At 34.2% G+C, this 72,089-nt stretch overlaps 4 protein-coding genes and 1 long non-coding RNA gene across 12 annotated transcripts in view; 1 reads left to right on the top strand and 4 right to left on the bottom strand.

The window, feature by feature from the left end:
- Positions 1-21,978: 21,978 nt before the first annotated feature.
- LOC311084547 (interferon-induced protein 44-like) lies at positions 21,979-26,679 on the bottom strand. The gene is made up of 9 exons (XM_084116664.1): positions 26,638-26,679; positions 26,114-26,168; positions 25,198-25,753; positions 24,970-25,030; positions 24,701-24,896; positions 24,439-24,591; positions 24,194-24,365; positions 22,980-23,077; positions 21,979-22,751 (listed from the first exon to the last, which is right to left on the bottom strand). Exons 2-9 carry the CDS (start codon positions 26,114-26,116, stop codon positions 22,581-22,583), a joined length of 1,410 nt encoding a protein of 469 aa, XP_083972790.1. The 5' UTR covers positions 26,117-26,168; positions 26,638-26,679; the 3' UTR covers positions 21,979-22,580.
- Positions 26,680-27,473: 794 nt separating this feature from the next.
- Positions 27,474-48,384, bottom strand: LOC311085870 (uncharacterized protein). Its single transcript, XM_084118487.1, has 19 exons — positions 48,291-48,384; positions 41,074-41,131; positions 40,308-40,827; positions 40,151-40,205; positions 39,864-40,059; positions 39,667-39,754; positions 39,430-39,494; positions 39,148-39,319; positions 38,956-39,056; positions 38,712-38,879; positions 31,620-31,775; positions 30,150-30,191; positions 29,224-29,779; positions 29,001-29,061; positions 28,732-28,927; positions 28,470-28,622; positions 28,197-28,368; positions 28,013-28,113; positions 27,474-27,775 (listed from the first exon to the last, which is right to left on the bottom strand). The coding sequence occupies exons 3-19, from the start codon at positions 40,801-40,803 to the stop codon at positions 27,605-27,607; spliced, it is 2,949 nt and encodes a 982-aa protein (XP_083974613.1). The 5' UTR covers positions 40,804-40,827; positions 41,074-41,131; positions 48,291-48,384; the 3' UTR covers positions 27,474-27,604.
- A 4,894-nt stretch (positions 48,385-53,278) lies between these two features.
- On the bottom strand, positions 53,279-56,827 carry LOC311085599 (interferon-induced protein 44-like). 4 transcript variants are annotated; one of them, XM_084118129.1, is made up of 9 exons: positions 56,718-56,793; positions 56,193-56,246; positions 55,281-55,857; positions 55,063-55,123; positions 54,794-54,989; positions 54,532-54,684; positions 54,287-54,458; positions 54,105-54,202; positions 53,279-53,892 (listed from the first exon to the last, which is right to left on the bottom strand). In XM_084118129.1, the coding sequence occupies exons 2-9, from the start codon at positions 56,193-56,195 to the stop codon at positions 53,722-53,724; spliced, it is 1,431 nt and encodes a 476-aa protein (XP_083974255.1). In that variant the 5' UTR covers positions 56,196-56,246; positions 56,718-56,793; the 3' UTR covers positions 53,279-53,721. The 4 variants fall into 4 exon arrangements, with proteins under 4 accessions (XP_083974255.1, XP_083974257.1, XP_083974256.1 ...); XM_084118131.1 differs by having other exon boundaries at positions 55,290-55,857; positions 56,718-56,791; XM_084118130.1 differs by lacking the exon at positions 56,193-56,246 and having other exon boundaries at positions 56,718-56,827.
- An 859-nt stretch (positions 56,828-57,686) lies between these two features.
- On the bottom strand, positions 57,687-65,917 carry LOC311084936. 4 transcript variants are annotated; one of them, XR_014606673.1, is made up of 7 exons: positions 65,792-65,915; positions 65,635-65,690; positions 65,092-65,159; positions 64,785-64,832; positions 64,488-64,557; positions 58,130-58,240; positions 57,687-57,975 (listed from the first exon to the last, which is right to left on the bottom strand). It is a non-coding gene; the product is annotated as an uncharacterized lncRNA (long non-coding RNA). The 4 variants fall into 4 exon arrangements; XR_014606671.1 differs by lacking the exon at positions 65,635-65,690 and having other exon boundaries at positions 65,792-65,917; XR_014606674.1 differs by lacking the exon at positions 64,785-64,832 and having other exon boundaries at positions 65,792-65,914.
- A 1,053-nt stretch (positions 65,918-66,970) lies between these two features.
- The window catches only part of rab11ba (RAB11B, member RAS oncogene family, a), a 6,376-nt gene continuing 1,257 nt past the window's right edge, over positions 66,971-72,089 (top strand). The window contains exons 1-4 of one of the 2 annotated variants that reach the window (XM_084116903.1): positions 66,971-67,129; positions 68,555-68,750; positions 71,558-71,751; positions 71,840-71,920. In XM_084116903.1, the coding sequence (XP_083973029.1) occupies positions 67,090-67,129; positions 68,555-68,750; positions 71,558-71,751; positions 71,840-71,920 (511 nt within the window). In that variant the 5' untranslated portion in view covers positions 66,971-67,089. Of the gene's footprint in view, positions 67,130-67,990; positions 68,132-68,554; positions 68,751-71,557; positions 71,752-71,839; positions 71,921-72,089 lie in introns of those variants that run through there. The other variant, XM_084116904.1, reaches the window with a different exon arrangement.

The following is a 72,089-nucleotide window of genomic DNA, read 5'->3' as shown; positions in this document are numbered from 1 at the left end:
TAGCCTAGTGGTTAGTACACTCTGCACTGATATTCATTGTTTTTCATTGTTCATTCATTGTTATTATACCTTTATTACAATGTAATAATACATTGTGTTATTATACCTTTATTACAATGTAATAAAACATTGTGTTATTACACCTTTATTACAATGTAATAATACATTGTGTTATTACACCTTTATTACAGTGTAATAATACATTGTGTTATTATAAATTTATTACAATGTAATAATACATTGTGTTATTATACCTTTATTACTGTGTAATAAATGGGTAATTATACCTTTATTACAATGTAATAATACATTGTGTTATTATACCTTTATTACAATGTAATATACATTATGTTATTATACCTTTATTACAATGTAATAATACATTGTGTTATTATACCTTTATTACAGTGTAATAATAAATGGGTAATTATACCTTTATTACAATGTAATAATACATTGTGTTATTACACCTTTATTACAGTGTAATAATACATTGTGTTATTATACCTTTATTACAATGTAATAATACATTGTGTTAATATACCTTTATTAGTGTAATAATACATTGTGTTATTATACCTTTATTACAATGTAATAATGCATTTTGTTATTATACCTTTATTATAGTGTAATAATACATTGTGTTATTATTAGGGCTGTCAAAGTTAGCGCGTTAATAACGCGTTAACGCAAAATCATATTAACGGCACTATTTTTTTTAACGCTCGATTAACGCAGCGCGTATTTTCTGTTTAACCCGTGGCCCAAAACCTAGTTGGAGAAATGGAGATACACAGTGTTGCCAACTTAGCGACATTGCAGACCCATTTAGCGATTTTTTCCCTTCAACAAAGCGCCCAAACCTTATTTAGTTTCTGAGAATCTACCGGTACCGCCGGTACTGCTCTCTCAGCACGCGCGCGCACCTCTCTCTCTCGCTCTCTCTCTGCGTCTCGAGCTGGAGAGAGGAGCAGCGCTTTAATTTAGTTAAACACAGATATGATGTTGCTTCTCTAATTTTACATGCAAGTATATCCGAAATCGCAAAACAGATATTGTGTTTATCTTATGTGTATTTGATTTCATCAGACGACGGCTCGATTATCAGGATTATTGTGCAGATTAACATCTTGGAAGGGAGAGCTGGTTATGTCTTAATGGGTCGCGTTTCAGTCACCATTTCATATTCATTCCGTTGTTTGACAACAGAAACAGTAAAATATACCAATGAAAACAGTTTTATTGAGAATTTAGCTTCATCAAAATGGGCACAGAGAGAGACAAACTATAATGTAGCCTAATAATAAATAATAAATGTACATTTAGCATTTTCAGAAGAGCTGCCCTGTCATGCAAAAATCTAAACATGTTTGTGTTAATTGCTCAGTGCAAAGAAAGAGAAGTAATGGGAACCTGGTATTTCTTTGTTCTTTCTACATGTGTCTAATAGACATGAACAAGTTCTTTGAAAAACATCTATGACCTTTGAAACATGTCTCGTCTTCATGCTCTATGTTGACTATGGTTTCAATAATAAACATACATTTGCATAAAGCATCCATATTTATCCATGCCCACGTTGATTAGAGTATTACAAACTTGAAAAGTATTAATTTAAGGTACATTTAGAACAAATAAAAAAAATGTGCGATTAATCACGAGTTAACTCATGACAATCATGCGATTAATCGATTAAAATTTTTAATCGATTGACAGCCCTAGTTATTATACCTTTATTACAATGTAATAATACATTGTGTTATTATACCTTTATTACAATGTAATAATACATTGTGTTATTATACCTTTATTACAGTGTAATAATAAATGGGTAATTATACCTTTATTACAATGTAATAATACATTGTGTTATTACACCTTTATTACAGTGTAATAATATATTGTTATTATAAATGTATTACAATGTAATAATACATTGTGTTATTATACCGTTATTACAGTGTAATAATACATTGTGTAATTATACCTTGATTACAATGTAATAATACATTGTGTTATTATACCTTTATTACAGTGTAATAATAAACGGGTAATTGTACCTTTATTACCATGTAATAATACATTGTGTTATTATACCTTTATTACAGTGTAATAATACATTGTGTTATTATACTTTTATTACAGTGTAATAATACATTTTGTTATTATACCTTTATTACCATGTAATAATACATTGTGTTATTATACCTTTATTACAGTGTAATATACATTGTGTTTTTATACCTTTATTACAATGTAATAACGCATTGTGTAATTATACCTTGATTACAATGTAATAATACATTGTGTTATTATACCTTTATTACAGTGTAATAATAAACGGGTAATTGTACCTTTATTACCATGTAATAATACATTGTGTTATTATACCTTTATTACAGTGTAATAATACATTGTGTTATTATACTTTTATTACAGTGTAATAATACATTTTGTTATTATACCTTTATTACCATGTAATAATACATTGTGTTATTATACCTTTATTACAGTGTAATATACATTGTGTTTTTATACCTTTATTACAATGTAATAACGCATTGTGTAATTATACCTTGATTACAATGTAATAATACATTGTGTTATTATACCTTTATTACAGTGTAATAATAAACGGGTAATTGTACCTTTATTACCATGTAATAATACATTGTGTTATTATACCTTTATTACAGTGTAATAATACATTGTGTTATTATACTTTTATTACAGTGTAATAATACATTTTGTTATTATACCTTTATTACCATGTAATAATACATTGTGTTATTACACCTTTATTACAGTGTAATAATACATTGTGTATTATACCTTTATTACAATGTAATAACGCATTGTGTTATTATACCTTTATTACCATGTAATAATACATTGTGTTATTATACCTTTATTACAGTGTAATATACATTGTGTTATTATACCTTTATTACAATGTAATAATGCATTGTGTTATTATACCTTTATTACAGTGTAATAATACATTGTGTTATTATACCTTCATTACAGTGTAATAATACATTGTGCTATTATACCTTTATTACAGTGTAATAAAAAATGGGTAATTATACCTTTATTACAATGTAATAATACATTGTGTTATTACACCTTTATTACAATGTAATAATACATTGTGTTATTACACCTTTATTACAATGTAATAATACATTGTGTAATTATACCTTTATTACAGTGTAATAATAAATGGGTATTTATACCTTTATTACAATGTAATAGTACATTGTGTTATTATACGTTTATTACAATGTAATAACGCATTGTGTTATTATACCTTTATTACCATGTAATAATACATTGTGTTATTATACCTTTATTACAGTGTAATATACATTGTGTTATTATACCTTTATTACAATGTGATAATACATTATGTAATTATACCTTTATTACAATGTAATAATACATTGTGTTATTATACCTTTATTACAGTGTAATAATACATATGTATTATTATAAATTTATTACAATGTAATAATACATTGTGTTATTATACCTTTATTACAGTGTAATAATACATTGTGTATTATACCTTTATTACAATGTAATAATACATTGTGTTATTATACCTTTATTACCATGTAATAATACATTGTGTTATTATACCTTTATTACTTTGTAATAATACATTGTGTTATTATACCTTTATTACAGTGTAATAATACATTGTGTTATTATACCTTTATTACAGTGTAATAATACATTGTGTTATTATACCTTTATTATAGTGTAATAATACATAGTTATTTTACCTCTTTGTGTTATTATACCTTTATTACAGTGTAATAATACATTGTGTTATTATACCTCATTGTGTTATTATACCTTTATTACAATGTAATAATACATTGTGTAATTATACCTTTATTACAATGTAATAATACATTGTGTTATTACACCTTTTTTACAGTGTAATAATACATTGTTATTATACATTTATTACAATGTAATAATACATTGTGTTATTACACCTTTATTACAGTGTAATAATACATTGTTATTATACATTTATTACAATGTAATAATACATTGTGTTATTATACCTTTATTACAACATAATACATTATGTTATTATACCTTTATTACAATGTAATAATACATTGTGTTATTATACCTTTATTACAGTGTAATAATACTGTGTTATTATACCTTTATTACAGTGTACTATACATTGTGTTATTATACCTTTATTACAGTATAATAATACATTGTTTTATTATACATTTATTACAATGTAATAATACATTGTGTTATACCTTTATTACTGTGTAATAATACATTATGTTATTATACCTTTATTACAGTGTAATAATACATTGTGTTATTATACCTTTATTACAATGTAGTAAGGCATTGTGTTATTATACCTTCATTACAGTGTAATAATACATTGTGCTATTATAACTTTATTACAGTGTAATAATAAATGGGTAATTATACCTTTATTACAATGTAATAATACATTGTGTAATTATACCTTTATTACAATGTAATAATACATTGTGTTATTACACCTTTATTACAGTGTAATAATACATTGTTATTATACATTTATTACAATGTAATAATACATTGTGTTATTATACCTTTATTACAACGTAATAATACATTATGTTATTATACCTTTATTACAATGTAATAATACATTGTGTTATTATACCTTTATTACAGTGTAATAATACATTGTGCTATTATACCTTTATTACAGTGTAATATACATTGTGTTATTATACCTTTATTACAGTATAATAATACATTGTTTTATTATACATTACAATGTAATAATACATTGTTATTATACCTTTATTACAGTGTAATAATACATTGTGTTATTATACCTTTATTACAGTGTAATAATACATTGTGTTATTATACCTCATTGTGTTATTATACCTTTATTACAGTGTAATAATACATTGTGTTATTATACCTTTACAGTGTAATAATACATTGTCTTATTATACCTTTATTACAGTGTAATAATACATTGTGTTATTATACCTTTATTACAATGTAATAATACATTGTGTTATTATACCTTTATTACAGTGTGATAATACATTGTCTTATTATACCTTTATTACAGTGTAATAATACATTGTGTTATTATACCTTTATTACAATGTAATAATACATTGTGTTATTATACCTTTATTACAGTGTAATAATACATTGTCTTATTATACCTTTATTACAGAGTGATAATACATTGTCTTATTATACCTTTATTACAGTGTAATAATACATTGTGTTATTATACCTTTATTACAATGTAATAATACATTGTGTTATTATACCTTTATTACGGTGTAATAATACATTGTCTTATTATACCTTTATTACAATGTAATAATACATTGTGTTATTATACCTTTATTACAGTGTAATAATACATTGTTATTATACATTTATTACAATGTAATAATACATTGTGTTATTATACCTTTATTACAACGTAATAATACATTATGTTATTATACCTTTATTACAATGTAATAATACATTGTGTTATTATACCTTTATTACAGTGTAATAATACATTGTGCTATTATACCTTTATTACAGTGTAATATACATTGTGTTATTATACCTTTATTACAGTATAATAATACATTGTTTTATTATACATTACAATGTAATAATACATTGTTATTATACCTTTATTACAGTGTAATAATACATTGTGTTATTATACCTTTATTACAGTGTAATAATACATTGTGTTATTATACCTCATTGTGTTATTATACCTTTATTACAGTGTAATAATACATTGTGTTATTATACCTTTACAGTGTAATAATACATTGTCTTATTATACCTTTATTACAGTGTAATAATACATTGTGTTATTATACCTTTATTACAATGTAATAATACATTGTGTTATTATACCTTTATTACAGTGTGATAATACATTGTCTTATTATACCTTTATTACAGTGTAATAATACATTGTGTTATTATACCTTTATTACAATGTAATAATACATTGTGTTATTATACCTTTATTACAGTGTAATAATACATTGTCTTATTATACCTTTATTACAGAGTGATAATACATTGTCTTATTATACCTTTATTACAGTGTAATAATACATTGTGTTATTATACCTTTATTACAATGTAATAATACATTGTGTTATTATACCTTTATTACGGTGTAATAATACATTGTCTTATTATACCTTTATTACAGTGTAATAATACATTGTGTTATTATACTTTTATTGCAGTGTAATAATACATTGTGTTATTATACCTTTATTACAGTGTAATAATACATTGTCTTATTATACCTTTATTACAGTGTAATAATACATTGTGTTATTATACCTTTATTACAATGTAATAATACATTGTGTTATTATACCTTTATTACAGTGTGATAATAACTGGGTAATTATACCTTTATTACAATGTAATAATACATTGTGTTATTATACCTTTATTACAATGTAATAATACATTGTGTTATTACACCTTTATTACAATGTAATAATACATTGTGTTATTATAAATGTATTACAATGTAATAATAGATTGTTATTATACCTTTATTACAATGTAATAATACATTGTGTTATTATACCTTTATTACAATGTAATAATGCATTGTGTTATTTTACCTTTATTACAGTGTAATAATACATTGTGTTATTAAAAATTTATTACAATGTAATAATACATTGTGTTATTATACCTTTATTACAATGTAATAATACATTGTGTAATTACACCTTTATTACATTGTAATAATACATTGTGTTATTATACCTTTATTACAATGTAATAATACATTGTGTTATTATACCTTGTTATGGAAATTTTATATTTTACTCTTTTCCATTTACTTCTTAAATATTGTGTGGGTTTTCCTCTGATTTAGATTGTGATTCTCTCTCAGTGTGCCTGTATGTCACTTGTCTTGAACGAGTTCCTATTCAGGAAAGACAGAGAGGGTTGAAGAACCATTGTCTCGACCTGGTTTTACGGGGGGAGCAGGAAAATTACAGGAGAAGAGACTGTATAAAAGACTGTCTGGTTTCTGTGTGATTAGGTCTTGTTCCTACCACGAGGTAGCTGTCGCGGTATTTTTGTGAACAAACCTCTTAAAGAGAATAAACCTTTTTCTCTTTAATACAATTTGACTCTGAATGTTTCTTATGCCTTGATGCTGTTTGTTAACTATTGATTTTGCCACGTCAACCTTTATTACAGTGTAATAATACATTGTGTTATTATACCTTTATTACAGTGTAATACATTGTGTTATTATACCTTCATTACAGTGTAATAATACATTGTGCTATTATACCTTTATTACAGTGTAATAATAAATGGGTAATTATACCTTTATTACAGTGTAATAATACATTGTGCTATTATACCTTTATTACAGTGTAATAATAAATGGGTAATTATACCTTTATTACAGTGTAATAATACATTGTTATTATAAATTTATTACAATGTAATAATACATTGTGTTAATATACCTTTATTACAATGTAATAATAAATGGGTAATTATACCTTTATTACAATGTAATAATACATTGTGTTATTATACCTTTATTACAACGTAATAATACATTATGTTATTATACCTTTATTACAATGTAATAATACATTGTGTTATTATACCTTTATTACAGTGTAATAATACATTGTGTTATTATACCTTTATTACAGTGTAATATACATTGTGTTATTATACCTTTATTACAGTATAATAATACATTGTTTTATTATACCTTTATTACAATGTAATAATAAATGGGTAATTATACCTTTATTACAATGTAATAATACATTGTGTTATTATACCTTTATTACAACGTAATAATACATTGTGTTATTATACTTTTATTGCAGTGTAATAATACATTGTGTTATTATACCTTTATTACAGTGTAATAATACATTGTCTTATTATACCTTTATTACAGTGTAATAATACATTGTGTTATTATATCTTTATTACAATGTAATAATACATTGTGTTATTATACCTTTATTACAGTGTAATAATAAATGGGTAATTATACCTTTATTACAATGTAATAATACCTTTATTACAATGTAATAATACATTGTGTTATTATACCTTTATTACAATTTAATAATAAATGGGTAATTATACCTTTATTACAATGTAATAATACATTGTGTTATTATACCTTTATTACAGTGTAATAATACATTGTGTTATTATACCTTTATTACAATGTAATAATACATTGTGTTATTATACCTTTATTACAGTGTAATAATACATTGTGTTATTATACCTTTATTACAGTGTAATAATACATTGTGTTATTATACCTTTATTACAATGTAATAATACATTGTGTTATTACACCTTTATTACAGTGTAATAATACATTGTGTTATTATAAATTTATTACAATGTAATAATACATTGTGTCATTATACCTTTATTACAATGTAATAATACATTGTGTTATTATACCTTTATTACAGTGTAATAATACACTGTGTTATTATACCTCATTGTGTTATTATACCTTTATTACAGTGTAATAATACATTGTGTTATTATACCTTTATTACAGTGTAATAATACATTGTGTTATTATACTTGTATTGCAGTGTAATAATACATTGTGTTATTATACCTTTATTACAGTGTAATAATACATTGTGTTATTATACCTTTATTACAGTGTAATAATAAATGGGTAATTATACCTTTATTAAAATGTAATAATACATTGTGTTATTACACCTTTATTACAGTGTAATAATACACTGTGTTATTATACCTCATTGTGTTATTATACCTTTATTACAGTGTAATAATACATTGTGTTATTATACCTTTATTACAGTGTAATAATACATTGTGTTATTATACTTGTATTGCAGTGTAATAATACATTGTGTTATTATACCTTTATTACAGTGTAATAATACATTGTGTTATTATACCTTTATTACAGTGTAATAATACAATGTGTTATTATACTTGTATTGCAGTGTAATAATACATTGTGTTATTATACCTTTATTACAGTGTAATAATAAATGGGTAATTGTACCTTTATTACCATGTAATAATACATTGTGTGCTTATACCTTTATTACAATGTAATAATACATTATGTTATTATACCTTTATTACAGTGTAATAATACATTGTGTTATTATACCTTTATTACAATGTAGTAAGGCATTGTGTTATTATACCTTCATTACAGTGTAATAATACATTGTGCTATTATAACTTTATTACAGTGTAATAATAAATGGGTAATTATACCTTTATTACAATGTAATAATACATTGTGTAATTATACCTTTATTACAATGTAATAATACATTGTGTTATTACACCTTTATTACAGTGTAATAATACATTGTTATTATACATTTATTACAATGTAATAATACATTGTGTCATTATACCTTTATTACAATGTAATAATACATTGTGTTATTATACCTTTATTACAGTGTAATAATACACTGTGTTATTATACCTCATTGTGTTATTATACCTTTATTACAGTGTAATAATACATTGTGTTATTATACCTTTATTACAGTGTAATAATACATTGTGTTATTATACTTGTATTGCAGTGTAATAATACATTGTGTTATTATACCTTTATTACAGTGTAATAATACATTGTGTTATTATACCTTTATTACAGTGTAATAATAAATGGGTAATTATACCTTTATTAAAATGTAATAATACATTGTGTTATTACACCTTTATTACAGTGTAATAATACACTGTGTTATTATACCTCATTGTGTTATTATACCTTTATTACAGTGTAATAATACATTGTGTTATTATACCTTTATTACAGTGTAATAATACATTGTGTTATTATACTTGTATTGCAGTGTAATAATACATTGTGTTATTATACCTTTATTACAGTGTAATAATACATTGTGTTATTATACCTTTATTACAGTGTAATAATACATTGTGTTATTATACTTGTATTGCAGTGTAATAATACATTGTGTTATTATACCTTTATTACAGTGTAATAATAAATGGGTAATTGTACCTTTATTACCATGTAATAATACATTGTGTGCTTATACCTTTATTACAATGTAATAATACATTGTGTTATTATACCTTTATTACAGTGTAATAATACATTGTCTTATTATACTTTTATTGCAGTGTAATAATACATTGTGTTATTATACCTTTATTACAGTGTAATAATACATTGTGTTATTATACTTGTATTGCAGTGTAATAATACATTGTGTTATTATACCTTTATTACAGTGTAATAATACATTGTGTTATTATACCTTTATTACAGTGTAATAATACATTGTGTTATTATACCTTTATTACAGTGTAATAATACATTGTGTTATTATACTTTTATTGCAGTGTAATAATACATTGTGTTATTATACCTTTATTACAGTGTAATAATACATTGTGTTATTATACCTTTATTACAGTGTAATAATACATTGTGTTATTATACTTGTATTGCAGTGTAATAATACATTGTGTTATTATACCTTTATTACAGTGTAATAATACATTGTGTTATTATACCTTTATTACAGTGTAATAATACATTGTGTTATTATACTTGTATTGCAGTGTAATAATACATTGTGTTATTATACCTTTATTACAGTGTAATAATAAATGGGTAATTGTACCTTTATTACCATGTAATAATACATTGTGTGCTTATACCTTTATTACAATGTAATAATACATTGTGTTATTATACCTTTATTACAGTGTAATAATACATTGTCTTATTATACCTTTATTACAGTGTAATAATACATTGTGTTATTATACTTGTATTGCAGTGTAATAATACATTGTGTTATTATACCTTTATTATAGTGTAATAATACATTGTGTTATTATACCTTTATTACAGTGTAATAATACATTGTGTTATTATACTTGTATTGCAGTGTAATAATACATTGTGTTATTATACCTTTATTACAGTGTAATAATAAATGGGTAATTGTACCTTTATTACCATGTAATAATACATTATGTTATTATACCTTTATTACAGTGTAATAATACATTGTGTTATTATACCTTTATTACAATGTAGTAAGGCATTGTGTTATTATACCTTCATTACAGTGTAATAATACATTGTGCTATTATAACTTTATTACAGTGTAATAATAAATGGGTAATTATACCTTTATTACAATGTAATAATACATTGTGTAATTATACCTTTATTACAATGTAATAATACATTGTGTTATTACACCTTTATTACAGTGTAATAATACATTGTTATTATACATTTATTACAATGTAATAATACATTGTGTTATTATACCTTTATTACAACGTAATAATACATTATGTTATTATACCTTTATTACAATGTAATAATACATTGTGTTATTATACCTTTATTACAGTGTAATAATACATTGTGTTATTATACCTTTATTACAGTGTAATATACATTGTGTTATTATACCTTTATTACAGTATAATAATACATTGTTTTATTATACATTACAATGTAATAATACATTGTTATTATACCTTTATTACAGTGTAATAATACATTGTGTTATTATACCTTTATTACAGTGTAATAATACATTGTGTTATTATACCTCATTGTGTTATTATACCTTTATTACAGTGTAATAATACATTGTGTTATTATACCTTTACAGTGTAATAATACATTGTCTTATTATACCTTTATTACAGTGTAATAATACATTGTGTTATTATACCTTTATTACAATGTAATAATACATTGTGTTATTATACCTTTATTACAGTGTGATAATACATTGTCTTATTATACCTTTATTACAGTGTAATAATACATTGTGTTATTATACCTTTATTACAATGTAATAATACATTGTGTTATTATACCTTTATTACAGTGTAATAATACATTGTGTTATTATACCTTTATTACAGTGTAATATACATTGTGTTATTATACCTTTATTACAGTATAATAATACATTGTTTTATTATACATTACAATGTAATAATACATTGTTATTATACCTTTATTACAGTGTAATAATACATTGTGTTATTATACCTTTATTACAGTGTAATAATACATTGTGTTATTATACCTCATTGTGTTATTATACCTTTATTACAGTGTAATAATACATTGTGTTATTATACCTTTACAGTGTAATAATACATTGTCTTATTATACCTTTATTACAGTGTAATAATACATTGTGTTATTATACCTTTATTACAATGTAATAATACATTGTGTTATTATACCTTTATTACAGTGTGATAATACATTGTCTTATTATACCTTTATTACAGTGTAATAATACATTGTGTTATTATACCTTTATTACAATGTAATAATACATTGTGTTATTATACCTTTATTACAGTGTAATAATACATTGTCTTATTATACCTTTATTACAGAGTGATAATACATTGTCTTATTATACCTTTATTACAGTGTAATAATACATTGTGTTATTATACCTTTATTACAATGTAATAATACATTGTGTTATTATACCTTTATTACAGTGTAATAATACATTGTCTTATTATACCTTTATTACAGTGTAATAATACATTGTGTTATTATACTTTTATTGCAGTGTAATAATACATTGTGTTATTATACCTTTATTACAGTGTAATAATACATTGTCTTATTATACCTTTATTACAGTGTAATAATACATTGTGTTATTATACCTTTATTACAATGTAATAATACATTGTGTTATTATACCTTTATTACAGTGTGATAATAACTGGGTAATTATACCTTTATTACAATGTAATAATACATTGTGTTATTATACCTTTATTACAATGTAATAATACATTGTGTTATTACACCTTTATTACAATGTAATAATACATTGTGTTATTATAAATGTATTACAATGTAATAATACATTGTTATTATACCTTTATTACAATGTAATAATACATTGTGTTATTATACCTTTATTACAATGTAATAATGCATTGTGTTATTTTACCTTTATTACAGTGTAATAATACATTGTGTTATTAAAAATTTATTACAATGTAATAATACATTGTGTTATTATACCTTTATTACAATGTAATAATACATTGTGTAATTACACCTTTATTACATTGTAATAATACATTGTGTTATTATACCTTTATTACAATGTAATAATACATTGTGTTATTATACCTTGTTATGGAAATTTTATATTTTACTCTTTTCCATTTACTTCTTAAATATTGTGTGGGTTTTCCTCTGATTTAGATTGTGATTCTCTCTCAGTGTGCCTGTATGTCACTTGTCTTGAACGAGTTCCTATTCAGGAAAGACAGAGAGGGTTGAAGAACCATTGTCTCGATCTGGTTTTACGGGGGGAGCAGGAAAATTACAGGAGAAGAGACTGTATAAAAGACTGTCTGGTTTCTGTGTGATTAGGTCTTGTTCCTACCACGAGGTAGCTGTCGCGGTATTTTTGTGAACAAACCTCTTAAAGAGAATAAACCTTTTTCTCTTTAATACAATTTGACTCTGAATGTTTTTTATGCCTTGATGCTGTTTGTTAACTATTGATTTTGCCACGTCAACCTTTATTACAGTGTAATAATACATTGTGTTATTATACCTTTATTACAGTGTAATAATACATTGTGTTATTATACCTTCATTACAGTGTAATAATACATTGTGCTATTATACCTTTATTACAGTGTAATAATAAATGGGTAATTATACCTTTATTACAGTGTAATAATACATTGTTATTATAAATTTATTACAATGTAATAATACATTGTGTTAATATACCTTTATTACAATGTAATAATAAATGGGTAATTATACCTTTATTACAATGTAATAATACATTGTGTTATTATACCTTTATTACAACGTAATAATACATTATGTTATTATACCTTTATTACAATGTAATAATACATTGTGTTATTATACCTTTATTACAGTGTAATAATACATTGTGTTATTATACCTTTATTACAGTGTAATATACATTGTGTTATTATACCTTTATTACAGTATAATAATACATTGTTTTATTATACCTTTATTACAATGTAATAATAAATGGGTAATTATACCTTTATTACAATGTAATAATACATTGTGTTATTATACCTTTATTACAACGTAATAATACATTGTGTTATTATACTTTTATTGCAGTGTAATAATACATTGTGTTATTATACCTTTATTACAGTGTAATAATACATTGTCTTATTATACCTTTATTACGGTGTAATAATACATTGTGTTATTATATCTTTATTACAATGTAATAATACATTGTGTTATTATACCTTTATTACAGTGTAATAATAAATGGGTAATTATACCTTTATTACAATGTAATAATACCTTTATTACAATGTAATAATACATTGTGTTATTATACCTTTATTACAATTTAATAATAAATGGGTAATTATACCTTTATTACAATGTAATAATACATTGTGTTATTATACCTTTATTACAGTGTAATAATACATTGTGTTATTATACCTTTATTACAATGTAATAATACATTGTGTTATTATACCTTTATTACAGTGTAATAATACATTGTGTTATTATACCTTTATTACAGTGTAATAATACATTGTGTTATTATACCTTTATTACAGTGTAATAATAAATGGGTAATTATACCTTTATTACAATGTAATAAATACATTGTGTTATTACACCTTTATTACAATGTAATAATACATTGTTATTATAAATTTATTACAATGTAATAATACTTTGTGTTAATATACCTTTATTACAAAGTAATAATACATTGTGTTATTATACCTTTATTACAATGTAATGATGCATTGTGTTATTATACCTTTATTACAGTGTAATAATACATTGTGTTATTATACCTTTATTACAATGTAATAATACATTGTGTTATTATACCTTTATTACAATGTAATAATACATTGTGTTATTATACCTTTATTACAGTGTAATAATACATTGTGTTATTATACCTTTATTACAGTGTAATAATACATTGTGTTATTATACCTTTATTACAGTGTAATAATACATTGTGTTATTATACCTTCATTACAGTGTAATAATACATTGTTTTATTATACCTTTATTACAATGTAATAATAAATGGGTAATTATACCTTTATTACAATGTAATAATACATTGTGTTATTATACCTTTATTACAACGTAATAATACATTGTGTTATTATACCTTTATTACAGTGTAATAATAAATGGGTAATTATACCTTTATTACAGTGTAATAATACATTGTTATTATAAATTTATTACAATGTAATAATACATTGTGTTAATATACCTTTATTACAATGTAATAATAAATGGGTAATTATACCTTTATTACAATGTAATAATACATTGTGTTATTATACCTTTATTACAACGTAATAATACATTATGTTATTATACCTTTATTACAACGTAATAATACATTGTGTTATTATACCTTTATTACAGTGTAATAATACATTGTGTTATTATACCTTTATTACAGTGTAATATACATTGTGTTATTATACCTTTATTACAGTATAATAATACATTGTTTTATTATACCTTTATTACAATGTAATAATAAATGGGTAATTATACCTTTATTACAATGTAATAATACATTGTGTTATTATACCTTTATTACAACGTAATAATACATTGTGTTATTATACTTTTATTGCAGTGTAATAATACATTGTGTTATTATACCTTTATTACAGTGTAATAATACATTGTCTTATTATACCTTTATTATGGTGTAATAATACATTGTGTTATTATATCTTTATTACAATGTAATAATACATTGTGTTATTATACCTTTATTACAATTTAATAATAAATGGGTAATTATACCTTTATTACAATGTAATAATACATTGTGTTATTATACCTTTATTACAGTGTAATAATACATTGTGTTATTATACCTTTATTACAATGTAATAATACATTGTGTTATTATACCTTTATTACAGTGTAATAATACATTGTGTTATTATACCTTTATTACAGTGTAATAATACATTGTGTTATTATACCTTTATTACAGTGTAATAATAAATGGGTAATTATACCTTTATTACAATGTAATAAATACATTGTGTTATTACACCTTTATTACAATGTAATAATACATTGTTATTATAAATTTATTACAATGTAATAATACTTTGTGTTAATATACCTTTATTACAAAGTAATAATACATTGTGTTATTATACCTTTATTACAATGTAATGATGCATTGTGTTATTATACCTTTATTACAGTGTAATAATACATTGTGTTATTATACCTTTATTACAATGTAATAATACATTGTGTTATTATACCTTTATTACAGTGTAATAATACATTGTGTTATTATACCTTTATTACAGTGTAATAATACATTGTGTTATTATACCTTTATTACAGTGTAATAATACATTGTGTTATTATACTTTTATTGCAGTGTAATAATACATTGTGTTATTATACCTTTATTACAGTGTAATAATACATTGTGTTATTATACCTTTATTACAATGTAATAATACATTGTGTTATTATACCTTTATTACAGTGTAATAATAACTGGGTAATTATACCTTTATTACAATGTAATAATACATTGTGTTATTATACCTTTATTACAGTGTAATAATAAACGGGTAATTGTACCTTTATTACCATGTAATAATACATTGTGTTATTATACCTTTATTACAGTGTAATAATACATTGTGTTATTATACCTTATTACAGTGTAATATACATTGTGTTATTATACCTTTATTACAATGTAATAATACATTGTGTTATTACACCTTTATTACAGTGTAATAATACATTGTGTTATTATAAATGTATTACAATGTAATAATACATTGTTAATATACCTTTATTACAATGTAATAATACATTGTGTTATTATACCTTTATTACAGTGTAATAATACATTGTGTTATTATACCTTTATTACAGTGAAATATACATTGTGTTATTATACCTTTATTACAGTGTAATAATAAACGGGTAATTGTACCTTTATTACCATGTAATAATACATTGTGTTATTATACCTTTATTACAGTGTAATAATACATTGTGTTATTATACCTTATTACAGTGTAATATACATTGTGTTATTATACCTTTATTACAATGTAATAATACATTGTGTTATTACACCTTTATTACAGTGTAATAATACATTGTGTTATTATAAATGTATTACAATGTAATAATACATTGTTAATATACCTTTATTACAATGTAATAATACATTGTGTTATTATACCTTTATTACAGTGAAATATACATTGTGTTATTATACCTTTATTACAGTATAATAATACATTGTTTTATTATACATTTATTACAATGTAATACTACATTGTGTTATTATACCTTTATTACTGTGTAATAATACATTATGTTATTATACCTTTATTACAGTGTAATAATACATTGTGTTATTATACCTTTATTACAGTGTAATAATACATTGTGTTATTATACCTCATTGTGTTATTATACCTTTATTACAGTGTAATAATACATTGTGTTATTATACCTTTATTACAGTGTAATAATACATTGTGTTATTATACCTCTATTACAATGTAATAATGCATTGTGTTATTATACCTTTATTACAGTGTAATAATACATTGTGTAATTATACCTTTATTACAATGTAATAATACATTGTGTTATTATACCTTTATTACAATGTAATAATACATTATGTTATTATACCTTTATTACAATGTAATAATACATTGTGTTATTATACCTTTATTACAGTGTAATAATAACTGGTAATTATACCTTTATTACAATGTAATAATACATTGTGTTATTATACCTTTATTACAGTGTAATAATACATTGTGTAATTATACATTTATCACAGTGTAATAATGCATTGTGAAATTATATCTTTATTACAGTGTAATAATACATTGTGTAATTATACCTTTATTACAATATAATACATTGTTTTATTATACCTTTATTATAATGTAATAATACATTGTGTAATTATAGCTTTATTACAGTGTAATAATACATTGTGTAATTATATCTTTATTACAGTGTAATAATACATTGTGTAATTATAACTTTATTACAGTGTAATAATACATTTTGTTATTACACCTTTATTACAGTGTAATAATACATTGTGTAATAATACATTTATTACAATATAATACATTGTGAAATTATACCTTTATTACAATGTCATAATACATTGTGTTATTATACCTTTATTACAGTGTAATAATACATTGTGTAATTATAGCTTTATTACAGTGTAATAATACATTTGTTATTACACCTTTATTACAGTGTAATAATACATTGTGTAATAATACCTTTATTACAATATAATACATTGTGTTATTATACCTTTATTACAATGTAATAATACATTATGTAATTATTCCCTTATTACAATGTGTACAAAGCGCTATATAAATGTAAGGAATTATTATTATTATTATTATTATTAATGTAATAATACATTGTGTTATTATACCTTGTTATGGAAATTTTATATTTTACTCTTTTCCATTTACTTCTTAAATATTGTGTGGGTTTTCCTCTGATTTAGATTGTGATTCTCTCTCAGTGTGCCTGTATGTCACTTGTCTTGAACGAGTTCCTATTCAGGAAAGACAGAGAGGGTTGAAGAACCATTGTCTCGATCTGGTTTTATGGGGGGAGCAGGAAAATTACAGGAGAAGAGACTGTATAAAAGACTGTCTGGTTTCTGTGTGATTAGGTCTTGTTCCTACCACGAGGTAGCTGTCGCGGTATTTATCTACTTCATGTAGCCTAATGCTGCTCAAATACGCCCATTTGGCAACATCATCCTGACATGGCACATTGACTTTAGATACAGGCATTTTTGTTTGTGTCAGAACAGATGGCAGCTCAATAAAGTCCTCGGTGTCAAAACCAGACACCTCCAGACCAGTTATTACAGTAGTATTAATGGTTTTAGTCTGCCCCATTGTCCTTAATAGTATATTACAGTTTTTGCCTGATACTCCCAGCCTTTCAGCCATACTTGTAGTGCAGAAGGTACCAGAGCTCCCAGGGTCCAGTGTAAGTGTGCACAACTTTATTACTTTTCTGACTTTTCACCTGCACAGCCACAATGGAGAAAACGGCAGTATCCTCTTCACCAGCCCCAATATGACCACACGTCTGCTGCTGCCCGGATACAGTGCTCACAGTTTCTTTGGAGGTTATCCTTGTAGTATCCTCCTTCTCCACATGCAGGACAGATGGGTGTTTCCTGTGACACACTTCACAATCCAAACGACTCCTACAGTCTTTGCTTGTGTGTCCATATTTCAAGCACCCAAAACAAACACCTTTCTCCTTTAGAAAGTGAATCTTGTCCTGTTGTGTCTTTCTTCTAAACTGAAAGCATTTTTCCAGAGCGTGATTGGTGAGATAGCAGAACAAACATTTGAGCTGGTTACTGTGATCTGTTAAGTTTTCCTTTTCTTTATGTCCATCCTTTATTGCATTGATGCTGGTGGCAAAGGTACCACTTTTCCTTTTCTGCTTAACTTGAATGGATAGCTTTGTGTGGCTGGCTGGGGGAACATCATTAATATTTCCAAACAGCGGGTCTGAAACAATTTTGACTTGTTTTTCAGTAAAATTTACAAAATCAACAAACACTGCTCTGCTTCCAGTTTGTTCCAGTATGTCACATGCCACATTTCTCCACTTTTCCCTCAGCTTGTATGGAAGTTTCATTAGGATTGTCCTGAGGTTAGCTGGCATGTCCAACTCCTTCATGTACTTTATATGATGTACTATATTGGAGCAACCTCGAAGGAACAAAGCAAATGACTGCAGAGCGTTAACATCCTCAGGTTTTACTGAGGGCCAGTTGTTGATTTTGTCCATATAAGCAGAGGAGATTTTGTGTTCACTGCCAAAATGTTCAATCAAAAGTGTTTTTGCTCTTTGGTAACCCGGTTCAGAGGGCAGATGCTGACAACTTCTTACAATGTCTCTTGGTTGCCCCCTAGTGTACTGTTCTAGGAAGTACAAACAATCACTGAAATTTTGATTTTATCCTCAATACAATTTTCAAAGGCTCTGAGAAAAGATTTGAAATACAGGGGATCACCATCAAATACAGGTATATTTCTCATAGGCAGAGCAGAGGCTGTGTTTTGTTGGACCAACAGGGCAGTAATTTCATTTTGACGCTGCATGATGTTCAAAATGTCCGGAGAATTGGTGGGTTGATTATTGTCATGAGCATTTTGCAAAACCAGTGCTTGTGTACCTTTCCTTTGAGAAACAGGAATGACATTAGGTATGGGTGGTTGTATTACAACATGTTTGGGTTTAACACCAACAGGGACAGAATTTAATAAGCGACTGGAGGGAGGTTCAGAGGTTTTATTGGTGGGCACAAAACGTTCAGCATTTGGATTTAGTTCATATGTCCCTTGAGTTTCTGACCTTTCCAAGTAAGAGTTCATGCCATCTGATGTTTTAGATGCACATCTTGACACTTTAGAGCCACACTTTGAACCTCCAATTTTGCATTTGTCACCTTTAATTCTGCCTCCAGAGCAAGTTGTTCCTTTTCTCTCCTCAAATGTTCCCGTTTCTTCCGTAATTCCTCTTGTTCAAGTCTTATTTGTTCCTCCTGCGCCTCCAAAATGTGCTTTTGTTTTAGAGCAGCCATGCGCTCCTGTAATGCTGCTTTCTCTGCTTGCGCTAATATTTTTGCAGATGCACTGGATGAAGTCCTTGACAGTTTAGAGCCAACCTTTGAGCGCGCTGCAGAACCTTTATTGGATACACTGTCCTCAGGCCCAATATCAGTTTGATTATCAGGTGGTTTGATTGGAAGTTCATATGAATGGCCTGTATTTGATAACCACCCTTTGGTATCATCAATAAAGTTTGAAAACCAATTTTCCTTTTGTTCAAAATATTTATTTTGTTTTTCCTTTTCATCCTGAGGTATGTTCAGTGACACAAATGACAAATGATGTTGTTTTGCCTCATCAACACATGTTATCATTTGATCCAAAAGAGACTTGACTGCATCAATATTGTCTGCAGAATGCATCAATTTATCCATTTGATTCATGTACGATTTGGCTCGTCTGCATTTCGTCGATCTCTTTTCCTGACACGTTTGCATGAAAAACATCATTCCTTTAGCAGTGAAACTTGTGCGCCTTCTTGTGGAAAGCGCCGTGTCACTTGTGGCTTTGGATGCAACGTCAGACATTTTTACTTTTTATTGATGTTGGTCATGTGCACACACAGTTATTTGCAAAGGTTGAATGAAACACGTACCTTGCAGAACTTTGTTTGCAGCGGTGGTTGCCTTTGCGCACGGAGTTGGATGCGCGCAGTGATTGTTGTTGCGCGCGGCCGTGCGTGTCACCTGTGAAGGCTTTGGGCCTTTGCGAATCCAAATTGCAACAAATATTAATCCTCCACTCCGTAAATGCAGCTCCAGCGCTCCAGTAGCGTCACCGTTATCCAGTACGGTGTCCAGGGAAGCTTTACACTGTCGGATGGGTTGTATTATTTGATGTTTGCGCTGTATCCAGCCCACGCCTCCGCCACTCCTAGGCCCAGCCTTGTCTTTGTCTCCCGCATCCAGGTGAGTAATCCACTTTCGAAAAGGTAATCCAGCAAACAACGAGTCCAATTTCCACGTAAACCAACGATATACATCCAGGGGCAGGTTTTTTACTTAATGTAGTGGCTATTTGTCCATAAACTTAAACAAAACTAATAATATCAAACTTCTCAAATGGCCACTGAGGCTACGTCATGGGTTAGGCTTTACGCAGGTTTAGAGGTACCAAAGTAAACTAATGTCCATAACAAAAAATGAGTTTGAGGAGGTTTATTTACACATATAAGCAAGCTCACAGGCATTTTCTGCTGCCTCTCTTACGCTGGTAAAAAACCATATGCCCTCGCCGCCCGAGGTCCCTCCCACCTTGACCTACTTATGTAAATTAACATAGCACCATGTGACCAATAAACAACAATATAAGTAAACAAAAAAATAAGCATAAATACAAAATAAAACAAATTAACTTTAGCAAGAAAAGAAAGGAAATAAATTAGGCTATAACTTAACTTAAGCCTAGAATAAACAAAGTGAAAAATAGCTCCAACACTAACATTCATTAGTATTATACTAAAAAACATATTGTGGCACAAAATTATAACAAGCAACAGCAATAATGCAACATGCTTAAGTGATATAAGAACTTTGTTTGCACTTCCTATCATTACCTTGAATGAGTATGTAAGATTCTTAAAGAAATAGAATGGACAAAAAGAACAGAATAATCTTAAGATGCCTTATTGTGGTGATCTAGAGATGTACATCGATAATAAGTAGTACAAGCGTACACACAAATATAATATTAAATCAGCTACAAAGGGAGATAAAACTCCACTAGTAGCACTTTATAAGATTGTCCTAAATAGGACCAACATCATCCAGATAGTCGTCTGCAAAGTTGAGCATCTGCTGTAGCGCCGTGAGAAGCAGGACGTCACAGTTGAGCTCCAGCTCCAGCTCCTGACTGTAGTTCTTCACCGGTAACACACAAGACACCGGCACACCTAACCGAGAGCTCACCTCCTGCACCTGCAGAGACAAAACATGTCATTTATACATTTAGCAGGCATTTCTATCCAAAATGACCAAGATGAGCATGAGCAATTTGTCACAAAACCGACAATATTCGTAGTATACAATGCCAGGTTTAAGAGAGGTTGAAGGTTATGGAGAGTGACTTTGTGCCTTGATGTGAAGGAACAACAAGTCACTGAGTCCTGAACGAAAAGTCCATGTGATCGGGTGATCATGCCTCACCTTCGTCTTGATGTAAGAAGTAATATAAATATTTTGAAGATCTTCCATATCAGGACATGCTTCATCTACTTTTGTCATCAAAACCATCTGGGGAATGCCTGAAAATGTGTAAATAACCATTAGTTCTGTCAGGTCCATTAAGTCAAGAACACAGACAATAAAAATAAAAGAATTTATATTGAATAGATTGCAAACAGGTTGATGTTCCTGAATTGAATTTGGCGGTATGGCTCTGTTCAGGGAGTCCTCTGACCTTTCATGAGCACCATGAAATAGCAGAGAGTCAGAGGACAGCAGCAGCAGCAGCATTAGGGAACGCTCACACAGTTTAGGACTGTGAGAGCTAAAATATCCCCCCTGTGAACAGAGCAGGCAACATGACATAAAGCAAATACCATGTTATGCATAAGGAGGAGCTGGGGAGGTGGTGGGCAGCAGAAGCGAGCAGCAAGTATTTATGAGCAACTGAATGTGCTTTAAATAGGGCGCCTTGTTTGAGCTTTGGCCATTGAGCAGCGAGGGGAGTTAACCAGCTAATGCAGCTCAGCTGGAGCAGATCAGCTGACGGGACAGTGTTGTTAGCAAACAGCATTAGCAGCGTCTTGACTACCTGGCCTGCCAGAACTGACGCTGATGCTCAATTTCTGTCAGGTCCATTAAGTCAAGAGCACACAGACAATAAAAATAATTAAAGAATTTTTATTGAATAGATTGCAAACAAGTTGATGTTCCTGAATTTAAATTTGGCGGTATGGCTCTGTTCAGGGAGTCCTCTGACCTTTCATGAGCACCATGAAATAGCAGAGAGTCAGAGGACAGCAGCATTAGGGAACGCTCACACAGTTTAGGACTGTGAGAGCTAAAATATCCCCCCTGTGAACAGAGCAGGCAACATGACAAAGCAAATGCCACGTTATGCATAAGGAGGAGCTGGGGAGGTGGCGGGCAGCAGAAGCGAGCAGCAAGCATGTATGAGCAAACTGAATGTGCTTTAAATAGGGCGCCTTGTTTGAGCTTTGGCCATTGAGCAGCGAGGGGAGTTAACCAGCTAATGCAGCTCAGCTGGAGCAGATCAGCTGACGGGACAGTGTTGTTAGCAAATAGCATTAGCAGCATCTTGACTACCTGGCCTGCCAGAACTGACGCTGACGCTCAATTTAGTCTTGGAACATTTGGCATAAGACAAACAACTTAACATAAGATAAGTAACTTACCCAGTGAGTTCACTTTTTTGCGAATGGCAGCGAGTTTTTCCTCTAGTTTGCTGGACATGAGGGCGATTTTGGTGGCGTCGATCACATACACCACACAGTGGATCGTCTCCTGTAGAGATGCAGGTCTGGAGGCCTTTTGCTCATCCGGTTGAAATGGTGTTGTGGGGTTGAACTGAATCAAGAGGATTTAGAGTGAAATAAACATTTTGTTATTTATACTTCATTCTGGAGAACAGTGCACTTACTTTATAGCGGTCTGGTACGTGACCTTGAAGAATGCTGCTGATGTCATCAATATCCAGTCCTGCACCTGATTGCTCCTCGAGTCCCATGGTGTCACACAACACAAATGGCAATGGCTTTCCTTCACGACCGTCTTTCACTGGGTATGTGCGAAACTACCAACCAAGAAGAGAAACACATCAAGATCTGAAGTCATCAAGAGCTGTTCCTCGACCTGAAGAGAGACTTCTGTAGGAAACACTATGAATCCTGTTGAATCTGTACCTGTGTGGTGAGACTAGTGCCTGCAGATCCTGACATGGCTTTGCTGGTCATGCGGCCCATGAAGACGGAGTTGATGGAGTTGAAGAAACTGGATTTTCCAGCACCGACAGGACCGATCATTAGGATTCTGACCCGACTCACAGACGGCATCACGGGTTTATAATCCCTGATAATTTTCATGAGCTCGTCTCTTCGTCTACAACAGAGATTTTATTACTGTACAATACTGTACGAAATCAGCAGCAAAACAACACTGAGTGAGAACTTACTTTTCTGTCCACTGAACATTTCTCCATGGCTTCATCTTGACACTGATCTGAGGAGCTTTTTCTGAGGACGTTTTATTATACAAATTACTTTCACCGTAACATTAACAGCAGTACATTTTAAAATAGGCTACCGGACTCTGAATCTATATAATTTACTGTACACAACTATATGTGTGTATTTCAAATTCAATATATAATTATTTTTTAAAAATCTGATAAATCACTTACTCTCTTCCACTTTGTACACTTGACATTCATTCAGCTGAGTGTCGTTCCCATACAGTGTGGCAGGATTAAAATTGAATGGATTAACCCTCCCTCCATATCCATTATATCCACCATATCCATATACATTCTGTCCTTGATGATACACAGCTGGTTGGTTGTTGTAGCAAAAGTACAACTGTTGGCCAAAGTTGGGTGCTCCAGCATCATCATAACGTGCATACTGTCCAATGTTAACTTTGATGCAGAGAGGGGCTCCTCCACCTTGACCACTGAACAGGAAAGCTTTCTCATCTGTAATTTCCCGTCCACTTTGAGTATAATCTACACTAGTGTATCCACCAAAGATGTAGCCTGAACTGTTATAGGCTACAAGTAAAGTGGGACCCTGATGGTCACATCGCTGATGGAAGGCAGAATTATGATATCCATGAACAGAAGCTTTGTAGAGAAGAGTCAGTTCAACATTCCCCAGCAAACCACAGAGCTGCTTTCTCTGCTCTTCTGTTAATTTAGAAGTGAGGGAGTTCCAGCTTAGATTTCCCAGATTTCTTCTCATCTTTAAGACAAGACAAAAAGACATGCAATAGAAATTACAGATCTTTTATGTATAACATACAGATTTCATTTACTTTGTTGTTATTTTTTTTATTGATTCTTTATAGTTTTGTCAATGATTTATTGTTATCTTTACGAATACATAAAGCAAGTAGTATTGGCTGAATTAATAATCCTTAAAACAATTCTAGTTGTGGTTTCAGTTTTTTTACACTCATAGTAACCACACACACAACTGTTAAGTTAGACTAACAGTAAACAAATCTTTAATTAATGCACATGTCAACATAAACTAATAAATTTTCAACAGAAGATGTTTACTAGATGGAGCTCAGGGTGGAGCCACATGAACAAGCCTCACCATTGTAGTGTTTGCACACGGTTTCTGCCGCTCTGTCAGAAACTGGACCGTTTACCTAGAAATGAAACTGAATTCAGCTCGACAAAGAATGACTGGACAAATGAATTTTTATTTAATCACTGCAATGTAATAACAGTTTGTTAAAAGTTAAGGTCACACTTTATATTAAGGTGTCATTGTTACAGTGTAATTATATGTGTAAGTACTGAGTAATGGGCTATTAAGCAACTACATGTAGGGTTAGGGTAAGATTAGGATTTGGTTGAGGGTTAGTTGCATGCAATTATGCATAATTTACTGTTATTACTATGGTAAGTACATGTAGCCTAACATTTGTAACAAGGACACTGTAAAATAAAGTGTTACCAAAGTTAAACACTTATTTAGATCTGAGAAACTACTTTTGTGTTTAAAAAAAGATAGCATTAATTAGTTAGCCTACGTTTTAGATTAGCCTAGAGAACATTACAATTTTTGATTTTCATGACTTATGATAGGCTATTTATATCGTCTATGAAGCTTACCTTTTAGCTGTCTCTTTGTGCTTCAAACGCTGAAATTCTCTTCGTACAAGATCATCAGCATGAAAAAAAGGCATGTAGCCTAACAGCTCCTCCTATAAAACACTGATCTGCCCTTTCCTTTCCATTTCTTTCCCCTTTCTCTTTTCCTGGCCTTTCCCATAGGATATATATATATATATATATATATATATATATATATATATATATAGGAAAGGCCAGGGAAAGAGAAAGGAGTGAGACAGGAACAGTACAGAGATAAAATGTACCACATTTGCCGCTGTAATTTTTTTCCTCAGCTTATTCAGTTCTGTGATTGGGTTTCTGTAAAGTTAGTAAGTATTAAAATAATCATGTCTGTTTCAGCATGCAGGTAATTATGCACAGTCATGACCTTCAAGAGAGGCTTTTATCACTCAGTTGTTTCAAAATGATAAAATATAGGCTATAACTTTATCATTATATAAAGTATATTTTATTAAATATATTTTTCTATACAGAAGTAAAAGTAATTTAGTCATAAAAATGTGTATAATAAATTATTTTTTATTTTAATCTTTTTGAACAAAACTTTCAAACAGAATCACAAATGTCCTATTTATCGAAATAAACATTTTTTATGCTTACACAGTTGTTGGTGTGATTTCTCTTAATTCACAATACTAACATTCATTAGTATTATACAAAAAATATATTGTGGCACAAAATTATAACAAGCAACAGCAATAATGCAACATGCTTAAGTGATATAAGAACTTTGTTTACACTTCCTATCATTACCTTGAATGAGTATGTAAGATTCTTAAAGAAATAGAATGGACAAAAAGAACAGAATAATCTTAAAATGCCTTATTGTGGTGATCTAGAGATGTACATCGATAATAAGTAGTACAAGCGTACACACAAATATAATATTAAATCAGCTACAAAGGGAGATAAAACTCCACTAGTAGCACTTTATAAGATTGTCCTAAATAGGACCAACATCATCCAGATAGTCGTCTGCAAAGTTGAGCATCTGCTGTATAGCACTGAGAAGCAGGACGTCACAGTTGAGCTCCAGCTCCAGCTCCTGACTGTAGTTCTTCACCGGTAACACACAAGACACCGGCACACCTAACCGAGAGCTCACCTCCTCCACCTGCAGAGACAAAACAACATGTCATTTACATTTATACATTTAGCAGGCATTTCTATCCAAAGTGACCAAGATGAGCAAGAGCAATTTGTCACAAAACCGACAATATTCGTAGTATACAATGCCAGGTTTAAGAGAGGTTGAAGGTTATGGAGAGTGACTTTGTGCCTTGATGTGAAGGAACAACAAGTCACTGAGTCCTGAATGAAAAGTCCATGTGATCGGGTGATCATGCCTCACCTTCGTCTTGATGTAAGAGGTGATATAAATATTTTGAAGATCTTCCACCACATCAGGACATGCTTCATCTACTTTTGTCATCAAAACCATCTGGGGAATGCCTGAAAAATGTGTAAATAACCATTAGTTAGTCTTGGGACATTTGGCATAAGACAAGTAACTTAACATAAGATAAGTAACTTACCCAGTGAGTTCACTTTTTTGCGTATGGCAGCGAGTTTTTCCTCTAGTTTGCTGGACATGAGGGCGATTTTGGTGGCATCGATCACATACACCACACAGTGGATCTTCTCCTGTAGAGATGCAGGTCTGGAGGCCTTTTGCTCATCCGGTTGAAACGGAGTTGTGGGGTTGAACTTAATTGAATGTAATGGAAATGAAAGATTGTACTTGTTTTACTTTTACGATTTTACAAAAAAATATTTCCAAGCCCAGAAACATGAACCTATTCACTTACTTTATAGCGGTCTGGTACATGACCTTGAAGAATGCTGCTGATGTCATCAATATCCAGTCCTGCACCTGATTGCTCCTCGAGTCCCATGGTGTCACACAACACAAATGGCAATGGCTTTCCTTCACGACCGTCTTTCACTGGGTATGTGCAAAACTACCAACCAAGAAGAGAAACACATCAAGATCTGAAGTCATCAAGAGCTGTTCCTCGACCTGAAGAGAGACTTCTGTAGGAAACACTATGAATCCTGTTGAACCTGTACCTGTGTGGTGAGACTAGTGCCTGCAGATCCTGACATGGCTTTGCTGGTCATGCGGCCCATGAAGACGGAGTTGATGGAGTTGAAGAAACTGGATTTTCCAGCACCAACAGGACCGATCATTAGGATTCTGACCCGACTCACAGACGGCATCACAGGTTTATAATTCCTGATCATTTTCATGAGCTCGTCTCTTCGTCTACAACAGAGATTTTATTACTGTACAATACTGTATGAAATCAGCAGCAAAACAACATTGAGTGAGAACTTACTTTTCTGTCCACTGAACATTTCTCCATGGCTTCATCTTGACACTGATCTGAGGAGCTTTTTCTGAGGACGTTTTATTATACAAATTACTTTCACCGTAACATTAACAGCAGTACATTTTAAAATACTGGACTTTGAATTTATATAATTTACTGTACACAACTATATGTGTGTATTTCAAATTCAATAAATAATCATTAAAAAAAATTCTGTTAAATCACTTACTCTCTTCCACTTTGTACACTTCACATTCATTCAGCTGAGTGTCGTTCCCATACAGTGTGGCAGGATCAAAATTGAATGGATTAACCCTCCCTCCATATCCATTATATCCACCATATCCATATACATTCTGTCCTTGATGATACACAGCTGGTTGGTTTTTGCAGCAAAAGTACAACTGATCACCAAAGTTGGGTGCTCCAGCATCATCATAACGTGCATACTGTCCACTGTTAACTTTGATGCAGAGAGGGGCTCCTCCACCTTGACCACTGAACAGGAAAGCTTTCTCATCTGTAATTTGCCGTCCACTTTGAGTATAATCTACACTAGTGTATCCACCAAAGATGTAGCCTGAACTGTTATAGGCTACAAGTAAAGTTGGACCCTGATGGTCACATCGCTGATGGAAGGCAGAATTATGATATCCATGAACAGAAGCTTTGTAGAGAAGAGTCAGTTCAACATTCCCCAGCAAACCACAGAGCTGCTTTCTTTGCTCTTCTGTTAATTTAGAAGTGAGGGAGTTCCAGCTTAGATTTCCCAGATTTCTTCTCATCTTTAAGACAAGACAAAAAGACATGCAATAGAAATTACAGATCTTTTATGTATAACATATACAGATTTCATTTACTTTATTGTTAGTTTTTTTTATTGATTCTTTATAGTTTTGTCAATGATTTATTGTTATCTTTACGAATACATAAAGCAAGCAGTATTGGCTGAATTAATAATCCTTAAAAAAAAATTAGTTGTGGTTTCAGTTTTTTTTACACTCCTAGAAGTAACCACACACACAACTGTTAAGTAGTTAGACTAACAGTAAACATATCTTTAATTAATGCACATGTCAACATAAACTAATACATTTTCAACAGAAGATGTTTACTAGATGGAGCTCAGGGTGGAGCCACATGAACAAGCCTCACCATTGTAGTGTTTGCACACGGTTTCTGCCGCTCTGTCAGAAACTGGACCGTTTACCTAGAAATGAAACTGAATTCAGCTCAACAAAGAATGACTGGACAAATGAATTTTTATTTAATCACTGCAATGTAATAACAGTTTGTTAAAAGTTAAGGTCACACTTTATATTAAGGTGTCATTGTTACAGTGTAATTATATGTGTAAGTACTGAGTAATGGGCTATTAAGCAACTACATGTAGGGTTAGGGTAAGATTAGGATTTGGTTGAGGGTTAGTTGCATGCAATTATGCATAATTTACTGTTATTACTATGGTAAGTACATGTAGCCTAACATTTGTAACAAGGACACTGTAAAATAAAGTGTTACCAAAGTTAAACACTTATTTAGATCTGAGAAACTACTTTTGTGTTTAAAAAAGATAGCATTAATTAGTTAGCCTACGTTTTAGATTAGCCTAGAGAACATTACAATTTTTGATTTTCATGACTTATGATAGGCTATTTATATCGTCTATGAAGCTTACCTTTTAGCGGTCTCTTTGTGCTTCAAACGCTGAAATTCTCTTCGTACAAGATCATCAGCACGAAAAAAAGGCATGTAGCCTAACAGCTCCTCCTATAAAACACTGATCTGCCCTTTCCTTTCCATTTCTTTCCCCTTTCTCTTTTCCTGGCCTTTCCCATAGGATATAAAGGAAAGGCCAGGGAAAGAGAAAGGAGTGAGACAGGAACAGTACAGAGATAAAATGTACCACATTTGCCGCTGTAATTTTTTTCCTCAGCTTATTCAGTTCTGTGATTGGGTTTCTGTAAAGTTAGTAAGTATTAAAATAATTACGTCTGTTTCAGCATGCAGGTAATTATGCACAGTCATGACCTTCAAGAGAGGCTTTTATCACTCAGTTGTTCCAAAATGATAAAATATAGGCTATAACTTTATCATTAGGCTATATAAAGTATATTGTATTAAATATATTTTTTTATACAGAAGTAAAAGTAATTTAGTCATAAAAATGTGTATAATAAATTATTTTTTATTTTAATCTTTTTGAACAAAACTTTCAAACAGAATCACAAATGTCCTATTTATCGAAATAAAAATTTTTTATGCTTACACAGTTGTTGGTGTGATTTCTCTTAATTCACAATACTAACATTCATTAGTATTATACAAAAAACATTGTGGCACAAAATTATAACAAGCAACAGCAATAATGCAACATGCTTAAGTGATATAAGAACTTTGTTTGCACTTCCTATCATTTCCTTGAATGAGTATGTAAGATTCTTAAAGAAATAGAATGGACAAAAAGAACAGAATAATCTTAAGATGCCTTATTGTGGTGATCTAGAGATGTACATCGATAATAAGTAGTACAAGCTTACACACAAATATAATATTAAATCAGCTACAAAGGGAGATAAAACTCCACTAGTAGCACTTTATAAGATTGTCCTAAATAGGACCAACATCATCCAGATAGTCGTCTGCAAAGTTGAGCATCTGCTGTATAGCACTGAGAAGCAGGACGTCACAGTTGAGCTCCAGCTCCAGCTCCTGACTGTAGTTCTTCACCGGTAACACACAAGACACCGGCACACCTAACCGAGAGCTCACCTCCTCCACCTGCAGAGACAAAACATATTCATATTCGGGGGAACGGATTTCGACAGCTGGATTCTTTGCTGTCGGATTCTGTTCCCCCCATGGTTGTTACAAAACGAGATTCTAATATTTAACAAACTGAGAGACTTTAAGTGCTGTTGATAGCCTGGTGGTCAGTACACTGACATTTAGTGCTTTTAGTTTTTTGGAGAACCGAGTTCAAGTCCAGGCTCATGGTATTTTCTGGATCCCATTCTGTCCTACCATATTAAAAAGCAAAGACAGCAAAAAATGATTTTTTCAATTTGCAGGCTTCTGGACTTTACTGGATCCCATAATGTCCTATCATATTAATAAGCAAAGACAGCAAAAAAAAAAGATTTTTCAATTTGCTGCCGGTTTAGCTCCATCCACACACAGAATAGAATAAGCATCTTTTAGCATCTCTCATATTGGGGGTGGGGGAACGGATTTCGACAGCTGGTTTGTTTGCCGTCGGATTCTGTTCCCCCCATGGTTCTTACAAAACGAGGTTCTAATATTTAACAAATTGAAGCAGATTAACTTTTGTTGATAGGCTGGTCAGTACTTTGACATTTAGTTATTTTGGCGACTCGAGTTCAAGTCCAGGCTCGTGGTCTTTTCTGGATCCCATTCTGTCCTATCATATTAAAAAGCAAAGACAGCAAAAAATGATTTTTTCAATTTGCTGCCAGTTTAGCTCCATCTGTAAGCATCTTTTAAGCCACAACCTCAACATCTCTCATATCGGGGATGCAGCACTGGTTAAGCTGCATCCACACACAGAATAGAAGAAGCATCTTTTAAGCCACCACTTTAATATCTATCATCATAAGGTGGGGGAACGGATTTCGACAGTTGTATTGTTTGCCATCGGTCAAATTTGGTGCCGCCTCCGGCTCTCGACAAAACAGTCACTGTCACATGCTCAGATACCCACCGTGACAGTTCTGTTGCGGGTTCCCAGCCCGTATCCACTATCAAACCGTATAGTTTGCCGATAGTGATGCGCGGATTGCGGAAAGAGTTTGAATAAATCACTAATTTATTAGGAGAGGTCGCCTGCCGCCACCTGCTGGCGGTTTAGTTACAAAGTATCATTCTTTTCAACATTTCTTATTTGTATATTCAAAAAATAATTAAAACAATCTCATAATCTCATTTAATACAGTTGTAAATTTTCAGTGTAAATGATTCAATTTGAGTGGTAACAGCCCTATAGTGTCTTATTATTCTAATTGAATGTATTGATCAAATTTAAGAATTTGAAATGAAAGATGGAGCATACATTTACAGTTTTTTCTGAATGCTTAAACCCTAACTGTGATTCTTATAGCACAATTTCTAAAACTATTAATACTAAAACCACTAACTGAGTTTGCAAAACTAAAAGCACAAATACTGCTTTGCACTTTTGTAAAACACACTTTGCAAAACTGTAGGTACAATCCACTGCACAGCACTCTTTTTGCGGAACTGTAAACACAACTCACTGCTTTACACTCAATTTCCAAATGATCAACACACTCCTAGCAAAACTATACACATGTATGGCTATTATTTACACTATTTTGCCAACTGTCTGGGACACTGTCACATGTGAAAACTGTTTTAGATAATTAGTTCACTTTGCAATCAGCCTAAGCACCATAAATAAGCCACAGGTAAGCTGTCCGTGTGGAGTACAATGGAGGGAGCAGGAAGGGTGAGAAGAGTGAGAATTAGAGGAGGCCAAGGAAGAGGACGTGGAGGTGAAGAAGTAGGAGGCAGAGGACGCGGAGGTGAAGAGGAGGAGGAAGAGGACATGGAGGTGAAGAGGAGGAGGAAGAGGACGCAGAGGTGAAGAAGTAGGAGGAAGAGGACGCGGAGGTGAAGAGGAGGAGGAAGAGGACGTGGAGGTGAAGAAGTAGGAGGAAGAGGACACAGAGGTGAAGAGGAGGAGGAAGAGGACGTGGAGGTGAAGAAGTAGGAGGAAGAGGACGTGGAGGTGAAGAGGAGGAGGAAGAGGACACGGAGGTGAAGAGGAGGAGGAAGAGGACGCAGAGGTGAAGAAGTAGGAGGAAGAGTAGGAGGAAGAGGACACGGAGGTGAAGAGGAGGAGGAAGAGGACGCGGAGGTGAAGAAGTAGGAGGAAGAGGAGGAGGAAGAGAACGCAGATGTGAAGAAGTAGGAAGAAGAGGAGGAGGAAGAGGACGCAGAGGTGAAGAAGCGAGAGGGAGAGGACGACAAGGACAAGGAGGTGAAGTTAGAAGAAGAGGACAAGGAGGAGCAAGAGGAGGACGAGGAGGGGGAAGAGGAAGGGTAAGAAGAGTAAGAAATAGAATTACTGATGACATCAGAGCTACAATAGTGCACCATGTAATCAACCATGGAATGACCCTGAGGGAAGCTGGCCAACGGGTCCAACCTAACTTGAGCCTCTACACTGTAGCAAGCATCATAAGGACATTTCGAAATGAGAATCGGTTAGTACAGTCACTTTGCACTAAGTTTTGCAGCACTGCCATACTCTAATGAGAAACACAACAATACCATACATGTAAAAATACTGAAATTGTTACTTTACAGAATTGCTAGATGTCTAGATGCTGGGGGCAGAGGAAGAATGTTCACTGCAGAACAAGAGACCCATATAGTCAATATGGTGATTGCAAATAATTCCATAAGGCTACGAGAAATACAGCAGCGCATAATTGAGGATGACACCACCTTCCAAAACATACACAATGTGAGCATTTCTGTATTATCTCGTGTACTTTCCCGCAACAGAATCCGAATGAAACAAATCTACAGAGTCCCTTTTGAAAGAAACAGTGAACGTGTAAAACAACTGCGTTATGACTATGTGCAGGTAAGCTATAGTATCATATAGTATCATTGGTACTGAATCTGGAAGTGCATACTGTAGTGCTGTGCATGGGCCTGCTGTGCTGCATTTGTTTTGTCTTGTCCAGAGAGTGATGGAGCTAGAGGCAGATGCCATGGGTCATGAGCTGCTTTTTGTGGATGAGGCTGGTTTTAACCTCACTAAAACAAGGAGACGTGGCAGGAACATTATTGGACACCGTGCCATAATCAATGTCCCAGGACAACGTGGTGGTAACATAACTATGTGTGCAGCTATAAGTCAAAATGGTGTTGTTCACCATCATGCAACCCTAGGCCCATATAACACTGCACATATTATTACATTCCTGGACACCTTACATGACATGCTCACTAATGTTCAGAGACCAGAGCAGACCAGATACGTCATCATATGGGACAATGTTAGTTTCCATAGGGCTGCTTTGGTCCGCAACTGGTTTACAGATCACCCACTCTTCACTGTACTCAACCTCCCCCATACTCTCCATTCTTAAATCCAATTGAAGAGTTCTTCTCTGCCTGGCGCTGGAAGGTCTATGACCGTCATCCCCATCAACACATAGCCCTTTTACAGGCAATGGAGGAGGCATGTGGGGATATTGACCAGGCATCATGTCAGGCCTAGATATGGCATTCCAGAAGATATTTTCCCCGGTGCCTTGGACTAGAGGACATTGCATGTGATGTTGATGAAATTTTGTGGCCGGACCCAGAGAGACGACATGATGTAGACTGATTTTTTTTTTCTCTGTGAAATTACTATTTTGTGTTTTGACTTGGAAAAACTTCACTTGTTTGTTTTGATGTGTGTAAATAAACAATACTTGAAGTTTGGATCCCTGTATGTTTACAGAACTATGACCTCAAACTGACATAGCCTACCTTGTGCACAGAGAAAGCAAAAGCCAGATGTGTTTTTTATTCATACCATCACTGTGTAGTTGGCGCATTGTGTGCTTATTAATGTGATGGCTTGTGTTAACTGTTTGATACGAAAATACCATTTTTACGAAGGTTTGAAGAGTTAAGCAAGGTTTATTAGCTTTTGCAAGAGAACTACAATGTTTTGCTGATTTGGTGAAAGGTTTTCTTATTTGTGTGTAGAGTTTGGCAAAAATAGCCAATAGTTACAAAAAATGTGCTTAAGCCATCAGAAAAAACTGTAAGCAGCACAACTGTTTCCAACATTGATAATAAATCAGCATATTAGGATAATTTCTGAAGGATCATGTGACACTGAAGACTGGAGTAATGATGCTGAAAATTCTGCTTTGCATCACAGAAATAAATTATATTTTAAAGTATATTACAGTTTTTTTACAATCGCTATGACAATTTTTTCAACATACTTTTAACAAATTTCCTAAACTCTTGACGCACTAACACACCTACAACACACAATTGGCAAAACAGTTAATTTCATGCTCAAAATCACACATTGTAAACTAAACTCCAACACTAATTTTCAATAATACACTAACACAATACACTTGTCAGGTTTGGCATAGACGAAGCAGACAGAATGGTAAGTTAAATGCTTTAATAATGGATCGGTACAGCGAAACAGGTGAGTAAACAGTAAGTTGAATGTCAGATGATAGCTTAACTGAAGTGTAATCAAGTCTCTCTTTCTCTTGCAGATGATGATGAAGGAGTTCCTTAGAAGACGGAATGGTGACTGGCTGAGAAGATCGGAATTGAAGGTAGGTATACAGGTAAGTATGGCAGAGAATCTGTGTCATGTGTAGACGAGATCAGACAATGACTGAATGTTTGTAGCAGGTATATATGGGTGAACTGATGATGAGGTCCAGGTGACGGTGATTAGTAATCAGGTGACAATGAGCGTGTGAATGACTGAGTGGGCGGAGTGAGGGAATGAGTGGAAGGAGATGGTGATGGAATCCTGACAACACTATGTCTACCAAAACACTGCAAACATGTCTCAAAATCAAATAATTTTTCAAAACACTTAACATATGTTCTCGTCCAACAGGAAGATTTAGTCAATCATAGCACAATGTCATAAAAACACTAACATCAGATGGAATTACAGAAACTGCATTATTTTATATGTGTCAAGTATGCCCTTATACAACAGACAGTATATTGTATCGATCATAGATTGTGTTTTGCACTGCAGTTTCTTTTGAAGCCTCTCTACATTTCTGTTTGTTGGGTTTAGGTCTTTTGCTGCAGAAATTCAATAAAAAAAGACCCATCTTAGAGTGCTTTATAGAATGTACGGTTAACCTTTTGCAAATAAAGTCTTTATTGCAGCAATTCTGTCTCTGTCTTCGTTTTTGTAATGAAAAGGACATTACTGCAAGATAACAAAAATATGCAATATTGCTGCCATTTATTATGTGAAAATACAAAATATACGAACAGAAAAAGCACCAGAAGAATAAAAAAAGTCATCTTCTAATTATCTATTTGCATAATTCAATCAGCTGTTTCTCAGTACAGTTTTTCTCGATTGTTTACACACATTTTCTGAAAGCATGCCTCATATTCTCAGAACTCTACACACAAATCAAAAAAACACACACAATGGGCAAAACCCCTCAATTCTCCTGCAAAATGAAACTTTACATTCAAAACAATGTTATTTCTTCTCAAAATAGTATTTTGTTTTCAAATGACACACACAATCCATCATATGAATAGACATTTATAAGAACCAGTTGAACACTGATGTGCTCAATGTAAAACACTATGATGAATGGAAAACACTTCTTCTCCTTTCATCATAATGGCTTAGGCCTTTTTTTGTTCAGTGTTACACTTTCTACAGACAGTACATACATAAGTGTGTTGTAAAATATTTGAGAATATTGTTTTTATACTCAGAACACACAAATACACGGTAACAAATATATTTTATTTTTCCCACAAAAACAATACACACAGTGTACATCCCAACCAACACAAAGTTGTTCATAAAGTGGTCTACATACAAAACAACAGAAGAATTGACTGTATACAGTTACAGTAAAAAAAAAAAAAAATCCACTGTTGGCATCCATTGCTCCATTGAAGAGCTCGCCTGTTGCCCTTTTATGCTAAAGCTCTGATTGCTAATTGTAAAACTGTGTGACGGGTGTTTGCCCATGTGATGAGTCAGTGTGCATATTTGAATGGCAGTGTGTTCCTTGTGAAAACAAGAGATTTTCTGCATGAAAATTGTGCCAAAAGCAGAGAATTGTGTGTAGTGTTTTGAAAAAAGTGTGTTTTAGAACTGCAATTTGAGTGTAAAGCAGGAATTGTGCTTGTAGTTTAGCAGAATTGGTTCAGGCGGTTGGTGAATGAGTTACATGTTGTGGTCATTGTGTCGAAGTAGTATTCGTGTGTAAACAATTGAGAAAAACTGTAAGGCTAATTTAGTTTTGTACACATTGTCATGTTAATTATAATTAAATGCATTGTTTTATTGACCACAATATTATCATTGATATTTGTTTGAGAGGGGCACTTTTGACTAATTTTGAAAAAGGGCAGGGGCTCGAGCACCCATCATTTGGTTATTCTAAATTAGCTATATGTTAATTAAAAAAAGTATTCATCAAAAATGTTAAATTAGCCTATAGGCTATGTAATTAAGTAGAAATATTTTCTATATATGAATAAAAGTAATTGTTAGTCATATGTATAGAATTAATTGTTGTTTACTTTAATCTTGAAAAGACCTGAAAGAGGTTAAAGCTTAAAGCACAAAATCAAAAAACGAGCTTTAGTTTATCAAAAGAAGCACTTTTTAAAATAATGTTTATACAGATTTTAGCATCTTGAATTCAAGTCCTAACATATCATTCTATTATTATTCTATAAACCTATCTACTAAAGCAACAATGTTAAATATATACAATTACAAAATCATCATGAAATGTGCAGCTTAAGTGATATATGAACTTTGCATTTCCCATCATTTTCTTAAATGGATATTATGTATGATTATGAAGGATCTAAAATGGACAAACAGAAGAGAATAATCATCTGATTTAAGATGAATCCTTGTGCTGATCAAGAGGTTTAAACCCCTATCTATGCAGCACTTTATATGGCCTAAATGGTATCAATATCATCCAGATAGTCGTCTGCAAAGCGAAGCATCTGCTGTATAGCGTTGAGAAGCAGGACGTCACATTTAAGCTCCAGCTCCAGCTCCTGACTGTAGTTCTTCACCGGTAACACACAAGACACCGGCACACCTAACCGAGAGCTCACCTCCTGCACCTGCAGAGACAAAACAACATCTCAGTCACTCTGATCCTGTGGGAACAGTTCATGTGATCATGTGACCATGTCTCACCTTCATCTTGATGTAGGAACTGGCATAAATATTTTCAAGGTCCTTCTGCACATGGGGACACGTTTCATCTACTTTCGTCATCAGGACCATCTGAGGAATCGCTGAAATTGTTCAAATAAACTTTCAGCCGGTCATGGAACATTTTGAGTCGATTTATGCAAAATGGTCTAAACATGTTGTTAGTTCACTTACCCACTGAGTTCACTTTACTACGTACAGAACTGAGTTTTTCCTCAAGTTGTTCAGACATGAGGGAGATTTTGGTGGCGTCGATCACATACACCACACAGTGGATCTTCTCCTGTAGAGATGCAGGTCTGGAGGCCTTTTGCTCATCCGGTTGAAATGGTGCTTTGGGGTTGAACTGAATCAAGAGGATTTAACAGGAAGCATATTGAAGAACACATTTATTCTAAATTTTTAATTCTTTCTTCAACTTCATTCTGGAGATAAGTATGCACTTTATGCACTTACTTTATAGCGGTCTGGTATGTGACCTTGAAGAATGCTGCTGATGTCAGCAATATCCAGTCCTGCACCTGATGGTAGCATATGATGTACTTATTATAGTAATTACAGTAACTGGGTAATAACTAGATACTAAACCTGAACCTAACCTTACCCTTGTAGTTACCTTATATTACCCAGTTATTTCTTAGGTAAGCACAATGTAGTAAGTACACACATACTGTAAAATAAAGTGCAACCCACCTGATTGCTCCTCGAGTCCCATGGTGTCACACAACACAAATGGCAATGGCTTTCTCTCACGGCCGTCTTTCACTGGGTATGTGCGAAACTACCAACCAAGAAGAGAAACACATCAAGATCTGAAGTCATCAAGAGCTGTTCCTTGACCTGAAGAGAGACTTCTGTAGGAAACACTATGAATCCTGTTGAACCTGTACCTGTGTGGTGAGACTAGTGCCTGCAGATCCTGACATGGCTTTGCTGGTCACGTGACCCATGAAGACGGAGTTGATGGAGTTGAAGAAACTGGATTTTCCAGCACCGACAGGACCGATCATTAGGATTCTGACCCGACTCACAGACGACATCAGGGGTTTATGATTCCTGATCAAATCCATAAGTTCTTCTCTTCGTCTACAACATAGATCACAATATTATTATTAAAAATTGCTGTAGGAAATCAGCAACAATGAAATAACTCTGGAAACATGGAGCGGAAACATACTTAGGTGTCCAAAGAATATTCCTCCATGGCTCCTCTTTGAAACTGACTTGAAGGGCTGGAAAATTTTAAACAAAGATTATTATAGAGCTTATGTTGGTTTAATGTTAACAACAGAAGTTAAATAAGTGAAATTAATCACTGATGGAAATGTACTTACTCTGGTTGACTTTGTACACTTCACATTCAGTCAGCTCAGTGTCATTCCCATATAACTTTAGAGTATTGAATTGCTGAAGGGTAAAATTATTCACATTCTTTGACTTGTAATATACAACTGGTTGGTCGTTGTAACAAAAGTACAACTGTTGGCCAAAGTTGGGTGCTCCAGCATCATCAAGACGTGCATACTGTACACGGTTAACTATGATGCACAGAGGGGCTCCACCTTGACCACTGAACAGGAAAGCTTTCTCATCTTTAATTTCCCGTCCACTTTGAGTATTATCTACACTAGTGTATCCACCAAAGATGTAGCCTGATCTGTTATAGGCTACAAGTACAGTTGGACCCTGATGGTCACATCGCTGATGAAAGGCAGAAGCATGATATCCATGAACAGAAGCTTTGTAGAGAAGAGTCAGTTCAACATTCCCCAGCAAGTCACAGAGCTCCTTTCTCTTCTCTTTTGATAAATCAGAAGCAATGGCAGCCATGTCTTCCCCAAATCTATTTTGAATCTTTAAGACAACACAATTATATTGCATACACAACACAACACACATGTATATGTATGTATATATATATATATATATATATATATATATATATATATATAATTGTAATAATATTACAGTTTTTACTGTATTTTATATCACATAAATGCAACCTTGGTGAGCATAACAGATGTCTTTCAAAAACGTCTATATATATTTTAAATTGTTCATTATAGTTTATCTTTAGGAATCCACATTTCAAGAACATACCTGAACTTGATCAACTTGGCCACTCTCTGCACATTTGCCTTCTCCTTTTAAAAAAGTCCTGGAATGGACATAAATCAAGAACATGAAACATTGCTGTGAACGTGAAGAGATATTCATTGTTAGTTTATCCCTAATTAATTTACTAATGTCAACGTACAGAACCTTGTAGTGTTCCCTTTTTTACAGTTTTGCAGCTTTTCCATTATGAAATAGGCGGCAGGCCTAATGTTATTGTAACGATCACCAGCTGGAGTTGCCCTTAAGAGCCACCAGAGGGCACTCCACATAAGACTATTATCACTCTCAAACTACATTTCCCAGAACTCACTGCCTGGACTCATTATCACTGATCACATTCACCTGTACCTCATTCACTGATTGCATTCACCTGTCTCATCCTGTTAGTCTGTCTATTTATACCATGTTCATTCATTCACTCACCGCGAAGTCTTGTTTGTGTCACACTGCATTTCTGAGCATTCTCCTAGTTTTCGTGTTTCTTGGTTCTTGATATCTTGCCCTGTTCCCTGGATTACTCTCTTGCCTCTGGTCCCTTCCTGTTTGTTTGTTTTGTTTGTTTTGACTGCCTGCCTGTGTATGACCCTAGCCTGTAGTTTGGATTACGCCTCTGGATTGCCCCAGCCAATAAAGCTGCATTTGGATCTTTACCTTCGAGTCTCGGAGCAGTTCGTAACAGAAGACTTCGCCACACCCAGATCCAGCAGCAATGACCTCCAGGAGTCCAGGAGCACAGATTATGTGTCTCCGTCAGGGGAATCGGCCTATTGAGAGGTATGTCGAGGAGTTTATTGAACTGGCAAATCTCACCTTAATGAACACAGAATGCCTTAAGATCTTTTTTCGGGGAGGGCTATCTGAACCGCTCAGTTCATTCATGCCCTTGCATGATCCTCACGAGACTTTGGAGCACTATATTGATCTGGCCCTTTTGTTGAGCGGCTCATCGTTTACTGTGGGCGGGGTAGAGGAGGAGCTTCGTGAGCCCGCAGTATCCCCTCAGCCTGAGCTTCTCCTCGTCAGCCCTGCCGAGCCTGCGCTTCACGCCAGCCCTGCCGAGCCTGCACTTCCCGCCAGTCCAGCCGAGCCTGCACTTCCCGCCAGTCCAGCCGAGCCTGCACTTCACGCCAGTCCAGCCGAGCCTGCACTTCACGCCAGTTCAGCCGAGCCCGCACTTCACGCCAGTCCAGCCGAGCCCGCACTTCACACTGAGACAGCAAGCGACATGCCCGCCAAGCTAGAGCCTTCACCGCTGGTCCCATCCAGCACACAGCCCTCTTCGCCGCTGGTCCCGTCCAGCACAGAGCCTTCATCGCTGGTTCCGTCCAGCTCAGAGCCCTCTTCGCCGCTGGTCCTGTCCAGCTCAGAGCCCTCTTCGCCGCTGGTTCCGTCCAGTTCAGAGCCCTCTTCATCGCTGGTCCTGTCCAGCTCAAAGCCCTCGCCGCCGCTGGTCCCATCAAGCTCAGAGCGCGCTGATTCCGATCCAGAAACTGAGCTTCACGTCACTTCTGCTGATCCAGAGACTGAGCTTCACGTCACGTCAGCCGATCCAGAGACTGAGCTTCACGTCACGTTTGCCCGTCAAGAGTCTCGTCCCGCCGAGTATGAATCTGTTCCTGAGCCTGAATCGGATCCTGATACTGAGCCTGAATCTGTTCCTCTTCCTCTTTCTGCGCCTGTGTCTTCGGACAAGATGGCCGACTCCACGCCTGTGTCTTCGGACAAGATGGCCGACTCCACGCCTGTGTCTTCGGACAAGATGGCCGACTCCACGCCTGTGTCTTCGGACAAGATGGCCGAATCCACGCCTGTGTCTTCGGACAAGATGGCCGAAACCACGCCTGTGTCTTCGGACAAGATGGCCGACTCCATGCCTGTGTCTTCGGACAAGATGGCCGAGACCACGCCTGTGTCTCCGGACAAGATGGCCGCCGCCGTGCAAGTGTCTCCGGACAAGATGACCGCCGCCGAGCCAGTGTCTCCGGACAAGATGGCCGCCGCCGATCCAGAGTCTGTTCAAGTCACGTCTGCCGAGCCAGTCTCTCCGGACAAGATGGCCACCGCCAAGCCAGTGTCTCCAGACAAGATGGCAGCCACCGAGCCAGAGTCTCTGGACAAAATGGCCGCTGCCACGTCGACTGAGCTCTCAGCAGAGATAGCCGCCGACATGCCTGAACCTGAGCCCTCAACAGAGATGGCCGCTGTCACGCTGTCTGTTCCTGAGCCGGTGTCTGTTCCTGAGCCGGTGTCTGTTCCTGAGCCGGTGTCTGTTCCAGAGCCGGTGTCTGTTCCTGTTCCTGTTCCTGAGCCGGTGTCTGTTCCTGTGCCGTGGCCGCCCGAGGGGTCTTCGCCGCCGTGGCCGCCCGAAGGGTCTTCACCACCTTGGCCGCCCGAAGGGTCTTCACCGCCGTGGCCGCCCGAAGGGTCTTCACCGCCGTGGCCGCCTGAAGGGTCTTCACCGCCGTGGCCGCCTGAAGGGTTTTCACCGCCGTGGCCGCCTGAAGGGTCGTCTCCTCCCTGGTCGCCTGCACAGCCTGCTCCGCCCTGGCCGCCTGCACAGCCTGCTCCGCCCTGGCCGCCTGCACAGCCTGCTCCGCCCTGGCCGCCTGCACAGCCTGCTCCGCCCTGGCCGCCTGCACAGCCTGCTCCGCCCTGGCCGCCTGCACAGCCTGCTCCGCCCTGGCCGCCTGCACAGCCTGCTCCGCCCTGGCCGCCTGCACAGCCTGCTCCGCCCTGGCCGCCTGCACAGCCTGCTCCGCCCTGGCCTTCCGCCCTGCCGGAGTCTTCAGGTCCCCTTCCGCTGCACGGGCCTGGCCCTCCGTCCCGCCCCCGGGTCCGCCTCCGCTCCACCTCCCTCCTGGACAGTTTAGGAGCGTCTGGAATCCGCTCCTTAAAGAGGGGGCTATGTAACGATCACCAGCTGGAGTTGCCCTTAAGAGCCACCAGAGGGCACTCCACATAAGACTATTATCACTCTCAAACTACATTTCCCAGAACTCACTGCCTGGACTCATTATCACTGATCACATTCACCTGTACCTCATTCACTGATTGCATTCACCTGTCTCATCCTGTTAGTCTGTCTATTTATACCATGTTCATTCATTCACTCACCGCGAAGTCTTGTTTGTGTCACACTGCATTTCTGAGCATTCTCCTAGTTTTCGTGTTTCTTGGTTCTTGATATCTTGCCCTGTTCCCTGGATTACTCTCTTGCCTCTGGTCCCTTCCTGTTTGTTTGTTTTGTTTGTTTTGACTGCCTGCCTGTGTATGACCCTAGCCTGTAGTTTGGATTACGCCTCTGGATTGCCCCAGCCAATAAAGCTGCATTTGGATCTCCTACTTCGTGTCTCTGAGCAGTTCGTAACAGTTATATTTACATTATTTATACGCTGCTCGCCAATAACCTCCCTCAGTCCCCCCAGTGGTTAAGTTTACGATAAGATGTAGGATGTACATTATGTATATAGATAATGTATATTATCCGATCATAAATCAGGTAGCAGCAGACTCAGCGCGGGGAGTTTTTATTTTATTTATTTTATAATTTTTTTTTATTATGCTTCAACAATACAAACAAAAAGGTACATTAACAAATCTTGAAAATAACTGCAATGAGTCATCAGCATCTAGTACAAAGAACAGACTCACAGAAGAACCAACAAATAATTAAATAAAAAAAAAAAAGAAGAAAAAAAAAAGAAGAATAAATCAATCAAAAGGGGCTTTTTAAATTAAATCAATTTAAGGGCTTTCTGATTTGCACAAGTGTTTAACCTCATTCATCCACTGATTAAAGTTGGGTTTAGATTTAAACCATCTGCATTTATGAATGAAAAACTTTCCAAAACATAACAAGAAATTAATCACAAACTCACAATCTTTGTTTTCCAGACAGACACCAAACCTAATCAACTTAACCGTGAGGGGTGGAATTTCAACCCTTCTAGCCCTTAACCAATTCTGCACCTCATTCCAAAAGGGTTGTACCATATCACAATAAAAGAATGCTCTAAATTTTCAATATTTGTTTCACAAAAAACACAATTATTCACATCAAAATTAAATTTCAATCTTAAAAATTCATTAGTAGGATAAATCTCGTTTAAAATTTTGAAGTTCACCTCCTTAGCTTTAGGGGGGAGGGGAAAAGACAAATCATTTTTCCTAATTTTTTTTCTTTCCACCGTATCAAAATCTTTAAGCACAAATTCCCGTCTAATTGGGTTTGGGTAATACGCCTGTAAAATAAAACTTCTAATGATTCTATTTGTGCATTTTTTATCACAGAAATCATAACCTTCTAAGGAGAGCTGTCTCAGTTTTGGGGAGATTTTGGAGTACAACATGTCTTCTTTAACCATTAATCTTAAAGGAATTGGTATGGCTCTGATCATTCTATTAAAAAAATTAACGGTACATTGTAATTGAAATTTCTCACAAAACTCTCTATACAGTAACACATTTCCATTATCATCCAAGAAATGGGCAATAGCCCAAATCCCTTTAGATTTCCATTCCTCAAGATATACAGATTTTCTGCCAAACTTTATATATCTACAATTCCAAACTGGAGTGTTGTGAGGCGTGAAGTTATGTTTGAACAATAGTTTCCAATAGAGCAGCACTTGCTGATGAAAGGCTGAAAGTTTAACTGGCAACAAGGTACACTCTTTGTCACAACATAACAAGAAGTTTATTCCCCCCAGTTTGTTTAAAATAGCATTGGGGACAATTAACCAAAATGAGTGTCTATTTTGAATGAAGGATTTTAACCATTTCAATTTCAAAACACCATTCATAATTTCAAAATCGATTGCATTCACACCACCGTCTTCATATGTTTTAATCATGTCATCCTTTCTTATGTACTGACACTTATTCCTCCAAATAAATTTAAAATTCACCTTATTTATTAATTTAATCATTCGCGTCGATATGGGCAAGGAGAAAGCAGGATAGATGAGTCTGGACAAACTATCCATTTTAGATAAAAGAACTCTTCCAAAAATTGTAAGATCCCTCTGCAGCCATCTATTTAGTATGGACTTACATTTATCTATGTTAATCGACACATTCTTATTCTCCATAACATCTTTATCTTTAGAAATAGTAATCCCCAAATATTTAACTTCCTTGTTAATTTGTATATTAAATAATGACTGCAAAGGAAACTCATGTAATGTTAACATTACACATTTGTTTAGGTTTAAATATAACCCCGAAGCATTAGAAAACTGGTCAATAGAATGTAAAGCTAGTGGAATTTGAAATTCATTTTTTAGAAACAATGTTGTGTCGTCAGCAAACTGACTTATAATTATTTGTCTATCCAACACTGTTAGACCTTCAATACCATTATTTTTAATCAATATAGATAATAACTCTGCAACCATTATAAATAATAATGGTGAGCTACCACATCCCTGACGAATCCCCCTTTTAATTGGAAATCTTGAGCAGGTTCCATGCCCTAGAGCTACAGAGCTATTGATTCCATTATATAGCATTTCAATTAAGTTTATAAATTTTACTCCAAAACCAAAATGCTGCAAGGTTTTCAAAATAAAAGGATGCTCAACAGCATCAAATGCTTTGTAAAAATTTAAAAAAATAAGAAACCCACTCTCTTGAACCACTTCACTATAATCAAGTAAATCTAAAACCAATCTAATATTATTATGAACCGACCTTCCTCCCAAAAACCCTTACTGTGTCTCACTAATTATAGTAGAAATACCCTTTTTCAGCCTAGCAGCGATAGCCCCTGAATTTTTTTTATAATCACTATTAAGCAAAGTGATAGGCCTCAAATTGTCTAAGACTCTTTTATCTTTACCAGCTTTTGGAATCAATGTAATCAAACCTTGCTTCATGCTTTCAATCAATTCTTTTTTTTTAATACCTTCTTTTAGGGCACAGAATAATAGATTTCTCAAATCTCCCCAAAGATTTTTAAAAAAATTATTAGTGAGCCCATCTGTCCCTGGGGATTTGTTTAAAGGCATCTTCTCAACAACTGAATCCAATTCTTCAATTTTAAGATCTGAATCACATAAAAGTTTGAAAGAGTCCTCAATACGTGGAATATTGTTCTGAATTTGAGCAAAAAAAAAGATCTGCCTCATAACAGGAAAAATCAGTCAATATAGTTTAGAATAGAACTGAAACACTTCTTTTTCAATTATTTTAGAATCATTGCATTCCTCTCCTTGGATCATTAAACTACTGATAGAGTTCCTTTGCTGTCTATTTTTTTCTAAATTACTGAAATATGAAGAGTTCTTTTCACCTTCCTCAATCCACTTGGCGCGCGATCTTATACGCACCCTGGTTATTTAAACCAGGTTTGATACAACACTGACTTATTTCACAAATTAAATTCCTTTCATATTCTCTTTTATCTTGTATTAGTTTCTTAGAGAAACCAATGGAAAATTCTCTGATTTTAAATTTTAGAAATTCCCATTCAGTTATATTACAATCAAAATAATTATTTATCTCAATATCTCTTATTAATTTCTTCATTTTATTACAAAATTCTTCATTTTGTAAGAGGAAAGCATTGAACTTCCAATAACCTTTGTTTCTAAATTGCTTATTTGTGGGTTCTAAAACGAGATCTATAAAACAATGATCTGTTAGCGGAGCTTTAGAAATTGTAGATTTTGAAACATATTTTAGAATGTTGTCACTGACCATCCAATAATCAATTCTAGATTTGCTCTCCCCATTTGGTTTAAACCATGAAAAACAATTCAACCTCAGGGTTTAAATAACGCCAAACATCACTCAAATTATTTTCTGTCATCAAAAAATCAACACTAACATTAAGACGCCCCTTGTTAAGTCTAGGAGGCCATCTATCTTTCCACTCGTCAGGAACCATATTCCAGTCCCCTCCTACTAAAACATTATCAGATGGGAACCGCACTTTAGTTTCTACTCAACGCGGGGAGTCGAAACTTAACACCAGAATCGAAACTGAAACTAATTCTGTTTCATCACTGTGATTCTATAATAGTTAAAAGTTAAAGACTATTTCAGATCAGAAAAAAAGCATTTCACGTTTGAAACCGACTGCGTTTACGATTACGATAAAATTGCCTAGGCTAATTTCAAAATGTAGAATAATTAGGCCAACATACAATATTTAATAGGCCTACCTTTATAATATTTATATAGACCACGATGCTTACCTTTTTCTTTGTGCAAAATAAACATGTGTAAGCTCTTTCCTGACTGTCAATATGCCAGAAGAACGTTACAAGTTCCAGTAGCACCTCAATGCAGTACATGAGATCCGGGGGGCGGAGTTGGATCCAGATATAAGGGGTGGAGATTGGTAGGTTTAGGGGTGGGTTTAGGGATTAAGGGGTGGAGATGGGTAGGTTTATGGGTGGGTTTAGGGATCAGGGAGTGGAGACGGGTAGGTTTAGGTATATGTTAGGTGGGAGGAGTTGGATTTAATCCGACTCCTCCCCGTGGATTTCATGTTCCGCAGTGAGGACCATCTCACAAGTTCCCTGTCCCATATCAGAGCCGTGGACTCCGCCCGCTGCAATAATGCGCGCGCACCTCCCCAAACGGACGAGCGCTCGCCGATGTACTACTCTTTGAAACGACAGGGGGCGACTCAGAGTAATTGTCAATGTCCCCTGAACCAGAATGAGAGGTGAGAAGAAAGGGACACACGTTTATTTTAGTAGGTACACCACCAATACCACACAAGAATCGTGTAAAACCCAGTAAACCTTGAGATATTAGGCCTAACTTGTGACATTTGAACAAAATATGGATATGAGAACATGGCTATGTATGTAACTACATTTAATTGTATTAATGATCTCTTAAATATTTTCTTATTTCACTAAACATTTTCATTTAGTTTCGTGAACATTTCTATTAAACATGGACCTTTATTTTCATTAAAAAGGCTTATTATGCTCATTAATATAAGCAATATTTTAGATCCCAGCGAAGAGTCCCAGCTTATAGGACCCCAGTAGTATGATGTATTTATGTCTACATTTATTTATTTCCACGTTTATTTATTTCTACATTTATTTATTTCTACATTTCTTCCTCTGTATGCTAATTTTGCGTGTTTTACCTCAGACATCAGCAATAGAGCTCAGAGTGGCAGTGCTGAAGCTTTGAGGCCACAGTGACACCTTGTGGTGTGACCAAACGAAACGCAAGAGGTTTATGGACGTGCCTTTACAGGTCACACCAGAGCCGTCACCATAGAATGTTAAAAAAAAGATGGACGACGACCCTTCACTCTCTTCCACTGGTGATGGAATTGGCGCTGACATCTTGCAGATTTGGTACCTGATTCTGCACAGTAGCCTAGTGAACGCGGGAGTCGGGACCCGAGTCTGCGCAGTAGTGAGCGTGAAGTGGAGCCACGATATCAAGGTCCCGCCCCCACTCTTGCAGAAATGTTAGTAGGCTACAGTTTACTGCAGAACAACTCATTGTGTCAGTGTGAAATAATAAACAGATATGGACATGTAGAAATTAAAGTTGAAGCTCAGTCTCACCCCGAAAATTCCCCAAAAAGTCTGTTGGTGCCTCAGTGACTACTTCATTTAGCTGTCAATCACAGCTGTCAATCATGACCTCACATTCCTGTTTTTATAGCATCAAATAACTAAGACCAAACTTATAAAAAAAACCCTGAACACTTAAACTTAAATCAGCGTGATGAAAACTACCTAAAATGACAGAAGCATCTTTGGAAAAAATTAATTTGAAGTGTAATTTGATTGTTTAGTGTCCATCGCGTTCATTAGACTACATGGAGGGCGGGGTTTATGACCTATACTGGGACCAACCACCGGGGGGGCGATCGAGATGCTTTGGCTTCACTTTTCAAGACTTGTGCTGCACGCTTGGGTCACACAAGGAATGAATGAACTTCTATATTTTTTTACACAAACGCATCGCTTCACTTCAGAAGGCCTTTATTTAATAGGATGTGATATGATATGATGGATAGATGATCTTTTATGGACTTTAAAACAGAAACAGCCATTCACTGCTATTACAATGCTTGGAAGAGCCAGGACATTTTTTAATATAACTTTAATATAAAGTATGGGTGAACTATCCCTTTAAGCCTATTCAGTTCCTGTGACAAACTGTTCAAGTGGGTGGAGTCAACATGAATATTCATGATATTTCCCCTGTAGAAAAAGCGCAAACGAATGAAACTGAAAATATTAGTGCTCGCTCCTCAAATCACAACTCGTTTAATCGATTATTCCGAAAAGGAAATGAAGTTTTAATGCTAAGCATTAACTGCAACAGTTCACATTTTCAAAACAATGAATAGTTTGTGTTATATGATAAATCGTCAGAGCTGTTTTGCCTGATTGATTAGAGGCATTCAGATAAATAAGGACACAGCAGAGCAAACAATGAGCGAATAACCTATGACCGTCTAGGCTAAAAATTTGTGCCCTAATAAAATGTTTATAAGATAGCCTGGTGGGAGTCATCCTTAATTTCTTGTTTATGTCGTAGGGTCTATCCAATCTGTGGCATTGTACTGTGTGATAAAACTGCACATTTTAGAGTGGCCTTTTATTGTGGCCAGCCTAAGGCACACCTGTGCAATAATCATGCTGTCTAATCAGCATCTTGATATGCCACACCTGTGAGGTGGAGTGATTATCTCGGCAAAGGAGAAGTGCTCACTAACACAGATTTAGACAGATTTGAGAACAATATTCGAGAGAAATAGGCCTTTTGTGTACAAAGAAAAAGTCTTAGATCTTTGAGTTCAGCTCATGAAAAATGAGGGCAAAAGTTTTGCGTTTATAATTTTGTTCAGTGTATATTTGTTACGGAAGCAGACACTGGAGAGGAAGATGGAGGGTTAATTATGAGGTTTATTGACAGCAATGGGGTAGTGATGAAGTGAGCAGGTAAGATCTGGAGGGCGAAAGAGAAATGGAAGAAGCTAGAGACATGGAGATCGCTGGAGACAGGGCGATCACAAGGTGAGTAGTCCACTTCGTGAGAAACGAAACCGGACTGCGAATTGTGGTTAAGTGTGTGCTTATGTAGTGGCAGTGATGAGGGTGATGATGAGGTGCAGGTGTGAGTGATTGGAAATGACGTGCAGGTTGAGACCAGGAGGAATGCTGGGATGTGTGGTGAAGAGGATGATTACTAGGGTGATCTGTGACAATATTATCGTGACAAAGAATTTGTCTCTTCATTTTAATGGACAGCATTATATTTAATCATGTCTGGTGAATTTTTTTTTGCTGTATTGGGGTCTAAAAAAGTGAAAAATATAATGATCTATCTCTAAGCATTTCACAGATTTCTATGTACACTGATTATATAAAAAAAATATAGTGTCATTACATCATAGTTATACACATAAACTAGATAAAATGGATGGAAACAAATAGAAAAAAAAAATGGGTTTAAAAGAGTCACAGCTTGGACACCTGATTATAAGACAATCCTTAAAGGGATAGTTCACCAAAAAATCTTCAAAATTATTTCATTAATTACTCACCCACCCTCATGTCATTCTAAACCTGTAAGACTTTCGTTCATCTTTGGAACACAATTGAAGATCTTTTTGATGAAATCTGAGAGATTTATGTCCCTCCATTGACAGCTATGCAACTACTTTGATTCTTCAAAAAGTTCATAAAGAGATTGTAAAACTAATACATATCAACTGAGTGGTTTAGTCCAAATTTTCTGAAGAGACTTGATTGCTTTATATGATGAACAGATTGAATTTAGGCTTTTAAACATTCATCAACTCACACATCAGTTATCATAAACGGAAGCTCAAGCATGTTCGCTTGACGTCCAAGAAGCAGTGATGTTCATTTTCATGTGTTATGCTGTTTGACCTTCTGCAAGAACCATTGAGGTTTGTTCTCACACTTCAAACAGGTTCGGTTGAGCTTCTGTTTATGTTCGCTGATCAATGTTTATATTTGAATAAAAGACTAAATTAAGTCTGTTTGTTATTGTTACACTAGACTTTCGTTTTTTCGTTTGCACCATTTCTCCCTGCCTTGTTTGTCGTCATGGTAATTCATTTGATTTAGTCATTGTGTTCAGGTGTGTGTGTATGTGTGTGTTATTATTTCCCCTATTTAAGAAACAAAATGCATGAAGATGATGAAAATTACCAGGCTTTAATAATCCACTAGGACCTAGGTGAATCCAATGACATTCCACACAACGTATACATAGACAAGACTAACATTTATGTGATATGGTGAAAAAAATAGTACAGCTACAGTACATAATACATTGTATGGAATAAGTGTAATTTAACTTCAGATTTAATATTACAGTATTTGGCAGCTCTATCCTATATTATATTATTATTATTAATAATAGCCTAAAAATACAATTGAGTATATTGAGTATAATATAGTAGTAATATAATAACTAACAGTAATAGCAAATAGCATAAATTGTAGAATAACAATATAATAGGCAGAAGGTGCAGCCTCTTGGAAATGCAGAGAACAGTCAATATACACTACAAGTATTACAGGCTCTCTTCAGACTTCCTTGAAGTTTGTGTTTTCCTGGTTGCCATGTAGCTAAAATGGAAGAAAAAAATATTTATATGAACCTAGACCTGATGACAAGCAATCAAATATCCTACTCTAGAGATGAGTTGAAACTCAAAATAGTCAGGCATCTTTTCTCAGTCCACATTTGAGAGTTCCAATATGGCAGCGATGGTGGCCAATGAGGCATCTATGTGTTTATGTGTCTATATATATATATATACATACAGACATATAAATACATAGGCGCCTCATTGGCCACCATCGCCGCAATATTGGAATATATATACGTATATATCTGTAACAGGAAAGTGGATAGTAGACACCTACTGAGACAGGAACAGTACAGAGATAAAATGTACCACATTTGCCGCTGTAATTTTTTTCCTCAGCTTATTCAGTTCTGTGATTGGGTTTCTGTAAAGTTAGTAAGTATTAAAATAATCATGTCTGTTTCAGCATGCAGGTAATTATGCAAAGTCATGACCTTCAAGAGAGGCTTTTATCACTCAGTTGTTCCAAAATGATAAAATATAGGCTATAACTTTATCATTATATAAAGTATATTTACTAAATATATTTTTCTATACAGAAGTCATTAATTCAGTCATAAAAATGTGTATAATAAATGAATTTTTATTTTAATCTTTTTGAACAAAACTTTCACACAGAATCACAAATGTCCTATTTATCGAAATAAAAAAAATGTTTATGCTTACACAGTTGTTGGTGTGATTTCTCTTAATTCACAATACTAACATTCATTAGTATTATACTAAAAACCATATTGTGGCACAAAATTATAACAAGCAACAGCAATAATGCAACATGCTTAAGTGATATAAGAACTTTGTTTGCACTTCCTATCATTACCTTGAATGAGTATATAAGATTCTTAAAGAAATAGAATGGACAAAAAGAACAGAATAATCTTAAGATGCCTTATTGTGGTGATCTAGAGATGTACATCGATAATAAGTAGTACAAGCTTACACACAAATATAATATTAAATCAGCTACAAAGGGAGATAAAACTCCACTAGTAGCACTTTATAAGATTGTCCTAAATAGGACCAACATCATCCAGATAGTCGTCCGCAAAGTTGAGCATCTGCTGTAGCGCCGTGAGAAGCAGGACGTCACAGTTGAGCTCCAGCTCCAGCTCCTGACTGTAGTTCTTCACCGGTAACACACAAGACACCGGCACACCTAACCGAGAGCTCACCTCCTGCACCTGCAGAGACAAAACATGTCATTTACATTTATACATTTAGCAGGCATTTCTATCCAAAGTGACTAAGATGAGCAAGAGCAATTTGTCACAAAACCGACAATATTCGTAGTATACAATGCCAGGTTTAAGAGAGGTTGAAGGTTATGGAGAGTGACTTTGTGCCTTGATGTGAAAGAACACCAAGTCCATGTGATCGGGTGATCATGCCTCACCTTCGTCTTGATGTAAGAAGTAATATAAATATTTTGAAGATCTTCCGCATCAGGACATGCTTCATCAACTTTTGTCATCAAAACCATCTGGGGAATGCCTGAAAATGTGTAAATAACCATTAGTTAATCTTGGAACATTTGTCATAAGAAAAGAGTTACACAACAAACCGCAAGTAACTTACCCAGTGAGTTCACTTTTTTGCGTATGGCAGCGAGTTTTTCCTCTAGTTTGCTGGACATGAGGGAGATTTTGGTGGCGTCGATCACATACACCACACAGTGGATCTTCTCCTGTAGAAATGCAGGTCTGGAGCCCTTTTGCTCATCCGGTTGAAACGGTGTTGTGGGGTTGAACTGAATCAAGAGGATTTAGAGTGAAATAAACATTTTGTTATTTATACTTCATTCTGGAGAATAGTGCACTTACTTTATAGCGGTCTGGTACGTGACCTTGAAGAATGCTGCTGATGTCATCAATATCCAGTCCTGCACCTGATTGCTCCTCGAGTCCCATGGTGTCACACAACACAAATGGCAATGGCTTTCCTTCACGACCGTCTTTCACTGGGTATGTGCGAAACTACCAACCAAGAAGAGAAACACATCAAGATCTGAAGTCATCAAGAGCTGTTCCTCGACCTGAAGAGAGACTTCTGTAGGAAACACTATGAATCCTGTTGAATCTGTACCTGTGTGGTGAGACTAGTGCCTGCAGATCCTGACATGGCTTTGCTGGTCATGCGGCCCATGAAGACGGAGTTGATGGAGTTGAAGAAACTGGATTTTCCAGCACCTACAGGACCGATCATTAGGATTCTGACCCGACTCACAGACGGCATCACAGGTTTATAATTCCTGATCATTTTCATGAGCTCGTCTCTTCGTCTACAACAGAGATTTTATTACTGTACAATACTGTATGAAATCAGCAGCAAACCAACATTGAGTGAAAACTTACTTTTCTGTCCACTGAACATTTCTCCATGGCTTCATCTTGACACTGATCTGAGGATCTTTTTCTGAGGACGTTTTATTATACAAATTACTTTCACTATAACATTAACAGCAGTACATTTTAAAATACTGGACTCTGACTTTATATAATTTACTGTACACAACTATATGTGTGTATTTCAAATTCAATAAATAATCATAAAAAAAAATCTGTTAAATTACTTAGCCTACTCTCTTCCACTTTGTACACTTCACATTCATTCAGCTGAGTGTCGTTCCCATACAGTGTGGCAGGATTAAAATTGAATGGATTAAACCTCACTCCATATAAATCATATGCATTCTGTCGGATCCCTGCTAATCCAAAAGCATTCTGTCCTTGATGATACACAGCTGGTTTGTTGTTATAGCAAAAGTACAACTGTTGGCCGAAGTTGGGTGCTCCAGCATCAAGACGTGCATACTGTCCACTGTTAACTTTGATGCAGAGAGGGGCTCCTCCATCTCGAATGCTGAACAGGAAAGCTTTCTCATCTGTAATTTCCCGTCCACTTTGAGTATAATCTACACTAGTGTATCCACCAAAGATGTAGCCTGATCTGTTATAGGCTACAAGTAAAGTTGGACCCTGATGGTCACATTGCTGATGGAAGGTCGAATTATGATATCCATGAACAGAAGCTTTGTAGAGAAGAGTCAGTTCAACATTCCCCAGCAAACCACAGAGCTGCTTTCTTTGCTCTTCTGATAAACTAGAAGTGAGGGAGTTCAAGCTTAGATTTCCCAGATTTCTTCTCATCTTTAAGACAAGACAAAAAGACATGCAATAGAAATTACAGATCAGATTTATTGATTATCTATAGTTTTGTCAATGATTTATTGTTATCTTTACGAATACATAAAGTAAGCAGTATTGGCTGAATTAATAATCCTTCAAAAAATTCTAGTTTTGGTTTCAGTTTTTTTACACTCATATAAGTAAGCACACTTTAGTTAACACAACTGTTAAGTTAGACTAACAGTAAACAAATCTTTAATTAATGCACATGTCAACATAAACTAATACATTTTCAACAGAAGATGTTTACTTAATATAGATGGAGCTCAGGGTGGAGCCACATGAACAAGCCTCACCATTGTAGTATTTGCATTAGGTTTCTGCCGCACTGTAAGAAACTGACGGTTTACCTAGAAATGAAACTGAAATCAGCTTGACAAATAATGACTGGACGAATGAATTTTTATTTACTCACTAAAATGTAATAACAGTTTGTTAAAAGTTAAGGTCACACTTTATATTAAGGTGTCATTGTTACAGTGTAATTATATGTTTAAGTACCGAGTAATGGTCTATTAAGCAACTACATGTAGGCTACTTACTATAGGGTTAGGGTAGGATTAGGATTTGGTTGAGGGTTGCATGCAATTATGCATAATTTAGCCTACTGTTATTACTATGTACATGTAGCCTAACATTTGTAACAAGGACACTGTAAAATAAAGTGTTACCAAAGTTAAATACTTATTTAAATATGAGAAACTACTTTAGTGTTTGAAAACGATAGCATTAATTAGTTAGCCTACGTTTTAGATTAGCATAGAGAACATTACAATTTTTGTTTTTCATGACATATGATAGGCTATTTCTATGAAGCTTACCTTTTAGCGGTCTCTTTGTGCATCAAACGCTGAAATTCTCTTACAAGATACAACAGCATGAAAAAAGGCATGTAGCCTTTAAGCTCCTCCTATAAAACACAATCTGCCCTTTCCTTTCCATTTCTTTCCCCCTTCTCTTTCCTATTGGCTATAACATACCCCAGGACAGCGGAAATTATCTTTGGGCAGTAACCACATCTATCTATCTGTCTGTCTGTCTGTCTGTCTGTCTATCTATCTATCTATCCATCCATCCATCCATCCATCCATCCATCCATCCATCCATCCATCTAAATTGATAGATAAATAATTTGTATACAACACCCTGCTGAAAAATCCAGCTAAAACCAGCCTAAGCTGGTCAGGCTGGTTTTGGCTGGTCTCCCAGCCTGGTCATAGCTGGTTTATCAGGCTGGTTTTAGAGGGGTTTTGAACACTTTTTTAGCTGGTCAGGCTGGTCTAAGCTGGTCAGCCTGGCTGGTCTTAGCTGGTCAGGCTGGTCTTAGCTGGTCAGGCTGGTCTTAGCTGGTCAGCCTGGCTGGTCTTAGCTGGTCATTGTTGGGCTTAGCTGGTTTTAGCTGGTCAGGCTGGTCTTAGCTGGTCATTGTTGGGCTTAGCTGGTTTTAGCTGGTCTTAGCTGGTTTTAGCTGGTCATTGTTGGGCTTAGCTGGTTTTAGCTGGCCAGGCTGGTCATTTTTGGGCTTAGCTGGTTTTAGCTGGTCAGGCTGGTCTTAGCTGGTCAGGCTGGTCTTAGCTGGTTTTAGCTGGTCAGGCTGGTCTTAGCTGGTCATTGTTGGGCTTAGCTGGTTTTAGCTGGTCATTGTTGGGCTTAACTGGTCAGGCTGTTTTTAGCTGGTCAGACTGGCTGACTCTATGTCTTCTCTATTTTTCCTGCCACTGTGTGTTGTGACAAATAATGTAAACAATTCCAAGTATACTTAAAATAATCTTCAGGAGCACAGGCAACAATTCAAACAAATTCCTTTTATTTGATATTGCAGCCCCTTAAAACAACCCATTGATATGCTAACAGTAATGTACAAAATTATTAATTGAAATGATTAAAATGCTAAAAACTATAATAGTAACTAAAGGAGAACAATAACAGAATTATAGAGATACATTTTACATTACATTTTTCTTTTCTTTTTTTATGACATCTTGTATTTTTTGGGATATGTAATACCCCACTTGCTTCTCCCGCTTCTCTTTCTCCTTTTTTCGGGTTCTTTTTGTTTGAGCCAGTCACTGAAGCAGACTTGAAAGATAAATAATTTAGATTATTAATTTGTCACTTTTCAACTAGTAAAACTTAGAAAGGTAATCAACTAATGTAAAACCGTTTTACTAAATTGGCTACGGCTACATAAAGTATATGAATGAATGAATGAATAAATGAAATAACAGATTACCTCTCAAAACTTGCAGCTTGGATGGTGTCAGGGGAGGCTTTGCAGAGTGTTTATTCATGGGACACTCCTTTCCTGACACACTTCTGCTCTTTAAAGTGTTTGTATGTGGATCTTCAAGACAAAACATAAATGAGCTTCAATTGTATGAAAAAAAACACTCTTCAAAATATCTTCTTTTATGTTCTACAGAAAAAATAAACTTATACAGAATATATTCCAGTTGGTAGCTATAAATGTTGTGACGTTACTCCTACTTTGGCTACCACATCAGAGCTGCATTTTTTTTAAAGATCTCAATATTACAAATAAGAAGCTGTATTTTTTTTCCTACAAAGATATCTAGTCATTTCAGTGAGATCTTAACAATTTGTGTGGGACCTTTCAGCACGTGTCAAGCAACTTTAGTCTGGGTAGATGCCATATTTAATTCCAAGTGAATCAAAAATGAGGCTGTGTGGAATATGCATACAGTCAGTTCAAAAGTTTGTACCATCTAAATGTGCTGGATCTTTTTACTTCATCACCACCCATGTTTTCTAAAGTTGATTTTTTTCAATATTTCATCAACATAACAGTACATTTAACCGATTGTAAGTCTGTCTTTTACAGACAGTGTTAGCTGTAGCTTTGATTTCGAATTAAAAGTCAATATGTGATGATCATTAGCTTTAATGCAGAACATCAATAACTATGATTGGGACTGCCATATATACATACATTATAATGAGCAAAATATTGCATTAAAAACGTTGTCAATTCTTTGGGATTAGTTGCTGTGTTTCAGCCATAGACTGTAAAAATAGATGGACGATGCCCCTTCGCTCTCTTCCATTGATGAGAACTGAAGCCCGATATGGCGCTGACATCTTGGGGCTTGAGTTTGCGCAGTAGCGATCTCGGGACCAGACCTGCGCAGTAGTGAGCAGGAAGTAATCAACGCTCCGCCCTCACTCTCGCCGAATGCACTCAGGGAGAGCGGATTCTGCACACTTTTTAAAAAATTGATTGCAGTACGACAAGAGGCTTGTTAAAATAAAGTATACAATCTCCTCAGTCCTCCGAAGATCCAGACAAAATGTCCGTTGGTGCTTCGGTGACTACTTCGCTCAGAGAACCTGTCAATCACAGCTGTCAATCATGACGTTACACCACCGCATCACGTAACTAACTAAAAACCAACTTATTTTTGAAACAGACACTTGATCTTACACCAGCGTGATAAAAACAACAGCAAATGAAAGAAACCACATTTGGAAAAAAGATATTTGAAGTGTAATTTAATTGTTTAGTTGGTCTCACGTCCCGTTGAATAACACGGGGAGGCGGGGCTTATGACCTATACTAGGACCAGTCACCGGGGGGCGATCGAGACGTTTTGGCTTCACTTTTCAGGGCTTGTGCGGCACGCTTGGTTTCAGCGTGTTGTCCTGGGAGGAGTGCATCCACAACAGGAGTTTCACTATGTAATAGTTGATTACTATTCAAGCCACTAGATATCAACTAAAGTGGATTTTCAGAGGGAAACAAATAAATTAAATTGACTTTAGAATTCACAAAATGACAGTTAATTGCATTAACATGCAATGTAATACCTATGAAAAAAAAAAACATGTCAATGTGTTACATTAACAATGCATCTCCAGTGTTTCCCCTAGGTTTACAGGTTTGGGGGGGGGGCTTTTTTTTTTTTTTTTTTGGTGCGTTCCCGAGATTAGACCTTTCTTAACATAATGCCGAAAACCCGAAGTCTCTAGGTGGTCTGATTGAGGAGTAGATAGAAGTGCAAGATTGGTGCGCACAGACGCACAGAACAGAAATCATGAGTTGATAAGCGCAATTTCCGGGGGAAAATTGCGCTAAAAATGTTAACATAAGATATCTGTTTAAAAAAATAAAATAAACATATTTTAATCTTTTTAAAACTGACTTTTGAAAATAACCTTTGTTAAATGTATATAAGTATTTGTTCATATTAATGGACCAGAGCTTAATAGTTTTATTTTTTTAACTAACAACTAAAAAAAGATTTAGAAATACTAACAAATATATTGCTCATTCATTGTTCGTTAATGTGTTAATACATTTATATGACAAACTAATTTTAAATGGGCTTTTTTGTGAGAAGTTTTTATTTCTATGATGCATTTATTGGAGAGAACAATCATGTCAGACGCAGCACTGCTGTGAACGCACATTCACGTTTAAACAATTTAAACAATGTATTATTCAATGCATTACTTCTATATAATTATATATTAAGTTGCTCAAGCAAGTGGTAAAATACGTAACCATGTACTTATATTAACATCTTTTGCATTTAAATTTTAATACAATAAATCTTGCATGTCACAAAGAACTTGTTTTTCCACCTCCACGAATGTCATTATGTCGCCTTGTTGAGGTAAATTGTTTTCCTTGCTTAACCCCGGTCTTAAAGTGAAAAAAGTAGTATTTAATTAAATAAATTTACTACGTTTTATTTAATTAATCGCACTTATGGTGAAATGACTACATTTTCAGGTCAATCTGTGTTCATTTTGCCCACGAAACATGCGCTGTCACTTTAATTCAGCGTTTGCAGCACAGGAAAAAATCATAGACAGTATATAAACGGCAAAAATAGACTCGGTGCGGAAACGATATGCTGTATACGCAGCGCAACTGAAAGAAATCGATCATCGACGGACTGCATCCGCGTGCAGTGTAAAAGCTTTGTAAACATGGGTAGGCTATGGAAAAAAAATACTCACCGCATACACACTGCAAACGAAATATGTGTGAAACGGGCGGAGCAGGAGAGCTACTCCGGCTGCTACTCGCAGTAGAGTGAGTGTTGCCATCTTCAGTTCAGCGACATATTTCCCGCCGCGCGCTCTCTGTCCGCTAGTGCTCATCTGTATTTGACGCAAGTGTTTGTTTGTGTGTGAGTGTGCGCGCTTGCGCACTCATTGGAATAGCTAATTGTAAACGCGCAAACACAGACAGAAAAGACATGCCATCGTGGAAATAAGATAAATAACATATTACTTAAGGGCTATTTAGTTTTTTTAATAAAATAACAAATTGTAATCTGGCACTATAAATAAATTCAAATCAAATTTACTTGACCTTCAAGGGGGGCGGGGGGAGCCGTTAGGAGGGCGGGGCGCCCCCCTTATATAATGGTAGGGGAAACACTGATCTCTATTTAGTTTTTCACCGATGTCTAGGGGCTGTTCACACCAGGGCACTTCATGCATTTTCTCAGATCGGATTGCCGTCTGATTTATCAAAACGCTTCCATTTACACCTGGTTACATCAATGTGTGTGTGTTTTTTTTTTCCGGATATAAATCCGATCTTCAATTCCCGCTATGCAGATTTAATGGAGTGCACGTCACCGAAAGCAACAGATATGAGATACATTATTTTTATCAGCTAAAATTTCTGAATCAAAGCCCGCAATAAGAGAAAGCGGAAACAGCCCTGGTAAGGTCATTTCGTTTCTTTACATTTAATGAAGATGATTGTGTGTTAAGCGTCAGCGACTTACTTTCACTTTGATTTGCGATAGTTTGCACGTTGGTTTGATGAATAGATGCTCATCTGCGGCGATGCGTGTTGCAGTAGCGTCATCATATCTGACTATAACATGACATATAGCCTATAACACGCTCTCACATGTTTATTTTTTAATAAACCATATTCAACAACATATAAAAATGAAATAATCTTTAGAGTAAAGCCGCAGCCATCATTACCAAGCGCGAACCATTGACAGTGAATGAAACGAAGCGAACTTAGCCTGCAGGCCGTAGTGTGACATGCGTTAACCAATGATGTAAACATAATCATAGAGATGACGTGCCACGGGTTTTTATTTAAAAGAAAAAACGTAGCTTGTGTTTGTATGTAGGTCTAGGCAATTTATATTCACAATACTTAATAACTAATGTTATTTTATTGCAATTGTATTAAATGTTTGAAGAGGTAAAAAAAATATCGGTCGGTCTTAACTAGTGTTGGGCGATATGCTCCATTTTCATATCGTCCTATCGTCAGCCTGTAAGATCGGTGGTACGCGATATTATCGTGAGGGGGCGGGGCTTACTTATTTGATCGTTAACTTGCTTATTTACTCGTTAATTTGCTTGTTTTATTAGTTCGTTTTATATATGAGAATTGTTTTCTATTTTGCTAGAAAAGTTGGAGTGTTTATCAATAGGCTAAATCAGGTTATTTCCCGGTATAGTGAGGTAAAAAAAAAAAGATCCTTATCATTATTGTATCTGACTCAGAGTATTTCAACATGTCAGCGGGAAATTTACGGACACACATCCTCTCATGCCGTTACAGATGCAGCATTTTGACCTACTTCTGCACGAGATGAGAACACGTTTTAATAATTTCTTGGGTCAAGAAAGAGTCGGAGTTTGTGATATATGTCATCCTACCAGTGCACTCTCTGTCTGTATGCAAGTGCACTTCACACATCGCACTTCAATAAGCCCGAAGAACGCGGGTTAATGTGTTTTAAATGCTGAGAGAAATCAAAGGCAAAAATCTAAAAGTTGATCGGTTATACTTAAACTTATGACTTGACTCCGATAAAGGAAAACGGGTTAATCCGTTTACATGACATGCATTGCCAGTTTATTCAGCATAATCGAGTTAATAACGTGCATGTAAACGCGCTCATTCCCTGAAAGTGAAAGCAGAAACGGACTGAGCTTTCGCTGCATTAACGGCGCATTCTCTCAGAGACGACGGTGGATATAACGGTATAGCAACTATCTTAATTTACTGGCTTAATATTTCTCTTGTGGACTTAAATTATTGACAGTGAAACAATTAGAAGAATATTACTTTTAATTTTTTTTATTATACTTTTTATTTTTAATGTGCGTGAATAAATCCAAACACCCCGTGACAGATTTAAGTTTCACTTTCAATCCGTGACTGACAGAGGAGCGTCTTGGCGGCAAGGATTTACATTTTTAACAATGTCTGGGATAAGAAACTTTAAAGTGTGGATGTACACCATCAGAAAGGATATTCTCCAAGGCTGGATTTAGCATCAGGAAAACCATGATCGCACTTCTGCCGGCCAACGAACATGTTTCACGTCAGAATGTATTTTATCCGCGCGCACAATTTGAAAAGACTCCAACGGACACAGACAGAGTGAAAGATTGGATTTGTTCTCTCGATCAGGTAGGGGTACAAGTGATTTCAAAACTTTTTAGCCGGTTCTAATTTGATTTTTGGATGCTGTGAGTGTGAACATTTTTAGCTAAAAAGACTGCCACTCCAGTTTAGCATTTTGTTTCTGCAGTTAAAAAGACAAAGTTGAAAATTCTGGCTACTATCGTTATTTTAATAGTTTCTTTATTTTAATTTTATTTATTGATCTGTCAGGGTTATCTAATCTTTATTTGTGGCTTGTGTTTTGAATATATGTTCCCCTGCACTTTAGGCATTTTGCACACATTTGCTCATCTTGTGACTTGATTCTGATTTATTTCGTTTTGTATTTTTATTTATTAGAAAGGTATATTCTGTTCTAATTTAATTTAGTAAATTAATTGTTTATTTTTTCGGTGCATCGATGTTGTGCTCGCACAGGTAATTTAGCCGATTTAATTTGATTTGCATGTGAAATGCAAATCCTGTCCGTGGCCTTTCTGGAGTTATTTATGTTATTTCTTAGTTTTATTGATCCAAAATTTTTTTATACTTTTTCTTCTATATCTTTGTGTGATTTTCTGTACATGGCGGCTTTGAAATGTTAAAGCCCCGCCCCCAGCCCCACCCCTATACACATGATTCGACTATTAGTCGACTATAGGCAAGACATGACGATTCTGATTCGACTATGAAAATCCATAGTCGGGGACACCCCTAGTTTGAAGTTGCTTTTGATTTCACAGACGGCAGAGTTGTGCTGCGTTCTTGAACTAAAGACTTTTATTAGGCCTATATAATTTTAGTGATATTATCATCATTAATATTTTGTAATTGTATTGTTTTTAGTGTTATTAGTGTCATTCAATGTTTTGTTAATGTGCTATGGAAACAAAATACTGACGAACAACGATGCCGTCTTCATCTTGGCTCTAAATGATGCGTCTGTTAAAGCAAGCACTCTTGACAATTTGTGAATGGATCTCATACGCACGTCGGTGATGTCGCAAGTGTGGTTATGTGGTGATGTCGTTATGAATTTAGGCAAGGCAAATTAATTGTAGTTCATAATTAATGTACCCATTAATGTTCATGTTTCAGTACCCATGCCTACATATGGGTGTGTTCATATGGATGAAAGCCTGTTGTGTTCAGTCTCTTGATTTGTGATAGTGGCAGCTATTGTGAAACTCACCTTGTCAAGGTGACCGCATCAAGATCTTGTCCTGAAGAATCACAGGGCCAAACGCTAGGGATTATTTCATCTGATAACAAGAGCATAGCCATAAGTTTAAGAACTCTAATGATATCTTTAGCCCCTGATATTGCATTGGGGATATCAATTCAAACATTTTAAAGGCTAAGAGTATGAGCCATGAGTAAGCTGGCCAGATATCTGTGAAAAATAACTTGCGTGCCTGAACCATATTTAGCATTTAAAAGTAAAAAGAATTTCAGTATCAGTAAAAAATACATACAAATAAATAAATACCCCTGAGTATGGTGTCTGTCTCACTGGCCAACATAACTCAAAACAGACCTAGAGAAATAAAATAAAATATACCAATGACCATGATATCCTGTTATCATAATAGTTAAATAAATTATTATAACTACGACCATTATACCATTATATTTGTCGCCTATTATTTAGCCTACAGGCTTCTCAAGGACAATCACACTGAAAAAACCTGGGGTTAATGATTTTAAAATGTTAGACTTCTTTCAAAAGCATAAATCTTACAGACCCCAAACTTTTGGACAGTAGTGCATTGTATGTTTGAAGTGGTTTTGCTTACTAATCATATGGTTCATAGCCATGGAGATTTTCTTGGACGGGGGTGCAGCAGGCCTTCAGCATGATGATCTACAGTAGGAACATAACATGCAATTTCACAGAGCCAACACTGTTACATAGGATTTACAATAGGGTTTATTAAAAGAAACCAAGCCAGAGCAGAGGTGAACTGCAGAAAAGAGAAAGAATTATATATTTAGATATTATATTAAGATAATAATTAATTATATATTAATATAAATAGATGCATATGAAATTAATAATTCACCCTTTGTTGTAGAGGTTTTTTTCCTGTTGCTCCTGAAATCACTTTTTTTAAATCACTATTTGTAAGTGACGTCACTGATTAACAGTGCAGTGCATTCTTTTAGGTTAAATAAATTAGCTTACTTCCAATCACCCATTGACAAATTACCAGCAAAACAAAACTATCAAAAACTGTTATCTACACAAAGATGTGGTTAAAACCCCAAACTTTTATCAACAAGAGCTCCAGTCAGACTATAGTTAGCCTTAACGTAAGTTAGGCCTAACTTAACGTTACCTCTTCTGAAACTGGTTGAGATGCTAACGGACTTTTTCGAAGACACAAAACCATTTCTATAAAGTAAATATTCAACAGGAGCGTGTCAATTACACGTAATAAAGGTGTCAGGGACGTTTGTATGTATTATTTGTGTGAATTTGTTGACTAAACTCACCTGAAAGCAGTGAAAACAACAGCGAGAGACAAGAGTTTTGCTGTGTGTCAGTTGATGACGTTTCCCGTTTCCATCTGCTCTCGCGCGCACAGCGCGCTCGCTCCAGTGTTTGAATGCGAATGTTCAAATGTTCACGCGCACGCACATTAAAACACTTCAAAGTCACGCAGCATTTAAATAAACATCTAGAATTAAAAAATCATTAATATTAAATCATGAATTTAAAACTCATTGTGTAGTTATATGACCCATTCATGTGCAATATGCCAGGTTTATGGCAGGCGAGTAAAAAAAATTGTGACAGTGACAGAAGTATTAAAAGTTTTTTATTTTATTTTTGAAAAATTCAATTTACATTTATATAATGATAAGTTGCGTTAGAATACTAATAATTGCGTTATATTACTAAATGGCAAGCAAACAAACAAACAAAAAATCTGGGTTCCAGACGGTCCCAATAATTAACTAGTGTATATTATAATCAACTTCGTCTATATTAACTTATTGTGTGTGTGTGTGTGTGTGTGTGAATTATTATTATTATTATACATAATTATATATATATATATATATATATATATATAATATTGTGAGATGTTCATCAGCTTGGCTAGGCTGGGAGACCAGCTAAAACCAGCTGACCACCAAATTGTCCAGGCTGGGAAACCAGCTTGACCAGCTAGGAAAGGCTGAGAGACCAGCTAAAACCAGCAAAGCCAGGCTGGGAGACCAGCTTGACCAGCTAGGCCAGGCTGGGAGACCAGCTAAAACCAGCTAAGCCAGGCTGGGAGACCAGCTTGACCAGCTAGGCCAGGCTGGGAGACCAGCTAAAACCAGCTAAGCCAGGCTGGGAGACCAGCTTGACCTGCTAAGCCAGGTTGGGAGACCAGCTAAAACCAGCAAAGCCAGGCTGGGAGACCAGCTTGACCAGCTAGGCCAGGCTGGGAGACCAGCTAAAACCAGCTAAGCCAGGCTGGGAGACCAGCTAAAACCAGCTACTTCCAGCTTAAACCAGCTAAAACCAGCCAACCAGCTTAGGCTGGTTTTAGCTGGATTTTTCAGCACTCACTGCTGCAAACGTTTTTGCATGCGTTAATGAAATTATGTGTATTAAAATCTGCTCTGTCCGAAATAGAAAAGTAATTCTCTGTTCGAATCAGTTCTGTTTGTTTTGTGAACCGGTTCAAACAGACATTAAAAAGATCCGACTCAAAAGCGATTCGCTCACGAATCGGACATCGCTAATCAAGGGAGATCCGCCGCCAACAACAACACCATTTCAGTGCGGTAAACCAACCATGGGGACCCGTGACGACGAATACGATTATTTGTTTAAAGGTCAGTGATTCATGTAGTATCAAAGAGAAGAATAGACGTGTTTTGTTTTCCTTTATTATCAAAGAAAACAGCAAGTTTCCTGAAAGACTGTGGCTAGCTGGTTTAGCTGGAATGCTAGTGTGCTGACATTAGCTATCGAAATATTAACCGGTGACTTTCCAAGAATCATAAGTTAAAAGTAGATAAATACATTTCACTAGGGATTTTCATGATTTGCATTGACAGTATTCACTTAACCATTATGCAATTCGATTAATTTAGTTTGTATTATGTTAGCTAAGCAGCTACACAGCTCTCAAACTGCAGTAAAAGCTAAAGTGAACTATATAAAACTACCTGTTTTAATATAAGCAGTTCGTACCTAAACGACAATCAAAATCTGTTCGATTCACTTCAGCGGAATATGCGTCTAACGTTATACCAATAACGTCGAAAAACGGGCAACTTTCTTATTCGTTTAGTAATGTGTTGCTTAATATTTAGTGTGGTTGTGTTGCTAGGCCATATGAAACTTTTTGTCGTTTATTACACAAGAGTCCCTTCTTGATGTTCAACAGGCCAAATTTGGTCATTAACCTGCAATTGTAAGCATTTTTGTAGCTGGGACGTATTTACAACTCGTAATTTAGTTAAATCATTAAGCTGACAGATGAACTATGTAATGTGAAGTTGACAACTGTAGATTATCATGACGTCATTCTAAAACATTTGTGTGTGTGTGTGTGTGTGTGTGTGTGTGTGTGTTTTGCCCATTCAAATACGCCTTGTTCCTGTTGGGCTCCATTAGGTTCCTGTTTTTACACTACGCCTTTAAAAAGTTTGAGTGGGTGAGAAACCACAAATATCTGTCTGTAGAGGTTTCACAGATGTGCCACATTGTTATTCTTAAGATTTCTTGTTGAAAGATTTGACATTGTGTTTCTCCAGTTTATCTACAACCGTTTTGTGAATTACTTCAGGTTTCTAGGAAAAGTGAATGGTGACCGCGTTGCAACAGACACAGTATGAGCTGTTTGATATTTTCTATGCATTTCTCATTCTTTATGCAATTTGAGTTTCAGTTTTTATGGTGTCAAATTGATGGAGCAAAGGGAAAATGACAGTGGAAGTGTGTGTTTGTATAGATTATGGCTTCTCTCTTATCTCTCTTGCCATGTGGAAGTAACCAGGATGACTGACTAATCTAGTGTTTCTGCTTTTCAAATGATGAGATTGTATATGCTTTGGATGCACACTTTGGTTTGTGGTTTAATTTCAAGGACTGTTCTGTTTTCTGGCCTTCATTTTATGTTTTATTCGTATGGTGATGGATGGCTATGATAATATCTTCACTATGAATATGGTATGAATATAAGGGCGGCTATGAAGGGTTATTAGATATCAGCTCTCGCTCGAAACAGCCTGATGTTTTCTTATGTTTTCTAGTGGTACTCATTGGAGACTCGGGTGTGGGGAAGAGTAACCTGTTGTCCCGTTTCACTCGGAATGAGTTCAACTTGGAGAGCAAGAGCACCATTGGTGTGGAATTCGCAACCCGCAGCATCCAGGTGGACGGCAAGACCATAAAGGCTCAGATCTGGGATACAGCAGGACAGGAGCGCTACAGAGCCATCACATCAGCGTGAGTACATAAGCACTGGGAGCACACACAGCAGGTCCCAAAATAAGGTTGAAAATGCTTTTTTTGTGATCTAATAATAAAAATAAAAGTAATATATATATTTTTTTTATTTAAAAAAATAAATAATATAACATAATTATATAAAAATAATAATTTTATAAAACACAATTAATTCTAATACTATTTAATAAAAGGGTAATTTGATTTATTTTATACAAATATTGTTGATAATATTATACTTTGATTTAAGATAAAATAATTATAATTTTATATAATATAATTTAAGAATTATTATTGTTAAAATAGTTGTAATATTTAAAATTCTTTATTATCATTAAAAATAATTATAAATTATTTTTAATAGTAATAATTCTATAAAGTACAGTACCAGTCAAAAGTTTGGAAACATTACTATTTTTAATGTTTTTGAAAGAAGTCTCTTATGCTCATCAAGCCTGCAGTTAAAAAAACAAAAACAAAAAAACCCCAGTAATATTATGAAATATTATTACAATTTAAAATAATGGTTCTCTTTTTTTTAATATACTTTAAAATGTAATTTATTTTTGTGATGAAAAGCTGAATTTTCATCAGCAAGTACTCCAGTCTTTGGTGTCTTATGATCCTTCAGAAATCATTCTAATATGCTGATTTATGATCAATGTTGGAAACAGTTGTGCTGCTTAATATTTTTTTTATAACCTGAGATACTTTTTTCAGGATTATTTGATGAATAAAAAGTTAAAAAGAACTGTATTTATTTAGAATAGAAATCTTTTGTAACAATATACACTACCGTTCAAATGTTTGGGAACAATAATTTTTTTTTTTTTAAGAAATTAGTACTTTAATTCAACAAGGATGCGTTAAATTGATAAAAGGTGATGGTAACGATTTATATTGTTAGAAATGTTTTTATTTTGAATAAATGCTGTTTTTATGAATAAATGCTGTTAACGTTTTACTCATCAATGAATCCTGAAAAAAGTATTCCAAAAAAATATATTAAACAGCACAACTGTTTCCATCATTGATAATAACTGAGTATCAAATTATCATATTAGAATGATTTCTGAAGGATCATAAGACACCAAAGACTGGAGTACTTGCTGATGAAAATTCAGCTTTGCATCACAAAAATAAATTACATTTTAAAATATGTTAAAAAAGAGAACCATTATTTTAAATTGTAATAATATTTCATAATATTACTGTTTTTTGTTTTGTTTTTTGTTTTTTTAACTGCAGGCTTGATGAGCATAAGAGACTTCTTTCAAAAACATTAAAAATAGTAATGTTTCCAAACTTTTGACTGGTACTGTAATCTTAGAGATATTGATAAAAAAAATTAACTTAATTTTGACTTAACTTTCTCTAAACTGTAAGCTCAATTGTCACAACTGTTTTCTGGAACATCAGAACTCTATTGTATGTCTGCAAAACGTAGTGACTCACCCAAAACATTTAATTCATGCTTTAAAACCTAGTTATTGTGTCAATAAATTGGCCAATGGCATCAAAATAAAAGGTGTTTTTGTCATTGTGTGAGCCACACAAAATGTTTAGATTGTTTTTTCACTGTGGAAATATACACATTTTTTGTTGACTCTAATTGCTTTCTATACTGTACAACAATGTCAGTTTTGTTTGTGTAAATACAGATTCAGAAGTCAACACTGTAGTACACAAAAAGAAAATGAACATTTGTATTTTTACAGTACATTTATTTTTGCAGCAACGTGTTGCATGTAAACTGAAAATTCTCAGATACTTGTTCATTTTTTTCACACTCTATTATGTCTAACACATACAGTACATATCTTCTTAGCTACATATCTTCCAACAAATGTACTGTAAAAATACAAATGTATTTATACAGTACTGATGTAGCTGCTGCTGTTCAGAGTTGTGATGTTGCATTTAGTCATTGTGCAAATTGTAGACAATTTTACTTACTCTTTTGCACACGTGTGCCAAAACAATTTGCTTAAATCAATAAGAAATTCAAATCCGATGTGAACTAGAAACTAATTGTTCAGACAGAGATCTGAACCTATTGTTTAGAACCTATTGTTCTCATTTAAGAATTGAGCCAAAGCGATTTGAGAAAAACTGTAATATGATAATTTGATTTATTTGATAGAAATATAATTGATAATATTATAACTATTGATAATTGATTTTTATATAATAGTATAATAAAATACTATTATATTATTATTTTACCAGTAGTAATAGCTCTATAAAATTATTTTAGTTGAATAATTCTACAAAATAATACAATTACAATAGAAATAATAATTCTATAAAATTTAAATCTCAAAAACTATTAATCCTAAACTATTAATAATCCACTGCATCATTTAGTAATTTTATTAATCATTATTGATGAAATTATAATATTTAGAATACTCTAATATATTTATAATAATAGTAGTAGAAGTAGTTGTTTTTTGTAATTTATCAATAGTAATAATTCTATGAAGTAATTCCAGAGTTATGGATCAAATTTAAAAAAATATATTAATTTTATTTCTATTTAATATTATTAGAATTTTAATTCTTGTATAGAAATATTGCTAATACAGAATGATCAGTTATAATTTTTTTTTTTAAATATAGTAATTTCATAGATGAATTGTATACAAATATCAAAATTGATTACAAATAATTTAATTCTTAATGTACTGCATCACTTGGTAAAGAATAATATTTGAGTCATTGTCAGACATCCGTTTATCTTTACTGAATATGATCCTGTATGATATCCATTTTCAGTATGTGTTTTGCTTGGATCTCATTTACAGGTACTACCGGGGTGCAGTTGGAGCTCTTCTGGTCTATGACATCGCAAAGCATCTGACTTACGAGAATGTGGAGCGCTGGCTGAAGGAGCTGCGGGATCACGCGGATAACAACATTGTCATCATGCTGGTGGGCAACAAGAGCGACTTGAGGCACCTGAGGGCCGTGCCCACCGATGAGGCCAGAGCTTTTGCAGGTGAGCGTCTCCTCCGGCTTTTTCATGATGTTGGATAAGAACAGATCTGCTTAAGGTGTTAAAATATCTCTCATCTCGTGTTATGCAGAGAAGAACAATCTCTCCTTCATCGAAACATCGGCTTTGGACTCCACAAATGTGGAGGAGGCATTTAAAAACATACTAACAGGTGGGTCCTGATTCTGATTAAAGGTGCGATCACATTAGTGAAATTTCAGAACAATTTATTAGACAAAAATGCAAGTAATTTTGTAAGTAAACATATTTTTGTTGGTCAACGTGGCGAATCTGCTCGAATGTGCAGTTAATGATAAATGTGACCACACCGTAACACATTC

This window comes from Abramis brama, assembly GCF_963993115.1.
Source record: "Abramis brama genome assembly, chromosome: 6".
NCBI classification, from domain to species: Eukaryota; Metazoa; Chordata; class Actinopteri; order Cypriniformes; family Leuciscidae; genus Abramis; species Abramis brama.
Note: the sequence above shows the minus strand (reverse complement) of the source record. Positions and strands in the feature narration are given on the sequence as shown.

Excerpts from the sequence above, each read along its gene's own strand:
- LOC311084547 (XM_084116664.1), bottom strand. Across the intron at positions 24,897-24,969 it reads AATGTTCAGTGGACAGAAAA|ACGAAGAGACGAGCTCATGA; the intron begins GTAAGTTCTCAC and ends TCTCTGTTGTAG. Across the intron at positions 23,078-24,193 it reads CAAAAAAGTGAACTCACTGG|GCATTCCCCAGATGGTTTTG; the intron begins GTAAGTTACTTA and ends ACACATTTTCAG.
- LOC311085870 (XM_084118487.1), bottom strand. The coding sequence starts at position 40,803 with ATGGCTGCCATTGCTTCTGATTTATCAAAAGAGAAGAGAAAGGAGCTC. Across the intron at positions 40,060-40,150 it reads AATATTCTTTGGACACCTAA|ACGAAGAGAAGAACTTATGG; the intron begins GTATGTTTCCGC and ends TCTATGTTGTAG. Across the intron at positions 29,062-29,223 it reads AGTGTACAAAGTGGAAGAGA|AAAAAGCTCCTCAGATCAGT; the intron begins GTAAGTGATTTA and ends AAACGTCCTCAG.
- LOC311085599 (XM_084118129.1), bottom strand. Across the intron at positions 54,990-55,062 it reads AATGTTCAGTGGACAGAAAA|ACGAAGAGACGAGCTCATGA; the intron begins GTAAGTTTTCAC and ends TCTCTGTTGTAG. Across the intron at positions 53,893-54,104 it reads CTTCTTACATCAAGACGAAG|GTGCAGGAGGTGAGCTCTCG; the intron begins GTGAGGCATGAT and ends TTGTCTCTGCAG.